We start from the raw sequence: 72,089 nt of genomic DNA on the forward strand, positions 1-72,089 counted from the left end.
TTGTTATTATTAGGCTCTCTATTTCTATTTACAATGGTCATGAAGAGATGAGTAAGCTATCAAATTACTGTACAGAACACATACATTTGCAGTGCATAGACAGAGCCACACAGAAATAAACAAAGAGATGTTATCCAATAAAGTGCAAGGATCTGATGTATTCAACAAAATAAACACTAAGGGTGGAATTTAACATTGTTCCATTGTTTAACAAAAGTTCCATCATTTCTGCTTGCCCAATAGAACAATATCCCCTCTCTTCTCCCATGTGCTTTTCTGGGGGTTCTCCTGACACCCCAGAGCCAGTGGGGGCATGGAGGCACATGTGGGGAGGGGCACATGTGGGGAGGGAGAAGCCCCATTGCACTAATAGAAGTTCTTGCACAGGTTTCTGCAATCAGGGCCAATTAGTTAAATCCCACCCCCTAAAGAGTATTGTGCTATTAATTTAACAGTTCAGCCAATTAAACAGAGCAATATTTGATATATGTTTGGAACTGTCGAGATTCCAGTACATATGATATGCATATGTGGTGGATCTTTGGGAAGATTCAATCTTGTTAGAAGGGTCAGCAGAGGCTATATGGTATATGAAATCACAATGGCCATGTTTGGTTATCATGATTAACAATAGTTTATCATAATGAGAAAAAGTCTAGCCTGACCCCTGGCTCATGTGCTTTCCCTCCTTCTCCAATCCAGCCATGGAGAGGGGATGAGAAGCATTTTTTCTGATTTTGATTGAGCTCAGTTTGCTATGTTGTACAAGCCCAACAAACTGTGGGAACCTTAAGTAAAGCTTGTTTGAAGCAAGCCAATGTAAAGCCATAGTTTACAAAGTTGGCTTATTTCAAATAATCATAGTTAAGATTTGCCACAGTTTAGAGTTCAGGCAGAGCACTAAATTGTGATTAATTGAAACGGGAAGCAACAGCAAAGCAAAAGGAGAGGGAAGTGGGGCACATGGTCCTGGAGGAGGCTAGGTTGATTCCTGTCACTATAAACCTTAATTTATCCAGATGTTTGAATGCAACCACTCCTTACCAATGCAACCAGCATATTTTGTTTTGATTCAGTGCATAAAGAAATATTAAGACATTACAAATAACTTAATAAGAGCAAAAATCAAGATAAGATTGAGCAGGAGAAGAAGAGAGCCCCTGAAATGTTTTATTTATCAAAGGATTGAAGAATAGTGCCATTAAAATGCAACCCTCTATTATACCTCTTGGTGTTAATATTGAACTTGAAAGAGCGCCCAACAAGTTCGCTCCTTCTTGCCCTGAAGAAATGAGAGTTGAAAGGAGCATCCTATTGTAGTCAATAGACTAGCTTGCAGCGTGTGCTTGAAGACGGTGGGGTTGTGGTACCCATGGTCATTTCTGCAGTTTGCAAATGTGCCTACTGGTCCAAAAAGATGGGCAACTTCTGCTACCATGCAGCCTCGAGGATACAGGACACACAATGTACTCTCAGCTTCCATGCTGGGAAGCTGCTGTCTTCACAGATATCTTCCGTTTTTCTGATAGTGTTCTTCTAAGGCTGGAGAGATTCCCATTTCAGAGAAAGAATTATCAGGCTGCGTAAAGGAGGGCAGAGAGTAGAAATAACCTTTGGTCTGGTATATGGAACCTCAACTGGGAATACATTGCAGCACTGGGAATTCAATTTGCAAAGTACACCTAAATGGGAGGGTGGGGGGAACAATCAACACCCCAGTGTGGTCAAATGGAGTGTGCGGATCTTGGGCATGGTAAATAAGCTCAATATAATTCTATAGCTTGTACCTAGTAACTGCCCTCCAACGGGACAGTAGTTCCTTTAACCAGAGTTCCTTGCAATAATTAACTAAAGCAATATCGCCACCTGCTGAATGTTTCATACATAACAACATATTCTGCTTTACTTTTCTCTAATTGGGCAGTGGGTCAAACTAGCCGTGGCATGATTTGGACCCAATGTGTTTGGTTGTGGCTTTCTTTTTTCCATTTTTGGGGTGAGGTGTGGGACAAGTAAACCATCAACCACTGCAGGAAAGGCAATTTGAATTGGGGCAACAGAATGAGAGGGAAGCAGGTTTAACTCTTCCTCCATACCCTCCAGGGCTCAGCTCCAGCTCCCCTCAAACCTGCAAAAAAAAACCACACACCAAAAACCACTTTTCAGAACAATCCTATACTCACATTGTACTATGACCAGTGATGTGTTGCTGTTTTGACCCATTTGTTCCAGGCACCAAAATGGACAGGCCTGTGGTTGCAGCACCAGGGATAGCTCTGAGTGTGAAATTTGCTTCAACAAAGGTCCAATCTGAACTGAGTCCTTGCATGTCTCTTCCTCCAGTCCTCCTTTCCCAAGCTCCTTGGCGTAAAGAAGTAAACATTTTCTGTGGATTAGATATTGCTTGAGCTGTATCCGCTCTTGGAGCCAGTTTTAACTAGTCGGGTATCAGGGGAAAGGGCCTTTAAAGGTAAGGCAGGGGAAGAAAGAATATATTAAGGGAGATGAACATGAAATTGAAATCTCTATATTTTGGTTTCTTATCAGAATTCAATGCAAAGGCATTGCAGATCACACCAAGCCACATATTAGATTTCCCGAGAGCAAAATACATATGAATGAATGCATATCCCATCATTATTTATAGAACAGTAGGGGAAGCTTGCCTTAAACTTTATGCAAAAGCAATGAGACAAAGTTATGTACAAACACTTCTCTGCAGGGAAATGCAAGACTGGCTGAACTTAAATATTTGGCTCATGCCATGGATTTAAAGTATTAGTGTAGTCCTTGGAGATGCACAGCAACCACCTGTTCTGTTCTTCCAACAGAGTTCTGCAGCACATCTTAAGGAATCCTTTGGGAGTAACAGCCTCTTACTTTCCCTCCACTCCTTTATCAGCTTTCTTTACCAGAAACATTCTCCTATATCCATGGAGAAGAACCCCAGAAATGCTAACTAGAATGTTATAACTTCATTTCCTGGGCTAGAGCAGCTCCACAGACATTGTTAATGCATTAGGTCACAGCATCATGATAGCATCAGAAGCTGAAACATTATTTGTTGGAAAAACCCATATTCGAGAATTTGGAAATGTTAATAAATGCCCAAAAGTTTGAATATGCATCGCATAGCAAGAAATCCAACCAATGGTTTGGGTTAATATTCCAATTAGCAATTATTTCATGGAGTAGCCTGAAAAGCGAAAGCTGTAGGTGGCTCATAATGGGGCAGAGAAAATAAAGCTTCATTCTCAGTGGCTTAGTGGTAAACTCAGGTGCTCAGGAGCTCATCATGGTCACATTCATAGCCACACTGCCTAGGAGAGTCCATAGCCATACTTGCAAGGCAAGTCCAAAGCTATGCCTCCAAGGAGAGTCCAAAACTGAAGGCAGCTATTCCATTATTACATGCCCACACCATAGTACATAACAGAATATTCAATTTATTGGGACTGGCTTGGCTGCAATCCTTTGCATAGTTTCCTAGGAGAAAGCTCCACTGAACTCAGGGCATGCATGTGACATTATGTGTGCAACACGTGCATGACACACATGATGTGACAACGTCATATCATTGGGAGGAAGCCAAGCGCTGAGCCTGGCGCAGCGTGGCTTCCACTCAGCTCAGTGGCTGGCCTCCTCCACTCCCTCAACACTGAGGGGGCCCAGCCCTGTGCCAGCAGATTTTGAGGGGATGGAAGGCACCTCTGCCCCTAGGAGGTGGTGCGCCAGTTTCTAAGTGCAGAGGTTCGACTTGTAAAACAACCTGGAAGGAATTCACCTAAGGAGCTCTGTCTGTGTACTACAGAAGCAGTTTCAAATACAATGCAGACCCTACCTATGAAGGTTGTTGCTGTTTTTAAAAAGTTGGTGACCTGGTCAACTGCAGGATTTGAACTGGGGTCATGGGACTATGACTGCAGTGCCTGCAATGTTGTAAGCGCAATCAGGCCTCTTTTCACTCTCAGCATTGAAAATGTCCTCTAACTGTACAGTTTCAAATCTGTTTCTGGAATCTGAACTGGAAATCGAGTGGGCTATGGCCAATCTATTTTTTACTTCAGAGTTGTTTTGCTATTCCCACCATAAGCAGCAGAACAAATACGATAAGGAGATATCATATAGAACGGCACTCCTGTTAACTTTGACAAAGGAGTCCGATTCAGTATAAGTAACTGACCCATTCAGACTGGGAGAAAATGGGGAGAGTCACACAGGCAAAAGACACTCATCTATCATGAGAGTCAAGGTGGAATTCATTGCCACAGAAGCTCAGGCAGTTCAAGGTTCTTTAAAGCAACCAAAATCCATACTTTTTATTGAGTGAGCAGGATATATGCAAGTTATTGTAAGAATGGTAATTAAGCTCAAGGAGAGCTTTTTCCTGATTAATGAGAAAACGATAGTCTTGAGTTGCATTTCAAGAGAAATTCCTGCATAACCAATCCACCACCTTCTGTGCCGGGACTACAAATTGCCCTGTGTTTATGGAGTCTTTCGAGATTCAAATAGGTGTTGCTTTTTACTTGATTTCTTTCCTAGAAAGGTTTGGTGTGGTTTAATCTTTCATTCTCCTTACAGCAGAGAGAATTTCTGCTTAATTAGAAAGCTCTGTTTTCTCCACCACACCTTATGAGCTCTCTCTCTCTCTCTCTCTCTCTCTCTCTCTCTCTCTCTCTCTCTCTCAGATTCTCTGGCATCTCTTTCCCACCCTTTACCCACTTCTGTGATTGTCACTTATACCTAACACCTCCATACCCCCCCTCACATTTTCTCACTTTGTTTTTCTCATTGCCCTGCTCTCATCGAAAAGATTTCTAGGTGGAAAGAAGTAAGAGAAGTCTCAACAGCATTCACACTACTGGGTGACACACAGATGATTGTGTTAAGCCTTACACGTAGCAAAGGAAAAGAAGAGGCACAGAGAAGTGTTTTCTTTATTTAATACATGGGTACCCAGCCTTTCCTCCATGGAGCTCAATAAGGCTTACATGGTTCTCTCTCCCCACCTGAGATATAGCAACTGCCCCAAGGTCAACCAGTGAACTTCATGACTGAGTGGAGATTTCAAACTGGTCCCCCAAACCCTAGTCCAACACTCAGACCACTACTTTAGGAAAGGCCATTGCTCAGTATCAGAGCATCTGTTTTGCATCTCACGTTCAATCACTCGAACCTCCAAAGGCTGGGGAAGAACCCTGCCTGAAACCATCAAGAGCTGGTGTCTACTGAGCTAGATGGACTGATAGCATAAGGCAGGACATGGGCTTTTCTCCTGGGTTTTGAGTTCTAGGGAAACCATAATTCCCCTTCAACTGGCACCCTTTTTGATTTGGGAAGATAAAACCCCATGGTAGTAGTTCTCTGGTGATTTTTTGGTTTTCCATTAATGATTCAATTCAAGAACCCACTAATTGCCTGGCCTAACTCTAAATAGGTAGCAGAGGCTGGGCAGATTCCTAGGCCCAGTCACTATCTGGAAAGTCCTCACGTTAACCCTTGCCAAATCATCTGAATAGGCAAGGGGGGAACCACTGAGAGCCTGATGAAGCTGGAGGGCAAAAGGTTTTTTTTGTAAAAAGTTTCCTGATAATTGGTCCTGCCATTATCAGCTCATAATCACCTTCAGTGCAGCCGTCAGGGTAGAACTTTAAGGCAGACGTTCTAGAGCCCCACTCAGCTGAATGAGCAGTGCAGCATGACTGATTTTGACCACATTTTGAAGGAACTGAAATAATACATCTGCTCATCTAAACAGGGTAGGCATAAAACCTTTAAGTCCAGTGGGGCTGCAAGACCAGTGATAAAATCAGTTATAAGATGGAAGAACTGCCCCATGGCTCTGATTAGCAGGGGTATCTATGTGGCTATGAGTGGAAATGCCAGAGGAGTAGAACAGGCAGACCTTGGTCTCACCCATCAAGGAAGACCTTATGCCCTTCATATAACATCTCTCATCAGTCTATCTTAATTCAGAGAGCCTGGTTCTGTGGGTGATTTTTCATTCGTATGAACTTTCTATTTCCTCAGGTTACTGAACTGCTATAGCATTCAGCAGTATCATCACCCACAGCTATAAATTGTCCACTTACAAAGATTCAGCACTTTCTGAATTGGCTTTGAGCTCCCAATCCATTACATTTTGATGCAATATTCATAAAACATAATATTGGTTGCAATACAGGCTTCTTAATAGCAGCTGGCATCAGTGGGAAGGTTGCTTCTCTGTGTCCTGGCAGGCATTGGGGCAGGGATGGGGAACCAAATGTTGTGGATTATATCGCCCATCATCCCTGGGGTCCATGCTGCTAACACTTACGGAAGTTGGAGCCCACAAGCAGAACCTAAACACAACAAACACTCTCCCCGTCTGAAATTCCCAGCAACTGGCATTCAGAGACAAATTGCAGTACCCCAAGATTAGCTGAGCAGTTTTGAGCTGGAGGTTTAATAGGCCGATCTGCAACCTCGTTAACTAGTCATGGGGCCCAAGTTTAGACCAGAAGAGCTCACAACAGTGAACTTGAAGAGTCCATGCCCCTCTCCTTGAAATCATTATGAGCCAATCCCAAACTCCTATAACATTTTGGGTCAGTTGGTAATGCTTTTGTCACAAGCATCATATACCCTGTCAATGCAGCTGTCGTATACCCTGTCAATGCAGTTTATCAGTGCCAGCAACAGAGAGACTTCCAATCCTTTATCCTTGGCACTTTGGACTCTGAGACAGCAATAGCTCAGCCCCCAGGAGCCCCGGAAATGTCATCCTCTGGGACCCCTGAGTATTTAGTGTAAACCTCAGGTTCCCTGGTGACGACATGAGCAAGGACTCCTTGTGCCCGAGTCATTGGCGTAGTTCACAACAGCGTGCTAGGCATATAAGTACTTTATAACCATATCTGGAGGGTTCCATATTTGGGGCATGCCCTCAGTATCCATGCAATCAGCAGAATGTGTAAAAGGGGCCTCTAGGCAAGTAAAACAGTCAGATTCCCTTTTCATGTATTCTGCTGAATGCACAGGTGTCAGGGGTATGGCCAGAGGAGGACACCAATATTAGGCACACCTTCACTCATCCATTTATTGATCAGATGGATGAGAAGTATTGGTAGTCACCTTCATTTCACTAAGGGCCCAGAAAGTGGACTGAATCATAGAATTGTACAGTTGTAAGATACCCTGAGGGTCATCTAGTCCAGCCCCTGGCAACGCAGGAATCTTAACAACCAGTTCCCCATCCAATTCGAAACCATACCGGACCCTGCTTAGCTTTGCAGATGTGTTGAACAGCAGAATGTTCTTAGGATTACAATACATGGATTGAAGACACAGGTCAAGAGTGATGAGCTTTTTCAGACTGAGGAATGTATTCCCTGCTAGGCAACCTTCTGAGGGTCACATGGCAGTGGTGGGTGGGGTCAGAGGCAAAGGGGGGGCAACTAATATAAATGATGCCTTGGCACACCAGGCTAGTTTCTAGGCTCCCTCGCCTTACTCCTCACCAAAGCTACCCCTTCCACCAGAGCTTGCCAAAACCACCCCTCCTCTCTCCCATTAGACCTCACCAAACCTCTGCTTGCTGGCCGGGGCCTCCCACCCACTCACTCACTGAGCTTTGTCTCTAGTTCCCTCCTCCTCACCCTCCAATACACTGTGATGGCCCAGCAGCTCTGAGAGCCCAGTTTGTCACCAGACTGCAGGTTACAGTGCCACCTGTCAGCAACCACGTGAACTGCAGCGTGGCAACATCCTTTGTAAACTATGCATTAGGAGAGAAAATTGGCGTGTGATTGCCCTAAGTTTCCAAGGTCCATTTTTTCCAGCTGGAACTAATACATATTCTCCCTTTTACTTTAAGATCATGTAGAGAGGCTTCGCTGGGCACCCCCTCATGAATTTCAGAAGATGCTCTACTTAACCTAGTTGACACAGTGCTCCTTTTTTTCTTCCGTAATCGGAGCACAATTGTTTGATTTGATATTACTGCAACTGTTTTGTCTGCTTTGGGTTTCCTTTTGGAAAGAAAAGTGGAGTGCAAAACATATTGTTTATTGTAAACAATCAATGAATGATTACGATTTATTTAATTTGTTAGTCAGCTAACACAGGCCAGTCTCATGAAGTAATGATATCTGTAGATGATTCCTCAAATGGCCTTTATAAACTGGGGTACATGAGTAGAGCTGCAGCAATTATTTGTAATCTGCTACTATTTAAATGTTCTGCTTTAACTTTCAAACACTCCCATCATGTGATTCAATTCCTTTTTTTTTCTTTTCCTTTTTTTGCTTTGTACATGAGAGTCTTTCAAGGTATAAGTGAAGTGCTTTCTCTCAGCAAGCTAAATGCATTTCGCCACTGATTGAGGCAGCCTATTTCAACCACTGACAGGAAATGACCAGAGCAGTCGGGTCAGGCTGGGTGGAAAAGAACAAAATCCGTCTCATATTCAATCAGGCACCAATTACAATTTATCAGCAGGAGAGCGGGTCTGAAATGAGTTTCTTTTCAAATGGAGCTCTCTGCACACTGCCCTGGATGTGAGGATGCCTGAAAACCAGTAAATAAGCCGACGTACTTACTTATTTTCAAACAGTTTATCTGTCTGGAATTTCAGAGGGGGGGAAACCTAAAGATTTTCAGTGCAAGGAAATTTGTCAAACCATATTTTGCTTTGTTTAGCTCTGAGCTTTTATGCTTCTGTTGATACTTCTTCCAATTTGGGTTTGATTTGTATATGATTAGTTAAAGATGTTCTGGTCTCATTTCCAAGGACAGTACATAGAACAGTCTGTGGTCAACTCCTCACATTCTGGAAGAACTAAGTTTGAACGGAAACTGAACCAAGAGCTACAGAGCAAATCTCTTCCATTGAATAAAGAGTTTGCACAGAGAGCAGTACCAGCTGGGATGCTGGAGCACCCACTGGTGCATCTGTGAAGCCCCAGGACCACCCAGGTAAGCTGTAGCAATGCCAGTGATGTGAGGATGACTTCACAGCTCTACCCTACCACACTAGCAGCTACTGGTAGAGAGAGATCAATAGTCCCAAATAGTGCTGGTAAAAGCATGGTATCATAGAGTTGGAGGGACCACGAGGATCATCTAGTCCAACCCCCTGCAATGCGGGAATCTTCCACCCAATGTGGTGAATTTAAACATTAGCAAAGCCATATAAATAACAGAGACAGCATCTCAATAACACTTTACTAAGGAAACTAAACATAACAGTGTATAATCTGAGGCAAAATGAACATAAAGGTTTTGTCTTTCTTGGTTCAGACTTCGTACAGGGTGACATTAACCAAACACACAGAGGGGGAAACTACCTCAGAACTCCACAGCCAATCAGAGCCTGTGTTACCTCACTAGAGATCATGCCACTCTGAGTGGTTGCTAAGTGACAGCTCTGCACATACCTCTCTGGGTAGTTATCACTGAGAACTGAATTAACCCTTAAGTTACGCACTGAATGATGTCTGCTGCTGTACTTCCAACATAGGGAAGTTTCAGTCTATGTCAGTGGTGGGGAGCCTCCTGCCCACTGGCCTGACTAAGACCAGCACAGATCCCAGTTTGGCCCATGAGGGTCAGGTGTTGGACAGGTAAGGACATGACTATAAAGGAACAACCAGGAGCTTAAAGTCAGCTCTCCATTGTTCCTTTGCAGACAGTGTCTACAGAGGGGAAATGTCAATTTGCAGGTGCAGTTTGAATCCAAAGTGCTTCTGCAAATGGATGTCAAAGATTGACATCAGCTGACTGGTGGTTACAGCAAGCTCCTTTAAACTGTGATTGATGGGTGGCCCCACCCACTTGTCAAAGTTGGCCCATGGAGATGAAGGAATTAAGGTATCTCACTAGCTGGATCCAGTTCCCCACCCCTGGCCAATGCCATTATAAACTAGGTGACTTTGTTTTCTATATTTATACAACTGCCCCAAATTGTATAAAACAGCTTTTCCCAACCTGGTGCCCTCCAGACATTTTGGACTACAACTCCCATCATCCTTGACCACTGGCCATATTGGCTGAAGCTCATGCGAATTGATTGCAATAGGTTCCAGCTTCAATTCTTTGTTTAATCCTAGGGGCTGTGGAAGACTCCTGCCTAAAAGCCTGGAAAGCTGCTGCTGGGATTGACAACAAATGGACCATTGGTCTAATTTGGTAGAAAGCAACTTCCTGGGTTCCTCTGCAGTCCAAAACATCTGGTGGCGGCAGGTTGAGGAAGACTAGTATGAATCCATAACAATTGTAATGGATTGTTCTAAAAGAAAATGAAAGCGCAATTAGAACACTGTTCAAAACTCCATGAAAAGTGCGGAAATCCCACTGGAACCTCCTTTCTTCAGCTGGGTGTTTGTCGATGGATTTGCACCACTTCGGATCTTAGCTTCAAGAGTTCATGGGTGGCTGCTTTCATCTGCAGCACAGCTCCAGTGGCACAAAGGGGAAATGCCTCCATTCCCAGTTGCGCGATTTAGCTCTGCCTTGATTATTTATGTTTCTGCTCCAACACACACCCCAAATCTGTATCTTTAGACTGAAAATGTTAACCTAAGGGTTGAAGAACAGCACACAAACATTAGAACGTTAATCCAGAGAGGAGGGAAGCAATGTGATGCTAAAAACTTTTTGTTATTTAAACTTTTTAATGTGCACTAGTGTGAAGATTCAAACAAAAGGGACATGTTCCCATTGAAAACTTTGTTTTCATCCTGACCAGTAACTGGAAGTAGAGCCAGCTCTCTAGGCACAAATGTCAGGCACAGGATATGCTTGGAAGCACAAATACTTAGGCCTCCCCAAGTTACTAAGCCACAATGTCCTTTATAAAAATATGCAATCTTCTGGTCTTCCCAGTAGCCACCTAACAGTGCAAGTCAATGGACAGGCACCCCAAATATTAAATTTCCTAAGGGTGAGTCTAGTCATAGACTATTAGCCCCAGAATGTTTGGTCTTGGGTTTCACTCTTAATGAGTAAGCATTTATTTATTCATTTTTGGGGGGATGGGGTTTAACAAAAAAAAAGCTGACCCAATATTTAGACATGATTTTCTTATTTCAGTGGATCATCCCATATCATGTGTCCAATTCCACCTCCCGCCTGTGTTTGGTTTGAGTCAGAGCTTGTCATTTTCCCCATTCAAACTCCTTTGCCTGTCTTAGCTTCAAACATTCCCTTTTACGAACAGCTTCATTTACCCCAATACATACATCAGTGCAGACACCTGTTTTGCATCGCACACTGCTCTTATCCATAATATATCTGCAAGTCTATTGTACTGCGAGCAACAAGGCTTGAGGCAGGGATGGGGAAACTCAGGTCTCCAAAGCTTTTCTGTCTGGCACCTGGGACTCTCCCTAAGCCACAGGACATTCCCACCTCTCACCAGCCCTACTCTACATCCTCCACAAATGCTTTTGCCTGGCTGGTGTGTGTCCTTGAAGTGTGATGACACCCCTTGCTTGTCTGGATGGAGGGGTGTGTGTGTTTGTCAAAATCTGTGGCTTTTGCATGGCTAGGATGTAGCTTCCTGTACAAAGGTTCAGGTAACATCCCTTGGGCTGAAAAAACATTTCCCACTCCTGGCTTGAGAGCAAGATCTCCCCTTAACATATATAAAGCAAAGGAGACTTGCATCATGCAGAGAGCTGGATGGGGACATGGGAGTTGAGTGTGGATTCGGGCAGCTCTCAGCATAGTGCCTTCTGCTGGCTTCCTCCCACATGAGACCAGGTAGGCTTACCTGACAGTAGCAGGCAACAGTGTTTGAATGAGCCCCTGGTTTCACTGGGGCTTCTGCAATAGAGTCCTCTGAAGACAGCAGTACCAAATCCTCAGGCCAGAGGTTCACTGACCCCACAGGCTCATCTGGTGGAAAGACTTGTGGGGCTGTCCGTTGCATGTCCTTCCTTTTCTGGTTCTCACCCTCAGTCCTGAAGGTGGGGGATTTGACTGCAGGATCCTGACAGCTATGCACATTTTGTCTTTTGGGGTTTTATGTTGTCATTTTGCCCCATCCACCATTGGAATATGACCCCCAAAAGGCTGGCCAAGTTTGAATCTGGCCCTCTGATTGCCACAGGTTAAATGGAGATGTCAGACTATAAACTTGTCAATGACATTTGAGCACAACACCTCCCATTGGATCTATACTAAAGCTTTTTATTTTATTTTGCTCCAGCAGCTGCATTATACTTCATCACTGCCTTGCCAGAAGGCTGATGGAAGACCAGCTGCCACCATATTACAGCTGCTTAAACAGAGATAGTGTTCAACAAAGGCAACTGCTGAAGCAGATTCACAACAGGGAAAGTCATTTTTTTATATGCCAGTCTTTGCTGTGTATTTTTTTAAAGAAACTGTACATTTCTCCTGAGCATTTTCATGCTGTTGTGCTAACCCTGGATAGAGCATCTTAACTAACAACCAGTTGCTCTTCTCTCATCTTTACTGGTTGGAACTATGCCAACCAGTCGGGATCAGCAGTTGCCATCTTTCAGTAACTACTGGGCCTCCAGACCCTAGTAGGGCCTACCATCAATGCTTGCCATGGGCCATCTTTTAAAACACACACACTTACTGGCTTCTGGAGGCTGCCATCTTTGTTTTTGACAAAGCCTTGAAAGGTGGCTCAAACCAGGAAGCCATTGTTGGGGAGAAATATCACCATCCAGAGCCACCAAAGCAAGCTTCCCATGAACCCAGGAGCAGGACCATTACATGAGAGGACCTCACTTGGCAGCATTTTGCCCTGGAGCTAGCTCTGTCACCAGTTATACAACCTACCCATGCCCATCTCTCCCTCACCCCCTTGTTTCATTTTAGCAAGATCACATTCATGATCCAAGCTTATCTTGTGCCTCCTGTAACAGCACAATGGAGGCCTGAACATTTGTAGTTCACAGTTTTGAGAATTAATGGAGAACTGCTGATGGTTCAGGACCTGAAGAAAGCTTCAGCCTGCCTGATCTGGTGAATTGGGGAAGGAGGGAGGAGTCATACTCAAACACTTTCGCAGTAGCTGCTTTGGGTTTCAGATGCTCAATTCAAGGTGCTTGTGCTGACTTTGAAAGCTTTCTTTAGCCTCCGGTTTTTCCTCAGAAAGCACCAATCCTTCTATGAGCCTCCCCTTTTACATCATGAAGTTGGCTTATATTGAGCCATCTAGGCCAGTATGGTCTATTCTGACTGGTGGAGTTCTTTCTTACTATCTCAGGTTGCATCTGGGATCTTCTGCTCTGCCAGTGACATAAGATCCATTTTCTTTTAAACATCTAGCTTGAGGGGCCTTGAGATAAATGCCATCAGTAAGAGCAATAAAGGTGGACACAGTAAGAAGGAAGAGCCTTCCCAATGGTAGCTCTGAGGCTTTGGCGGTAAGGTAACTGTGGGTGTTTTGCTACAAGGCTAGTTTAGTTTTTGTGTGATTATTGTCATCTTCCTATGTTTGATGTTTTATTTTACTTTCATGGGCTGCAAGCTGCCTTGAGCTCGATGGTGTAGGTAGATTATACAACTTTTAAGTCATTTTTAAAAGAGAGAAAATATTACCCATCTCTAGCACTAAAGCCAAATTTAGAAATAATGGAGGCATTATTTGGCAGTGTTGTGGAATCATGTATACCTTTGGTTCATTAGCTACTCTGATTTTTAAATAGTTGTTTTATGAGAACCTAACCTTTCCTCAGCCTTCTCTTTCTCCATTAAAAGTTTGATTGCTTCCTCTCGAGAAACAATCCTATGCTGGGAATTGTTGCATAAAAGAATAAAAATCAGCCAGTGAAGACTTGCAAAGAATTGTGGGAGAAACCCAACAGAAGTAAACTCTGTGACATGGAATAATAATTTTCCACAGTACGACATCCCTTGAATGTGCTCCTCCTATACGATATATAGGACGGATGAACACTTTAAACAGCATTTAGTTCTTAGTAATGGATAGTATAGTGTTTTTTATACTGTCAGTCAAGTGAATGCAGCTACCAGCAAGGCAAAGTCAAGGTGAACTAATGGAGAGGTGCAGTGCTAAAAGGGGCCAGGGTCATCCCAATACATTTTGCTGCTTGAGGCAGAGCAACAAATGGTGCCCCTGCTGACCAGGTCAAGATGAGCACAGTACACAAAGGTGGCCAAGTTATTTTGGCACTTACTCCCACAAGCATCTCTCCCTGGCAGTAATAAACTGGCAGAGCAATCCTAGGTGTAGGGGGCTGGCAGAACTTATACTGTTTTAAGTGAAGCCAGCATTCAGTCGCCCCTATTCCAAAACATTGAGGAGCAGATCTACCACCTCCTGAGTCAGCCCAAGCCTAACGGAGGGGAAACAAGCCTTTAAAGCAGAGTTTTTTTTACACCTTTTTGCCAGCATGCATTGTTCTGGGTTGCCAGGTCATGGGGCTGAGCTGAAAATGGTTTGCAATCGGTGTAAGAATCTCATTCTCCCTCCCCACCCCAAGAACGCTCCTTTTCTGTGCCTTATGCTAGTGTAAGTTCCACCAGTTAAATTCTGCCAGCTGAGCCTTGGCTGAGTCAACACCAGCCCAGCTCAGCTGGGTAGAGGGACTTACGCCAGCATGAGCCAGGATGAGGGACTTAACACTGGTGAAGCCCCGGTGCATCTGTGACAACCCAAGATCCAGCTATTCCAAACTCACTCATCCCAGAAGTTACTGGGTTTGGATTGCATGGGGAATAATTACTGTAACCGTTTGCTTTCATGACACCCCAAATCAACTAGCTGAGGTAGCTGCTTCACTCTGCCTAACAATAGGGCTGGCCCTGAAAGGGAAAATTACTAGGATTGGAGGGGGAATCTAAATTCTGCATTTTTAAGCAGACATAATTAGTACCTCCTGAATCAGAATGTAATTATCCTCTAGATTTCACACTTCCTCAAATTTTATGGTACAGATCTCAACTTTTTTTTTAAAAAAATGCCAAAATGTGTTTAAAATGTGTATTTTAAAATAATTTAGAAATGTGTACATGGAGATAAAATATGGATTGCAATATGGGTTTTGATACCACTTTTTAAATTAAAAAATAAAGAGAGATTCCTGTGGAATCAGGACAAGATAAACTGATGAATGGACATGTGATAAACTGACAGGGACCAGAACTAATTATTCATCCCTAACTATATTACAGAGCCAGAATACAAATAGTATACTTAGCCCAGAAAATTCTCTGGCCCCAATTAAAAATGTTGAGAAGTGTGTTAAAGTAGACAACTGTGTATGGACATACATCCGACTCAGTTTGAACAGTTGCTCTGTTTGCACACGAGAGCATTTAAACTCCACCCCCTTCAAGTTGGAGCCCTGCACATTCCCCACTGAGCCAGAGAACCACCCCATGGAGTACAAGGAGCTGCCATTTTAGTCCGTCTGCCACTGCACAAACCAATGTGCCTTTGGCTCCTGTTACAGTTGTGGGGAGGCTAGATCTCACCCCGTATTCTTTTTTTCCTCTAGTGAAGTGTAAGGTAGTAGTATTTTCTTAATTTATCACACTTCCCTGGGTTTCTTGAGCCAGAAAGAGACCAATGGGAAATAGTAATGAATTGAGGGAAGCGTTCTAGAGGCTTAAATTCATTCCCACAATAGAGAAGCTTCTTCCAGACTCGGGAAAACAAACAAGGGAAGGGGGGTTGGGAAATAAAAGACATCACCGGTAGGACAAGCAACATGATGTCTCCTTTAATCTCAGCATTCTGCTAATGCTTCGTTGCCGCTCTAATTTGGCTGTGCAACGTGCTGTTTATTCAGCATCTTTCCTGTTTTTTAAAAAAAAATTAAAAAAATAAAGATGCAAGACATTAGGCAGAAAGTCTGCCTGGTTTCTGGATCACACAAGCCAACAATTAAAGGCCATTTTAAAAGCAACTTCTACAGCCCAGGCACCAAAAAAAAAAAATGAAATAAAAATAACGGCTGATGTGTTCTTGGCTGGCTCAAGAATCTAATCAAAGAAATGCATCAAGGACAAATGTGATACGTGGGGAATAAGCTACCCATTAAGTACATTGGCTTGTTAGGGGTGAATGAATGTGTAATATATACAGATGTAATGCACCTTATTATCTGCAATTGGAAGGAGTCGGCTTGATACGGATGCATTCTAGTTTTAACAAGATGGAGAGTGAAGGAAGAGGGAGCCCTTTAACTGCACCAGGAGGAGGAGTTGACCAATAAAGCTTGAGAACTATTGGGCAGTTTTTAAGAATTTTTGTGAAGCTCTTACATTTACTGGCTGGCATTAATGATGGTGGCAAAAAAAGGGTGAGGAATCAGGATAAGCTATAAAACCAACCTGACTTGCAGATTTCCTAATTAATCTATCAGAGGTCAGTAGTAAGATTTTTAAAAATAATACTAATTTCAACATTGTAAGCACAAGTCTCCACTGCTATAGGAGAAGGGCTTGTTGCAAGGATGATCCTATCATTCCTGGCCTCTGGGGCTGATGGGAGTTGGGGTTCAACAACATCTAGACAGGTTCCTCATCTCTGGCTTGGTGCAGCTGAAATGCAAAAAGCTACATTCATAGAACTATACATTCAATATGTTCAATACATTCAACCACGAAAGTGCACTGATTTTATGAAGGTGGCTTTCATAACAGGAAATGGAAAAGTGCCCAAATAGTTATTGCAGGACATTAGAAGATGGCTTGAAGGCCGGTTCACACAAGCAGATGACTGCTGCATCAACTGATGACTGAGGTCCATGTACTTAGCCTTAGATGGATACAAAACAAGAAATACAAGGTCATGCCAAATGCTAAGTACATGAACTCAACATGAATTCTTCAAGAGTAGCTTCACTGGATGAATGCAATGCACTCTGGGGCTCCTTTGGAAGAGTTTTTGGAAACTTTAGATGGTCCAGGATGTAGCTACTTAGTGGGTTCTCACACATGGGGCCATATTTCACATATCCTGGATTACCTACATGGGTTGCCAGTTTGTTTAGAGCACAATTCAGCGTTATGGTGATAACTTTTAAAGCAGACATAGGCAGACTTCTGAAATTTAGTTTGCTTTTCACTAGATGCAAAATACATGTGCTTAGAATTAAAGAATATGATGCCTCTGAGCATATTCTGAGTCTAGGAAATTGCTTTCAGTACCAGAATGGAATGGAATTATTGGTCCTTTCACACACAGTATCTCTTCTGATTACCTCTCATCATTTCAGCAGTCTTGTTTAGGTGGAATATATAGCTTTGTTCTTGCTATTGTTAAACAATTGGGAGGCAGGAATACTTGCTGGTGTACTGCAATCTACTGCAATATACCCAGAAATCTACCAGTAAATCCTGATCTGTTGTGTGGTTAGAAAGGTCATTTGAAAAAAAAAGAATTCCTTCCTGTTTCTTTTTGGAGGGGGCAAACTTAAACTAATTCTATTCCAGTTCAATTCACTGGCTCCTCTGCATATTTTTTTCAGTCATTATGTTTTCACAAGCTACTCTGATAAATTATAAAATATACTTAATAATACTAAGAAAACAACAAAACACACACAGTGTAATGTGAACAAATGTTTTATTTATTTTCCTCAACCATGACCATGATCTTTAAGCTTAAACAGTAGTCTTACTTTTCATATAGGTAAAAGTGGTAAATACAATGGTCACAATCGAACACAGAGTTAAGTGTGATGAAAACACACACACACACACACACACACACAACTAGAGACTCAGCTAGACTGGCGAAGAAAAAGCATTTTATATGTGTTGTATATGCAATATAACACTGTGACACCAGATGTTGCTGTGGAGTCCTATCTTTCCCTACCGGATTTCCCTGTATGAGTTTGCAACGTGTTTAACTGAATCGCTTCTTTGACGTGGACCTAGGACCTGAGAGACCAAGGTTCAAATCCTCACTCAGCCATAAAGCTCACTCAGTGACTGAGTCACAGTCTAACCTTACCTCACAGGGTTGTCATCAGGATATAATAAACAGGAAAGAGCCGTGTTTGCCACATTAAGCTCCCTGGAGGGAAAGTAAGATATAAATGTAATGATAAAGAAATATATGAAAGGCAAGGCACCTTGCGATAATTTGATCCTTGACAAGATTGACAAGCATGATGAACTGATAAAAGCAGACTTTGACCTTAGCTGTGCCCTCCTTTTCTGCCCGCACTGATGTTAAAACCAGACTGCCAACCTGTTCCAATAAGGCAGGAGAAATTCTTTCTGTGGGGAACGACATAGAAATTATCCACACCAACCCCACACCTGGAGATTATCCTATACATGTATTTTTCATCATTCTCTACCTGAGGGCCATCATTAGCAGGCTCTTTGCAAGAAGAAGCCCTCACCCTTTAATCATTATATATGCAGATAACTTTCTGCAGGCAAGTGATAAACGTAAGCAGTTAATATGCTGAGCCTTAACTTCAAAATAGCCTATTCATGAGCATCTTCATCAGCAGCATAAAAGGCTACTTGATCTTGTAGCTTTCATATGTATACATTGCCAAACATGTATATGATGTGCTGTTAGCTCATTATTTCAATTTGTAAAGTGTCATCCAATTAAATAGTGAAAAGAAATAATGGCAATGTAACCTGGCTGATGAATCACAGGCACACACATATACATATACACACACAGGCGTGCACACACAAACAACAAAAACACACACACACACACAGAGAGAGAGAGAGAGAGAGAGAGAGAGAGAGAGGAATCACCAAGTGCTAGAAGCAAAGAGTACTCAAAGGGCCAATATTTGTTTCTGAAGTGTGTTTGTTAGATGTGACAAATGGCAGCTAAGACCAGGAGCCCAAATGTCACTTACAGCAGGTCCTGAAAGACTGCATCCGCTGCTCTTTCGGCAGGAAAAATACGTATATCCACAATAGATTAACAAGAGTGCCAAATTTACTTCAGCAGCTGCAGTATGTGAAACAGCAGACTGTGTCCTTAACAGTGCCTTGGTGTTCATGTGTGTGCATGTGGTAAGTAAGGCTCAGGGCCTGGGACTCATGGGAATAAGAATGAGGTCACAGAACAGGCTGAGCAAATGTAGAGCAGAATTGTTGTATCCAGCACTGCGCAAGCAACGTGCTACTCATGCTACAGGACTTCCCCTTCTCCTTTCTTCATCCTCCATCTGCTCCAGAGGTCCCCCAACCATCTGGAGCAGACTTTGAGGGTGCATGGGGGAATCTGCTGAGGAGAAGAAGGGGAAAGCAGAAGTCATTTGCATGAGCAGAAGGGTGGCATTAGATGCGTTCCTTCTTGTTTGGGTTTTTTCCCTGAATCACAACAGCCATTCAGCTCTTCCTCCCATTCCCCCATGTGGTCTAGTAGACGTCTGGGGTAGACTAGCCTCCGTGACTAACCCAGGGCATTCTGAAATACTGACTGGGGTCAAGGAATGGATCTGCCACAAATATTCTGGTACACTGAAATACATGCACGCTAGAGAGACTCCTCCCTCCAGGGTTGAACTTCTATAGATTCCGGGGAGGGAGCAGTAACACAAACAGAATTGTCACCCTTCAAGAGTCAGTTCCAGCAGCAGCACTTGAGTGGAATGGAACAGCAGCAGCCTCATGGCGGTGAAATGGGAATGGAGCAGGGAGATGGAGCAGCTGGTAGAGAATTCGGCGGCTAGGTTGCTCCCTCTCCCTGCTCCATTCCCATTTTGAGAGAGAAGAAAGGTACTTTCCTTGCCCCTTTGCTTTTGTAGCTTGGTGGTTCTGTCTGCATCTGTCTGAACTATTGCTGTGTGCATCCAGATAAGTACATCCTTGTCTGCAGATCATCTTTCAAAGCTTCAGGTAATCAAATGAAAATAGGAGAGCTCTGTGCACTTGCTATCTTCATAATGAGAAATGCTTTTTCTTCAGTTATCACCTCTTTTCGGAGTTTGATCAGCAGGATTGTTTTGAAACACTGTAGATTTATGAACAAAAGCTTGGATCTGACTGGAATTGTCTCTAGCCAGCTGTTGTCTGGCATTTCTAAATCCCATTTTCTAATTTGCAAGCACCTTCTCGTTAGATGGCATTATAGATTCCCTCCCTCCCCCCCCCCATATACCTACAGGACTAATAACGCAAAAGTGAGACTTGAGATGTAACCTGGGAAAACTCACATTTGTGATCTAAAAGCTGCAATCATAGACACACTTACTAGAGAGTAAGTCCCATCAGTAGAACTTCCTCTGACTAAGATGCATAGACTTGCATAGTAACTCTTTTTTATATTATTATTATTATTATTATTATTATTATTATTATTATTAATTTCAAAAAACTCAGCAATAAAGCATCAAGTCTTTTCTAGGTTAACATCAGTAGCATTGCCAAAAAAAGAGAAAACGCATCATAAAAAGAAGACACAGATTTGCATGAGCTAATTTATATGTATAGATGCAAAATCAGATAGCATTACTATATAAGTTAAATAGAAACATCATACAGCTCACCACCACGGAGAAGACTGTGAGCAGGTGGCCCGTGTGTCTGCTCATTCTGCTGTCCAGACAGTAAGTGTGGATGGGCAACTACAAGCCCCCCCCCCCCCGCCTGCTCTCCCTTCTGATCACTCTTTAAACCAGGCATGGACCAGACAATCCTACAAATAGAGGACTCCTTCAGACAAAGGACTGACCTCTGACAGCCCTTCAAACTTCCATAAAGTGGGGCACATGACTACCCTAATGTAAAGCTAGTGCAATCCTTATAAACGCTGAGTGGAACAATGTTCTGCTGAATCATCCTTATGCTGTGACCAATCTACCGTGTAAAAGCTGTTCTATTTTCAGCTGGCATCTTCCCCAAGTCTTATTTTAGGACTCCTGCCTTGAGTTACCTATCTCCGAATGAACACAATGGGCAGCTGTAGCAGCAGAACTATGATAGACCCAACCTAGCCATGCAGTGTGATTCACTTCCTAGCTCATGCACAGGCGCCATCATTAATTATTTGAAAACCCCAGGCCTGCAGATCTACAGATCTTACTTGATAGGATTTAAGGCCTAATTTATATGCTTTCCAAACTACAATTCCAAAAGTGTTAGAGAGGGCACATCATCCCCTCCATATGCACCTGAAGTAACATGTGCCATAGGTGGTCCATGTTCAGGCTTTTACATTTATCCTGAAAGTCAATAATGAAGGAAACAGATGCACCTCACCAGGGAGGGTGTTCCACAAATGGGGAGCCACCACTGATAAGGCCCTGTCAGGGGGAGTCAAGGCAACCCCATCAGATGGGCAGGGTACAAATAATACATTATTATTATTATTATTATTATTATTATTATTATTATTATTATGCAGTAGCTAATAGGGCCACAATTAAATGGGTATAGGATTGTACCTTAGTTAATTAAGACCTAAAGTAAATATTGACATCTGTGTACTATACTTGAATCAGGTGGCCCAAATTCACCTTACCTGAGGCAGCAGGCTAGCTTGGGGCAGGCACAGGGCAGACTACAGCTCTGTCCTCCCACACCTTGCCACCATCTCCCACCCATCTTCAGCACCTGATGCGTGAATTGGCCACCTTACTCCATCTAGCAGTAGGGCTGGTGCTGCTAACTATTCCTGTCTTTTGGGCAGTGGGCAAAAACTTTTTAAAAAAAATAACCTAGGCAGTTTTTATAGATACAGAGAAAGAGGGGCAGGGAGTATTTATTTTTATTTTTTTAGTCTGACCTTTCATCGTGCTCTTATCTGCTGGTTGTTTTGCATGTTGTTAGTGCAGTTTTCCTTTCTTGTGCACGACCCCAAAACCATTGGTTGAAACGCTGGCATATAAATGTTTTAGGTGAAGGAATAAATAAAACATTAGCAGCAAAATACCACCACATCCTTTTGGATAGGAAAATGAAATGCCATTGAGATGGGAAAATGTAGTATGTATAGTGTAGGAATAAATAAAATATTGGCAACTGAATACCACCAAATCCTTTGGGATGGGAAAGGAAAATCTCCATTGGGATGGGGAAAGTAATATCAAACTCAAGTCACTGTAGAGATATGTGGCAATGAATAAACTTAAGAACTTAAGGATTTGGACTATCTGAGTCAACTAAAGTATATGGACTTTATGCATGCAGAAGTCAATATTCAATTCAACATTCTGTGAATTGAATATTCAATATTCAGTGAGGAGAGGGCAAGGAGGCTTCCTCTCCCATGTGTCAAGGTGCTGGTGTTCCATCAGAAGGTGAGCTGCTCAGAAGTACTGTAATGTGTGAAGGGAATGCTAAGGAGCAGAGCCACTCAGCCTGTTAGGATAAAGAGACACACCAGGGGTACAGTGGTACCTTGGGTTACATACGCTTCAGGTTACATATGCTTCAGGTTACAGACTCCGCTAACCCAGAAATAGTGCTTCAGGTTAAGAACTTTGCTTCAGGATGAGAACAGAAATCGTGTTTTGGCGGCGCGGCAGCAGCAGGAGGCCCCATTAGCTAAAGTGGTACTTCAGGTTAAGAACGGTTTCAGGTTAAGAACGGACCTCCGGAATGAATTAAGTACTTAACCCGAGGTACCACTGTACTTCCAGCCATTGAGAAGGAAGGACAGGAAATGAGTTTGAATGTATGAGTAAGCATAAAATAGAGGAGGGTCAAGCAGAGAGGCAGATAGTAAACAGGCAAAAACAAGTGAAGTTAACCAAAGATGGGAGTAAGATACTGACCGCAGCTGTAATAACGGGAAAGAGCACCTTCTGGGGTGAATAAGAGAAGAGAGCTTACAGCTGAATAAAGGGGTGGCAAGCATTACCAAGCAGGGAGGAAGGGGGTAAGAGAGGAAGGAGATTTGCAAAGTCCTGGACAGCATACTCCAGTAGTGGGCCAAGTCTCAGGAGTATAATAAGCAAACCGAAGAGAGTGCCTGCTAATAAGAAAAGTCCTAACATCACCTTGCCGACAAAGGTCCGTATAGTTAAAGCTGTGGTTTTCCCAGTAGTGATGTATGGAAGTGAGAGCTGGACCATAAAGAAGGCTGATCGCCGAAGAATTGATGCTTTTGGGTTATGGTGCTGGAGGAGACTCTTGAGAGTCCCATGGACTGCAAGAAGTTCAAACCTATCCATTCTTAAGGAAATCAGCCCTGAGTGCTCACTGGAAGGACAGATCGTGAAGCTGAGGCTCCAATACTTTGGCCACCTCATTGGAAGAGAAGACTCCCTGGAAAAGACCCTGATGTTGGGAAAGATGGAGGGCACAAGTGTTGAATCAAGCCTTGTCTTCAGAGGAATTTGGCCACTCTCCAGGTGCCCGGCTTGATTCCATGTTGACCCCCCCGTCAACGACTCCCGGCAAGACAAGGCGAGGTCTTTATCGGCCGATCCTTCTTCAAACGTGAAAGAAGAACACAGCCACTCCTCCTCCCTCACTCCCTGCCATCCCCAGGGAGGGGAAAGAGACAGACAGAAATGTATTTACATGCCTTTATTTCTGTCTTTCCTCAGTGCAGAGAACAACATGTCTGCACTCTCTGATACCCAGCTGCGGAGTGAGAAAAAACTCCACCCATGTACTTCCAGTACAGGGTCATGTGACACTCTGAGCTAACATCCGGTGCTCAGAGCACATAATAGACTGTCCCTGGTTCCCACGATACAGTCCCATAACATAAACATCCTGTTTGGCTTTCCAGCCATCTGGAGCACTCAGCAGCATTGCTCCTTTTTCGTAACAACCTCCCCCAAAAGAATCAATGCGTGTTGCGGCATGCATAGCGTGATCCAGAGAAGAAAACAAACAGTTGTTATACACATAACACTCCCCTGTTGTTTCAGTTCCACCCTTGGAACTACCCGCCACTGGTTTCCCCAGTGTACCTCTCTGGTTGTCTGGCTTCCAAGGAATGAGTGCATCTGCATTACCTTGGCTAGCAACTCTCTGTTGTGTCTTTGTCTCTGACTTAGACACTGCTCCAACCTGTCCTCGGTTGTTTACAACAGCAACACATGCAACAGCTAAGTTAGCAAACTCTTCTGAGTACCTTTTGGGTGGTTCACCCTTTGTGACTCTCTCAGACCTGCGTATGAGGTGCTGATCCTCTCTGCTCACTGGTTCAGTCTCAGGACTCTTAGGAGAACCAGTTCCACTAGCAAACAGTGGTTCATCCTTCACCTGTGAAGGTCTATCCATTGTGTGAGATTTCCTCTCAATGACTGTGACAACTGAGCTCTCTGAGCTATCACTGTCACTCTCAGTACCACTGTACTCTGTGAAATCATCATCATCATCTGAATCGTCCTCTGTGGGAAATGTGTGTACTATCACTCTCTCCTTTTCAGGAGCACTCTCTAGAAATTTTGTGAGAATCACCTGACCAGATTCAGACAAAATTACTCTGTAGAGACCCTTTTCATAACCCACAAAAATGCCTCTGGCATTCTTTACTCCACCTGGAGCTTCTGTCCTCACATGAGACCCAAAAACCTTGAAATGGGCAACAGAAGGTTTTCTCTGGAACAGTTTCTCAAAAGGAGAACTTCCCAACTCTTTTGAAACCTTTCTCACCCACGCATGACAAAACGACATGAGTGACTCCGCCCAGAACTCATGTGGCAGATGTGAACTAAGCAATTGCGCATTCATTCCCTTTTGCAATTCTTTGTTCACTTTTACACAGACACCCCTGTTCCACGCTTCCGCTGAAACAGCAACCTTGTGTCTGATCCCCTTCTTCTGCAGGAACCTCTGGAAATCCTGTAAAAGAAAAACCTGCTTCTTATCTGTCAAAAGACAATCAATGTTAGCATCATGCATATCTTTAACTTTGTCACAAAACTCCTGAAACCTTTCTAAGGCTTCCTGTGGTTTCTTTAACACATAAACCCAGACAAAGTTAGAGAAATGATCCACACACACAAGATAAAATCTTGCATTGCCTCTAGATGGTTCTAGAGGACCAATCACATCAGCATACACCCGCTGAAACGCTCTGTCGACCCTGGCCACCTTCTTGGCGCTCGTTTTGGTCACACCTGCAAGAGAAATCATGTTAGACTCAGAATTACATTCCATGTAATCACTTTGCTTAAAGTCCAACAAATACAGTCCATCTTTCTGTCTGGCAGAAAGATATAACTCTCCATCTTTGAAGATCTCACAGCTCTTATCATCATAGGACAGTTTCAGTCCTTTCTTTGCAATCTGCGAAACACTCAGCAGATTGAACTTCAATTCAGGAACCAAGTAAACATTGTGTATTTTCAAGTTCAGACTCTTAAGATACACAGATCCAACCCCAGTCGCCTCCAGCTTCTGACCGTTGGCTTGTTCCACAGCGAAGCTTTGCTTCTTAAACGTCGAAAAGAGTCCTCTGTGCGGGGACATATGAAAATTACAGCCCGTATCGATTACAAAAGAGTGTCCAACATCTGGCGTGGTTCCTTTCGCCATCAGGGCCTTTGCAGGTTTCACCGAAGACTTGGTATGACCTTTGCCTGCTGCCTCAGGCTTTGCTGAGCGGCCCTTCGCTCCTTTCGGCTGGCGTGGCTTCTTGCAGTTCCGCTGAAGATGCCCAGTCTGTCCGCAATTGTAGCATCGGACAACGTTCAAAGCTACAGCATCCTCTCCAGTAGCAACATCAGTGGGGGAATTAGAACTCCGTTCTTCCCTCCCCCTGTCCTTCACCTCCAGTGCAGCAAGCCTGTCGTGTTCATTCAAAACAACGGCACACACCCTTTCCGCGGTCAAATCGTTCGCGGGGAGGGAACCCAGCTGACTGGCAACGGTTTTGTAAGTCCGATTTAAGCTGTTAATCATCATGAAGCAAAACACTTCCTCCTGCAGACGGAAATTGCGTTCCACCATCTGTTGGCGCAGATATTTCATTTCCGTCAGGTGCGCTTGAACATCTCCATCAGGCGCAAGCCTCAGATTGGTCAGCTTCTCAAAATACAACAACGCTGAAGAACCAGCATCTCTCTGGTGTGTTCTACGCAGCGTTTCCCAAATCTCACGCGCATATTCCAAATCCTGAATATGCACAAGTTGATCATCCGAGACACACAGAATTATAGCCGTCCTGGCCTTCACATTCTGTGATTCCCAACCTCTGGTTGGTGCTTGAGGGATGGGGTTCTCAATCACCCCAAAAATCCTCTGATTCTGCAGCAGGGCCTTCAACTTTACAGACCAAGATGAATAATTGTCATTAGTCAGGGGAGGCGGGTAAGGCAAGGCTCCCCCCTTCTTGGGATCCATTTTGAATCCAAGTCTCAGCTCTTCACCCTCGAGCTAGTTAAAATCCAAAAGCTCCTTTTTGAGCTGTTTTTCTGCCTCTCACTCAGGCAGGCAATCTCCAAGCTGTCTGAAAGTCAAAACAACTTTCGCTTTCCCGGCTCTGACTGAGCCAGCCCCAGGTGTCAGTAGTTTTCCACTGGCCGACTGTCGTTGCTTAGCAACCTTCCCCGGGACGGGAATCCTTATCTCACCACAGGAATTTCTGGTATGCAAGCCTTTCTTTCAGAGCTTGTTTTTCCAAACGCAGCTCTCGTGAACCAGAGAATAAATCAATCTGCATTCACACTTTTAGCCCGATATTCAGCATACCTTTTTGGGGCTCCGTTGCTTGGAAAACACCCCCTCTTGGGGCCAGCCGTCTGTTCAGCTTCTGGCTGCAATTGCAGACGTTATCTTCTTTCCTTGGTGCAGAGGATGGCACACGATCCATCAACCTCTCACCTCTCATGCTGATTCCCATGGATCAGATAACCAGCAGCGTCTGCTACCATATGTTGAATCAAGCCTTGTCTTCAGAGGAATTTGGCCACTCTCCAGGTGCCCGGCTTGATTCCATGTTGACCCCCCCGTCAACGACTCCCGGCAAGACAAGGCGAGGTCTTTATCGGCCGATCCTTCTTCAAACGTGAAAGAAGAACACAGCCACTCCTCCTCCCTCACTCCCTGCCATCCCCAGGGAGGGGAAAGAGACAGACAGAAATGTATTTACATGCCTTTATTTCTGTCTTTCCTCAGTGCAGAGAACAACATGTCTGCACTCTCTGATACCCAGCTGCGGAGTGAGAAAAAACTCCACCCATGTACTTCCAGTACAGGGTCATGTGACACTCTGAGCTAACATCCGGTGCTCAGAGCACATAATAGACTGTCCCTGGTTCCCACGGTACAGTCCCATAACATAAACATCCTGTTTGGCTTTCCAGCCATCTGGAGCACTCAGCAGCATTGCTCCTTTTTCGTAACAACAAGGAGAAGGGGATGACAGAGGACGAGATGGTTGGACAGTGTTCTCGAAGCTACCAGCATGAGTTTGACCAAACTGCGGGAGGCAGTGGAAGACAGAAGTGCCTGGTGTGCTCTGGTCCATGGGGTCACGAAGAGTCAGACACGACTAAACAACAACAACCTTGAAAGAGAGATGGACTCACCAGGTATCTCTGAACACAAGAGACAAGCTAGACTTCACAAGTTCTCATTAATTAAGACTGCAATGCTACACTCATGTATCTGGGAGTAAGTTCAATTGAACCCCATGTGACTTGTTTCTGAGTATCCTTGCATAGGATTGCATTGTAACGTTTCTAAACTAGAGAGGATGCTGTAGGTAACCAGTCTTACAAACAAATGCACTGCCAGTCTAACCAGGTGATTTTCATTGCCATTTACCCCGTACACATTTATACAAAGCTGATGTTATCACCCAGCAGAGCAACTACTCAGCATGGAAGACAGTACCATTTATTCAATCAGGACAAGCCATATAATTTGACTGTCAAAGGCCTGATCAATATTATTACAGCAGAGGCAACCAAGTCCACAGCCAAATTGACAGAGGTCCAGAATAATTATTTCAGCATCTTGATGTGCAGCAATATTTTGACAGGTAGCCAAGGCTACTATTAAATCAAAACAGATACTGAATGGGAACTGAAAACAGGAGCATGCTTGTTTGAAGCTAAGAATCAGGATTTTCTCACATTTAGCTAAAGAGAATTTCACCACTTATATTTACAAGGCACTTATATTTGGCATGCTATGCTGTACTTTGCTTATGGTGGATCAGGGATAAGGAATCCATGGCCTTCCAGATGTTGCTGGACTCCAACTTCCATTGGCCTCGTCCAACCCATCCAATGGTCAGGGAAGATGAGAACTCTAAACCAGCACCACCTGGAGAGACCCATCCCTTCTATTGCAAACAAAGTGACTTGAATACAAAAGCATCCCCAATGGTTTATCTTGGTGTGTTCTTGAACATTAATATTCTTAGCTTGTCATATCTTTTATCTGTTTCAGAAGCTCAGGATTGCAAGGGGAAAGAAGCATTTTCTGCATCTTTCATGCTGATCACCATGTGTCTAACCTAGGTCTATACAGTACAGCAAAATACTAAGCTGATAGTTGACAGATACCATACATTTCCAATTATATTCACATAGTCATAGAACAGTCACAGCTATCTCTGCTAAGGGCAGATCTGCTTGTTAGAAGAAAAATGGAGCTGCCACTGAAAATGGCAGACCCATGATGATTCATACTAATTGGTTATTTCTTGACCTGCTGGAAGACTTTGCTTATTATTTGTTTATTCATCTATTATGCTTTTCAGTCATTTTTTTAAAAAAAATATTGCTATGATCTAGTAAATTCATTCATGATAGATTATGTTTCAATTAGTTGTTTTAAGGGGTTTTCTGTTGTAATATGTTGATACCTACATGTTGCCTTATGTATTAATTTACATTTAACTGCTGGCCAGAGTGTAGGCTAACTGTTTATGGGTTTTTTAATTGTAATGTTTTAATCCATTTGATGTAAACCTCCTCAAACATCTATGGAAAGATGGTATATTTTAAAAGATGATATTGACAAAAGAGGCAAATAAACTCAAAGTGTTCGGTTTACCCGGCAAACCAGAATGGGACCCAGTATCTGTGCACAGCGCCCCATTGTCCTCCCACAGCAATTCTGTACGTCTTGGCCAACATATTGTAAGACATGGATTGGGAACCTCAGAACTGTGGATGAAATGCAGCCCTCTGGACCTCTGTAGCTCGAGAAAACCCTAATTAAGTTTTCCCAATTAAACTTCCCCATGAATGCTTTTTAGACTCTTCTCTCTTCCCCCAAACCAAAGGTTTTAAAAAAAACACACAAAGGGGCCACATGTTTCAGTGCAAGTGATGGAGTTTTGATATGGCTTTAAGCTGAGATACTGGAGACCCACTGCCAGTTGAGGTAGCCCGGGGATAGCCAATATGTTGCTCTACAAATGTTCTTGGGCTAAAATTCCCATAAGTTCAAGACAGCATGGCCAGTGATGATGGGAATTGTAGTCAAACATAATCTGGAGAGCATCACATTGATTACACCTGGGGTAGATACTATGAGACTAGGTGGACAAATACTCTCATTAACTATAATGCCCCTTGCTCATGTATTTGTTTAAATTATCTTACAACCAGTGCTTTTTCTGGGGGGACGCAGGGGTACGCATACCCCTAAACATTTTGTGAATCTAAGTTTGGCCTCATTGAGGGGCAGCATTTCAATATGAGTAGGAAAATGAGAGTACCCCTAAACATTTTTCTAGACAAAAAACACTGCTTACAACACCTAACCTGTATAAGCAAATGTCTCCATGACTCCAGCCTTTCCCAGACCCTTTTTCACCCAGTATTCCTACTATGCCATTCATCCTTCCGTGGTCTTTATGGTGTTCTTTTAATTAGGTCGCTATACTTTCTTCTTTAAAGCAAGCTGAGCAAACGTGACAAAGGATGTAAATATGCAGAGCGACATCTCACAGCCAGTCTAAAAACAGACATTTAAGCAGGGCTTTGTTGGTAAATTGCCAATCCCCCAGTATGTAGGAAAAGAGAACATTTGAAAGGGATTTGTGAACAATCTTTTCCTGGGGGAGATGGCTAGTACAAACTTGTTTAGAGAGCAATCAAAACTCCTAGTCAAGGGGAAACAGTGTTGAATGGAGCAGCATCTCCACTACTGCATCTTGGGCCCTGCCTTTTGCCAGGGCAGAAGGAGGAGGCAGTTTTTGCCTTAAATTATGCTATGCTAGCTTGAGGCTAGTAGTGATGTATGGAAGTGAGAGCTGGACCATAAAGAAGGCTGATCGCCAAAGAATTGATGTTTTTGAATTATGGTGCTGGAGGAAACTCTTGAGAGTCCCGTGCACTGCAAAAAGATCAAACTTATCCATTCTGAAGGAAATCAGCCCTGAGTGCTCACTGGAAGGACAGATCCTGAAGTTGAGGCTCCAATATTTTGGCCACCTCATGAGAAGAGAAGACTCCCTGGAAAAGACCCTGATGTTGGGAAAGATGGAGGGCAGAAGGAGAAGGGGACGACAGAGGACGAGATGGTTGGATAGTGTTCTTGAAGCTACCAGCATGAGTTTGACCAAACTGCGGGAGGCAGTGGAAGACAGGAGTGCCTGGCGTGCTCTGGTTCATGGGGTCACGAAGAGTCGGACATGACTAAACGACTAAACAACAACAACAGCTTGAGGCTGGTACACTACAGAGGCCCAGATTGGGTCTCCATCTGGATGCTGAACTGGCTTAAGATCCAGCAGCACTTTGATCAATTCTGCACATTTATTAGTGCATTTATATCCCACCATTCTCAAGGTGACACATGTGTCTCTCCTCCTTCCCATTTGTATCCTCATAGAAACCCTAGGAAGTAGGTTGGACTGCAACCAAGGTCACCAAGTAAGCCTTATGACTGAGGAGTGATTCAAATCCCGGTCTCCCAGGTCCTAGTCCAGCACTCTAACCACTACATCACATTGGCTGTCTAGTCACATAATGGGCATATTGTTGCTGATTTCTGCACAAGCATTGCTATCACTAAATATATATTAAAACAGAGCTGCTTGTAGAAGGGAAATGACTTGGTGAATGGGTACTATAAGCCACAGAGCAGATAAAATACATGTTGTTCAGCACTATGAAGGTGACACAGTGCCCTTAATGTATTCTAAATCATCTTGCCGGATATGTGTGTGCAGCACAGACATAATACAAGTGGCAAGCCAGAATAGAGGCTTCCTATTCTGCTGTAAACCAGGATCTCTCCTGCAAAGCAACCATTCAATAATCTCTGGAATTCACAACCGTCGCTGTGTTTTAAAAAATTCCGAGAGCACTAAAGCAGATCCCAGCCATCACCAACACAATGGAACTTTCCATTTTTAGTCAAAGTCAGTGTTGTCTTCCTTGTGTTTTGTCAGAAACTGAGGACACTGTTGTTTCAACAGGCTTCTCATTTACAACATCTATTAGGATTAAGGCTGTCAGGTTTCTAGGTAATTGTTTTATATATGTTTTTGTCTGTTGGCAATTTGATTATTGTCTTGTATTTTAGGAATGCATTGCATGTATTTTTCATCTTGTAGGTTTCTGTGGGCGGGGAGTGGAAGAACACGGAAGGAATCATTACTACTGTTGTTGTTCTATCATTATAATTATCATTGTTGTTTTCAGCTAGTAATCAATCCATTTGTTGGTAAGGACACAAGAAGGACATCAGACCAATGGTCCATCAGTCCAGCATCCTGTATAAAAAAAGTGGCCAACCTATGGGAAGCCCACAAGCAGGACCTGAGCATTACAGCACAGCCTCCACTTGTAATTCCCAGCAATTGGCATTCAGATCCACAATGCCTCCAGTAATGGAGGAACAACAGTAAAGGTAAAGGACCCCTGGGTGGTTAAGCCCAGTCAAAGGCAACTATGGGGTGCAGTGCTCATCTCACTTCAGGCTGAGGGAGCCGGTATTTGTCCACAGACAACTTTCCAGGTCATGTGGCCAACATGGCTAAACCGCTACTGGAGCATGGAGGACCGTAACGAGTGCCAGAGCACATGGAAACGCCGTTGACCTTCCTGTCACAGTGGTACCTACTTATCTACTTGCACTGGTATGCTTTCGAGCTGCTAGGTTGGCAGAAGCTGGGACAGAGCAATGGGAGCTCACCCTGTCACGCAGATTCAAACTGCTGACCTTTTGATCAGCATACTCAGTGATTTAGACCACAGTGCCACCTGTATCCCAGCCAATGAAGGAACAACATAGCCATCCTGTCTCATAGTCCTATCCTCCATTAATTTGTTGAAAGATGTTTTAAACTATCCCAGTTTGTGGCTATCACTGTCTCCTGTGGAAGTAAGCTGAACAGTTTAATTATGTGATGCACGAAGAAGTACTTTCTTTTATCTGTCCTGAATCTTCCAACTTTCGGGGTCAGTGGACTATCCACTTTGTCCACCTCATGCTTAACTTCATGTCCTCCCTCACTTTCCTTATCTCTAAACTTAAAATCCCCAAAGGCTGCAACCTTTCCTCATAGGAGCATTGCTCCAACCCCTTGATCATTTTTGATGTCCTTTTCTGAAACATTTCCAGTTCTACAAATATCCTTTTTGACGTGTGGCATGCAGGCCTTTTTGCATGCAGTGGTCACACCATAGATACATATAACGGGCAGCATTGTGATATTGGCAGTTTTTATTTTCAATCCCTTTCTTAATTATCCCCAACACTGAATTTGCCTTTTTCACAGCTGCTGCACACTGGGTTGACATTTTCACTGAGTGACCTGCCATGACCCCAAGGTCTCTTTCCAAGGCAGTCATTGCCAGTACTGAGCCCATTGGTGTGTATGTAAAGACAGGGCCTTTTGTCCCAATGTTCATCATTGTACACTTGCTTACACTTATGGCCCATTTTGGAGCCCCTGGTATTTAACACAGATACTGAGTCAGCAAACATACAGTTCCAAACTATTCATCATAACCTTTCATCGCTTTTGTGCCTTTGAAAGCTCTTTGAAAATATAAAGAAACCAGAAGATGCAGCTTTTCCTAGCACTGTACTGAAGAGAAGTGTGCCTCTGTGCCATGCAAGTCTATAAAGGCACAGGGGTTATTTTCAAAGCCACACGTTGCATAAATAGGGATCTGCACAGGTAACAGTAAATAATGTTGTGCAGTACAGTAGCAATGCTAAACCGTGATATTGAACCATAGTTCTACTTTAAGTGTTAACCCAGCCCAGCAGCTTAACTGTAGGTAAAGGATTCTTGTCAACCAAGGCTTGCAGTGGGTTTATAAACCTTGGTTAATGTTAAACATAATTTAGTGTTACATGCAAACCCAGACCCCACTACACCATAAAAATTACCTATTTGACCTAATTCATTCACCTTCAGCTACTGAAGGGGATGAAGCCCCATCTTCGTCAATCAGGTTCCAATCCTTCCCTTAGATCAGTGCTTCCCAGACTTGGGTCTCCAGCTGTTTTTGGACTACAACTCCCATCATCCCTAGCTAGCAGGGCCAGTGATCTGGTATTATGGGAACTGTAGTCCAAAAACAGCTGGAGACTTAAAGACTAGATTTATACTTTCCAAAGGTTAAACTTTTGACTTGCCGGTTTGTATTCAACTAGTGTTTGCTTAGAGTAAACCCACTGAAATTAATGGCCAGGACTAACTTAGGCTGTTCATTTCAATGAATCTACTCTGAAGAAAATGTGACAAAACACCCCAAAATGCTGACTTCTGCACTCACCTCTCTGCCTGTATATTACAGTAACAAAATAAATAAGCATAATCTTCTCTCTAGATATTGCATTTTCAGGGAAACTTTTACCAACCTCCATTAATATCAAAAGAAGGATTCTAGCAGTCTTCAAGGGAAGTTCATATACAGTACCTCTGGTAATGCAGTCCCTCTGCCCTTAAATGTCTGCAGGACCTATTCCCCACAGTATGAAGCAAAAATTATTTTGCTGTCCATTTAGATTTTCTCTTTCATCATTGCCTGTGCTAACATCTTAAAACTTAAAGAAAGCATTCGCATTTGTGCATACCTGCTACTCAAAATATTGATTTAATATTCTTCTCTACAAGAACAAGTCCATAATGCGATTAGAAAGTCGGACCAGGGTACTATGAAAGCTGCTACAGATAAGTGCAATTTCTCAACATTAATTCCTTATCAGAGCGAATGAACTGAGAGAAAATGAGTGCTGGGGCTTAGCACTATGTGAGCTTTAACAATGGCAATTAGCTGCCCACAGGACACCTATTTTTTAAAAGCCACACTCTGTTACTACTGGGCAAGAGTCAATAATAGAGAAAGCAAATATTCAAAACTGGATTAAACCAGTAAGTGAGGATCCTTCCAAAATTCTCCTTGGAGTTTCTCCCTGGATTTTGACATTCCAAATTACCTGTTCCTGTTTTAAAAGGGGAACCCAAACCATCAGTAATTCTATTTTTTTATTATCAACACTGTTGCCACAGCAGTATTTGCAACAGCTGCATGTACCCATCTTTTATTATGAAAATTGTAAAGTTTTCCCACACAAATTTTGCATTGTATTCTGCACATTTTGCCCCAAAATAGGCATTTGTGTATGTATTTTAGTACATTCAGTATTGCATAATCTGGAGAAGAGTGAAAAACAAAGGATGGCCGTATTCCAATCTATATGTTGATCCAGAAAGTGTGGCTCTGGTCTGTGCACATTAAAGTGCTGGACAAATCACCTTGAGCATCTCTGTAGAAAGGAATGCTATTTGAGAAGTATAAGCCCCAAGCTAGGGGGAAGTGCTATGGCTCAGTTTTGGGGCATCTCTTTTGCATGCAGAAGGTCCCAAGTGTCTCTCATCGTCTCCAGGTCAGGCTGGGTGAATCCTTGCAAAAAAGAAAGAAAGAAAGAAAGCCACTGCCAGCCAGTGTCGACAACATCAGGCTAGATGAACTAATGGCCTGGCTTGATATGGCAGGTTCCTAGTTTCCTGAGCTCCACTGGGCATGCATAACTGCATGGATGGTTTATTTTTCCCTTCTCTCCAATTTGCTACTGAAGGTCACTGACCAGATACATGTTCAGATTAGGTGGAGAATAAGTATATGTCACACCTCTGCTTTTTCATATGAAGTTTCATTTTTTTGCAAGTGGAAACCAGTTCCCTTTAAAGGTAAGCCCAACAAAGGTGGGCAAGTGGAAACAGGGTTTTTTCCCTCTCTCTTTTTACAAAACCCATTAAGCAGCTTTAAAATGCCTTCATTTATTTTACTGCTGCCTTATTTTTCTTGTTCCTCTCCCACAGCAATTCTAGGCGGGTTCTTAAATTATGCTCGCAATGGCCATTGCTGAGTTACCCTAGCAGTGCTACGTATTTCCTCTGTAGAAATATTCCATCTGGTAGCATCAGCTGTCTGCTAGTGCCAGCTCTTTATGGTACCCTGTTGCAACGATATTCGGCAGTAAAGTATCAACAAACTTAAGCCTGTCTGTACAGCAGGAACTGCCAACTTAGAGAGAAGACACAGAATCAGCATCCGACTTAATTTCCTTAATGAGCTCTGTGTGGGGTTTTTGCAGGGAGAGCTGGCATCTGTAACTCGCTGGAGCTATCAAGGTTCTCTGAACGCTGCACCTGTTTGCTAGACACACAGATCCATCAAGAGGACTCCTGAGTACCTAAAATGAACTACTTTGATAGCAGTCAAAAAACAGGAAAGCTTCATTTGAACTATCACTTTGGAAACAGGTTTCCAATCGAGGAAGATGAATCCAGTTCTAATCTAGTATTATGAGCTTAATAGAATTGTAAAGCAACAGTGGATTTTTTTCTGTTCTTCCCTGCTGTTTGATGGGTGGTGTTTTCAGCAGCATCAGAGCTCACCTTGGGTTAGGGAAACATTCCCACAGAGAACCACAACCCTCTGCTTATTACTACACTCGGTAATATCCGTTGAACTCTTATGCTCATCTCTAACTGTGCTAAAGTCAGGATATAAAGCACTTTATATCCAGTGCTTAAACGTCGTTACATACATAGCCAAAACTGCACCACTTAGAGACAAGAGGGAGACATCAGCAGGATCAAGAAGACCCAAAATTTGCAGAAGCCCTTTTCTTTTTTAAAAAAAAGAATGTAAGGAAAGTACCCAAAAAGAGCCCACTGAGAGCAGAGCATGCTCATTTTTGTGAAATGTTGGTTGTTGGTTGGGGGAGGGATGGAAAACCAGAGGGAGATGGAATGGGGTGGAGTGGAGTGGAGTGGAGTGAAGTTTCCTTGGACTATCACCCTGAACAGGAGCACTCCACACTACTGGCTTTTGAATATATTCAGACTGATTTCTAAAGCACCCCAATATACTTGAAACAACATCCCTCATAAAAAGATTCCCTCTCACGTTCATGCTTAAACATGGAATCTGGTGCATCTCTGCAACCCTCTCTGCTTGGTTGTAAGTCACTTTGGGTTGCCTTGGGCAAAGTAAAGCATCTAACAAATTTAATTAACAATAATAGAACCATGCAAGCAATCTCCACCTCTCCATGAAAAAGGAAAAGGATACATTCCCACAACCATGTTTTCCAAGGGAAACATCCCTTCAGCTTCCATGGCACAATATTTGTGCGTAAACCTATTCAAAACAATCCAGTGGTGATTAGTTTGATTATGTGAATCATCAGTGGGTTGCCTGCATCCAAATTATTACAAATATGTGGCTGTGGGAAATAAAACTGATGCCAAGGATGTGAATCTGCTTCTCAAATCAGTTCGGCTGAAAGAAAGCTGAGTCAAATGACTTATCTACGATAGATATATTTGTTTAACTGTCATTCTCCCTCTCCAGGGAAGTCTAGGCCTGTAGTTCTGTGAGGGGAGGCAGATTTGTCAACACTCCACCAAGGTACAATTCCCAGATTCCTTTAGGGAAGCCTTGACAGTCAAAGTGGTGTGAAAAATCGTCCATGTCTATAATGTAAATATGGTCCTACTGATCACCCACAGCCCATAACTCAACTTCCACTTAAAATGGCAAATTATGTCAGGCAGACACGTGGTTGAAATAGAAGTAAGATTTAAGAGTTATATTTCTCTAAAGGCATATTTCTCTGAAGGCATAGTCCACTGATGACTAATATAGCCTCTTCCAGATCGTCCATTAAGAGCTGAAGCCATGCATGTAGCTTTCTGTTTGCTTCAAAGCTCTTTGATTGCCCAGCCAAAGTGGAACACTCATAAAACTGTTGCAAATGAAAATTAATTGACTAAAAAAATGAAATGAAAGAGATTGTGCATACCTCTATCATGGTATAGGTTCTAATCTGTGGCCCTCCAGGGGTTGGTGGATTATGTCAGCCACAACAAGCATGGCCAATGGTCAGGGATCATGGTGGTTGTAGTCTAGCACCATGTAGAAGACCACACATTCCACACTAGTGGTGCATATAAAAGAGATCTAGACTGACCATTCCTTCCATTTTGTGATACAACTCCCTGAAAGGAGTAATAAGAAAGAGAGGCAACCATCATGACCCACAACACAGGGAACTTGCAGTGTATGGCAGAGGACTCTGATGAGGACAAGGTTCAGATGCCATCTTTGAGAAGACAACCATGAGCATGTCAGAGGGCACAGCCCTGCCACCATCCTCTAACTCAGAGAATGAGTCCCATGAATTGCTTCTGTCTCCCCAGCCCTGCAAAAGGCAAAGGCTACAAAACAAGGTAAAGGTAACAGTAAAGGTAAAGGTAAAGGGACCCCTGACCATTAGGTCCAGTCGTGACCGACTCTGGGGTTGCAGCGCTCATCTCGCTTTATTAGCCGAGGGAACTGGCGTACAGCTTTTGGGTCATGTGGCCAGCATGACTAAGCCACTTCTGGCGAATCAGAGCAGCGCTTACCTTCCCACCGGAGCGGTACCTATTTATCTACTTGCACTTTGACGTGCTTTCGAACTGCTAGGTTGGCAGGAGTTAGGACCGAACAATGGGAGCTCACCCCGTTGCGGGGATTCGAACCGCCGACCTTCTGATCGGCAAGTCCTAGGCTCTGTGGTTTAACCCACAGTGCCACCCGCATCCCTACAAAACAAGGTAAGAGCCCTTTAAATAACCAGCCAGCTCCTCCAGGGAGGCAGATCCTACCACATTCTAGTTCTAGCCTACAACATCTCTGCAGAAACATCATTTGTAGCTTCCTCCAGAGGACAGTGTGTGATCCAAGATGTGACCTGAGGTGGAATTTGAAGTAGTGCTGAGGAGATCACTCCATCTCTGCTTGCCTGATGAAATGATATCACCTCTCTTCCACTCTTGCCCTGTTCTGGGGATTCTCCTGACCCCCTAGAGTGAATTAGGGGGCACGAATGAGGAGAGGGGAATCCCCATGGTGTTTGTGGGATGTGTTACACTGGCTTCCACTAGTGCTACTATCAAATCAAATCAAATCAAATTTTATTAAACGGTCACAGACCAGATTAACTCGTACAGCTAGTCAGCAAAGCATAACACCGGGAAAAACAAAGGACAATTTCAATACAGATTAGGCCATAACAGCAATTTAAAATTAGACAGCATAAATAAAATTAAGTATTTACCTTCGCCTGCATATTGGCATTGGAAAGCTCTTGTTTCCTGCGCCTAATAGCGGCTACACAGAATTTGGCAACATTGATCGTAATTTCAGGAACCTTATCTTCTACCAAGGCTCTCATACGTTGGAGTTCTGGTTCATTTTTAAGCTTTTGTAGAACTGGGGCAATAAAGGTCAGGCGTAGATCCTCGTAGTAACTACAGTGCAGCAATACATGCAGACTTGTTTCCACTTCCAATGAGCCACATGGGCAAACACGTGACTCATATGGTTTGCCCTCGTATCTGCCTGTGCTACTATCTAGATGCATCCAGCCTTGGACTAGATTTAACACCAGTCTTTCCCCTGTGATCTTCAAATTCTCATTAAACTGGGCAGGAAAATCAGTATATAGTATAAGAACAGCTTTATGGCAATGACCTGTCTATTCCAGTAGGGTGATACTCATACATAGCCAGGTCTAGGTCCTCTCAGTGTGTAAAATAACAAGCAGCTCTGAGCACCCTATGCTTCACTAGATCACCTCCAGCTTCTGACCATGTGATATTTAGGGAAAACGAGAAATACAACCCATTTGTTATCCCATTTAATCTTCCACTAAAATAAATCCAGCTCTAATCCGGCATTATAAGCTGACATAACTACATTTAGAAAGTATCTAGTGTTTTATACCAGGAAAGAGAAAGGAACATAGGAAACTGCCTTCTGCTGAGCTCACTACTGACTACACTGACATGCAGTGACTCTTCATGATTTCAGATGCAATTCTTTTCCCAGTTTTAGATGGAGATGCCAGTGATTAATGCAGTGGGACCCACTGCATGCAAACCATGCTCTCTGTCACTGAGTTACAGGAAGGAAGGGAAAGTAGGAACCAACAAATTTGCAGATGCAAACAGTTCCACACCTACACAGATACATCATCATCATCATCACTACTCATGCATAGGGAACTTTTTGTTTCAACAAATATCACCCACCAGTAACACAGAGCTAATGAATAAATTTGTAAAGTCCCCTGAAATGTTGTTTATATATGTATGGCTAACAAATTTCCTGCATCCCTGTGTACAAGTTGTGTCTGTTGCTGTAATATGGCTATATCAGCAACACTTGTTAATTCTTGTGTGTTCGCCTTTTGCAATGTTGTGGGGACCTCAACTTCATTTTCAAAGACCAGAAATTCAAAAACGTGTTGATCAAAGAAAGAGGGGAAAGTGAGATCAAAGATCACTTTAATTGAGAAAATGCAGTCCATTTTAATCAGAAAATTAGACTATTTATAGAACATATTAAAATTATCAACGTCATTGAACACAGTATGTAGTAGCATCAGTTCATGAGTGGACATATACATTCACATGAATCACAGAATAAACATTCCCTTTATCGCTAGGTAGCACAAACTGTATCAAACTAAGCAGGACAATCACCTCTTTCTCTGTCTTTGGCTCAAGCATGAGATCATAGATGAACTTCACAAAGGTTTCAGACTATTTCATAGTGCAAAATTAGCATCCCTGTCAAACCAGGAGTTGGGAACGTTAGACTAGATCACAATCCATACCCTGTATGAAGATAGGGGGTGCTGTGCAAAATAGGCATTCTGTCACCTCCCTACGAGTTCTGATTCTGGAAAGGACCTCAAGGATCATCTACTCTAAACCCATCTCCCTTAAGACAACACATGCCTTTCTTAACCCATCCAGGTTAAGGATCATTCCAGAGTAGAAGACTCTCAATAACTTGCATTATTGCCCAACTGATCTTGCAGTCAGGAAGTGAGTCCTAACACCTAACATTTGTTTATACTACAGCATGTTAAAATATCTCACCATACACATCCCTCAGTGTTCTCTGTCTTCTTTGTGGTAACTTTTAAGTGCTGGAAAACTGACCCCAAACACATACATCTCTCTTTTCATACAAATTGTTTTCAGGCTCGAGATAACAAGGTTGACATTTTAACAGCACCTGAGAGATCTGTACCTGGATTGTAAACACATATATTTGGAAACAGGTCCGGTGGATTTCTATAGAACATCTTTCCAAGCCAGAGTGCTTGGGCTTGAAGCCAAGAAAACAAAATTCATTTTCAAAATGGATTTTCATGGGACTTGGGTTAATTCTATCCATGCTATTGACAATGCTGATGTCAATGGATTTCGTTTAGGTGAGGATTACATTGAAAGGGACAAGCCAGTCAGGTAAACTATGTGTAATAGGAGGGGCTGGGGAAATGGGGGGGCAGGAAATAGCAGGAAAGGGTTGGAATGAAATCTTATGCAATTTGACTCGACTTCTGTTTATTTATAAGCTTCCAGGAAATTGAATGGGACTTGCTCCTTGCTAACTGGTTTACACTAATTCCTTTTTGTGTGTGAATTTTTCTAAAACAGGGATCGGGAACCTCAGGATGGTGGGGAGGGGAAATGTGGTCCTCCAGGCATCTCCATCTGGCTCTCAAGCTCTCACCACCATCCTTCTCCCCAGGTCACACCCATCATTTAGTGTTTCTGTCTCGAATAAATGTATCCTTGAATTTGGATAATGCGTCTGTCTTGCTGTGCATAGAAACCAGCCTACTGTACATAGGTAAAATTCACATATGTTGCCCTGCCAACCTTTGCCTTTGGCCCCATCCATCACCAGCATATGGTGCCCAAAGTGTTGCCAAGAAGACAGTGCAGCCCTTGGGCTGGCAATGGTTTCCCCAACCCTGCCGTAAAAGGGGTTTTTTCATTGTTTTGGCTTCCTTTAGTTACTTGTTTGTTTAAGCGCCTAAAGCTTTGAGTCCCACGGAGGCAGGACATGCATATGTGCAAAGCTGTTGTGAGGCACCGTGAGTCCTGGGAGATGGTGGGGTATAAATATTTTCAAAGTAACTCATGTAAAAGACCAAACCCTACATGCCAGTTGTGCTGAAGCAATGTCAAGGTATTCACATAGCAAGTCCAGCCCCTGCTATGCAGGTGGCACCACAGAGAAGGCAGGTTATAGATGGAGAGAATTGGCATCTTTTTCAAATATTGGCCCTTGCAGAAATATCTTGAACTGGTACTGTCACTGAGCCTTCAAAATGACTTCAGCTGCCATGTTCAAGAATAAGCGGTCCCATATGCAGGAGAAATGATTTTGAGGAGCTATGGAAGGTATTTGTAGAATTTGTACTGTTAAAATGGAAAGGGGTCAAAGCATCGCAAGAGATGTTGAAATTTTGGGAGGTTGGATAGTTACAATGCAATAGTCTCAGGGGTGGGGTGCACATTTATATTATTATTATTATTATTATTATTATTATTATTATTATTATTATAAAATAAATGAATGAATAAAAAGAATAAGTGGTCCTGAATCACAACCTTTGCTTCCAGCTCCAATTATATGGGCATTTAGTATAAATATAACATTAGCTCATTCACATCGTGATCAACTCCTGCCCGGAAACCAATGTCCCCACTGTGGAAGGACGTGTGGATCCAGAATTGGCCTCCACAGTCACTTACGGACTCATTGTTAAAACTGTGTTTATGGAAGACAATCTTACTCGGCTACGAGTGATCGCCAAAGAAGAAGAATTGCAAAATTGTGCAAGATCCACTACAACCTAAATATCCCTTTGCTGTAAAGTGTATCAACTGCCCAATCAGCGCACTGGCTGCAAAAGCACCCTTGAAATGATGGAGAACACTTTTGTTAACTACCTGGGAATTGTCTCTATACAATAAAGATGTAATGTGTACATCAACCCATAGCTATTAAAACTCTTACATGCAAATATGATTCTTAGGCAGTAACAATCCACTTTCATAGTTGCATGCCCCCATAAGATTTCAGTGAACTCAGTTCTGTGTAAATATGCTTAAAACATTGATAGACTTCACTTGAAATTATGTCCCATTCATATGCCTTTGGTGTTACTTTTAGTCCCATAAGGAAAAGTGCATTCTTCTGCACGTTGACTTGGAAGGAAGTCCCACTGTGTTCAGTGAGACTTACTCCCTAGTAAGTGTCTTTAGGATTTTAGACTTAAATAATTAGCAGTCAAACTGTATTCTAGGTATGGATTTTAGCCTGTGTTAAATTGTTCAGCAAGGACTAACTCAAAAGTAATAGCTTGATATTGGGTCAAGATTGGAGTAGCTTTGCTGCAAATAATAATCTTGCTCTAGGGGAACAACAATATTGCTGCTTTTTTATATATTAAAAAATACAGATGTAGGCTTCAGTCCTGAGAAATTCTGGGAGTGATTTATTTTTTTAAGAGCTACACAAATATTGCCATGCTCCACATATAAAGCAATGATGGGGAACCTGTAGCCCTCCAGAGGCTTTCAGACTCCCAACTCTCCTTATCCCTGACCATTGTCCACACTGGCTGAAGCTGATGGGAGTTAAAGTCCAACAATATCTAGAGGGCTGCATATTTCCCATCTCTAACTGGAAGATTAATGGTAATTATAATTTGCTAAATTGGACTTCTTATACGTACATGAAATTGAAGCAGGCATGTGGAAGAGTTGTGCCACTTGTGACTGATAATGTCACAGACACTCTCCAATATGTGCCTGCAGCATTGACGCTGCCACATTCTACACAATAATAAAAATATCAATGGATGCACCGTTGGGATCCTACCAATAACAATAGTTCAGTTGGAGAGCAGTGGAAATTGGATATTGGATCCCTCTAACAGAAGCATAGCTTTCAGAGAATATATCTGGGTCCTTCACAATAAATGACTCACATTTTGTTTCTATTATAACTTAGTCTTCTGGAGTTACCCTTCAGGGATATATCTGCTGTGTAGTTATCCATGTGTGTTTTTCTTGGTGAAGCCCAGTAACTGAACCAACACAAATCTAGTCTCCTTATGAATTCAACCTTTAAAAATCTGCGCTGCTAATGAATTCTGACAAGACTTTTTTCCCTAGGTCTATTATGTCTTCATAAGAAGTATTCCGAAAGCTTTCCCATGGAAGCAAGTTTTACATAGAAATGCCCATTACTTCTTTGTGTATGTGCTTAGGCTTGTTGCAGCTGGTGTCCATTATGTTCTACAGTCCGCGACTTGTCAGAAAATCTCACTCCCTGGAAGCAATGCAATGCATTTTCCAGTCATGTGCTCAAGGGACTGAAGCACTGGGCACTCGAACATGGTTGCTCATGAGTTTAAGCTGTCCTTTTATTTAGTTACAGCTGTATGGCTATTTTTACAGCTGTGTGATGCACAAGACGCCAGACATACCTTTGTGCAAACTCCTCTGAAGGATTTGAGAGCACTTCCCATGCTCTGGCACAAGTTCCATTCATATCAATGATTGAATGCACAGAACTTTGGGAGTAAAACTTGCCTCTCTTCATTAATTTTCAACAAGAGAACTGAGATGTTTAAAATGAAGGATTCAATATGAGTCAAAGTCATTGTGGGAGGAGTTAGGAGACCTCTTGCTGCCTCTGCTAACATATGCCCTCTACACCTACTAATCTTTAGTGGTACTTTAAAATACTCTTTTCAAATAAAATAAAAAAGCAGAGTGACAGTTTTCTACAGTCTGCAATCCACAAGCCACATCCTTGGGCGTGTGAACTGCAGTCAGTAGCTGCATTGTAACTTTCAGCAAAGTTTATTAGACATGAGGGCTTTTTTATATGCAGACATGCATGCAAATAAACTCAGTCTGTGGCCACGTTTCTCTGATGGGACATTTAAATAATATGTAATGGCATTATATTACACATTTCCTTTGATTTATGGACTTTTGCTATCTCTTGAGCAATGTTTTAACTTCTTTGCTCACTCTCTTGGCATACAGCCCACTCATTCACCTACTCTGCAGACAATCTGTCTACTTGGGAGTAAGTGTCTAGAGGCTTGAAGCCAGCAGGGTAAGTTAAGGGCATCACGTTCATCTATTGATACAATATTAAGAGTTCCAAGTCTCACGTGTTGATCCCAAACAAGAAAGAGTAATACTCAACTGAGACCATATATTTATCTGGACCAAATGTTGCAAGCATTTGCTAATCATTTATAATTGCTAGGACTGCCTTCTTTATTTTGACTTTTCCAAGCATTGTGGGAGACTCCAGTGATGCAGAACTGTCTTTGTTCTGCTTCCAAAGGACACCTCTGGGCACTATCCACCAGAAGCTGTTTTCTCCCTGGAACAACTTTTTCTAATTTGCATCCTTATCAAGGATTTTTGATCTAATGAACGCTGCCTGCATTAAGCATTTCACTACTTATTTGTCCTGATAAAGGGTTGAATCCCATGCTAGTTCTACTCAGAGTAAACCCACCGAAAATAACGGGCACCCCAAATATTCATTTCAGCGGATCTGCTCTGAGTAAAATCTAGCGGGACTCAACCGAAAGCTATGTAAATACTGTATCAAGTTAACCCTACATCGGTTTGTCTGCTGCAGGAAGTTCAGTGTGGCCCGTAAGCTTGCCTCTACCGCTTTAAACACCGATTAAAGCTATCTCCTCGGTTGCTGAATCTTTCATAAGAGGTGTGTTTCCCACCATTTCAGGCTTCAAGCCTTAACGGCGGCCCGATCCGATGAACGTTTTTACTTTGAAGTAAATCTCGCCTCAACCAATGGCTCTTCTCTCCGTTCCCCTCCCACCCAAGTGTGCCAAGGACCGCGGGCTTCCTTGGGAGCATTGAGCTCGGTAGGACTTACTTCCGAGTAAACATGCGTAGCGTGGGATCGGCTTGCCCTTTCGCGGGAGTCCTGGACATAGAAATGGCTGACAACATATAAGCAGGAGAGCGCTCTCTACAATACATGGTACAGACCGATCAGTTAGCAAGTCACTTACAGGATTGCGGATCCGCTTGGCTCCCTCCCTGCTTTCCCACCCCATCGAAATGCACTTTGCTCAAGCCAGCGACCACCTGGAAGACGCTCCAGTTGGCTTGGTTGCTTCGCTCCCTTTCAGAGTTCGTACTTACTCGGCCTTAAAAGAAGCAAAGAAGTTTTTTAGCTTCTTCTTTAAAATAATAAAAATAAATAAATCCGAGGGGGTTTTTTGGGGGGGGCGGGTGGGGAGCGAGCGAAGGAGAGAAACCAGACAGATTTACGTTGTTATGCATAGGATGGTTTTATTGTGTGGTTTCAATTCGGGCAGGTACCCTGTTTGTTGGTTGGTTGGTTGGTTGGTTGGTCGGTTGGTTAGTCTCCAGGTCTGCAGCCCATCCTACCACCCCCACACGCAAACACACACCCTCAAAATCCTAGATCAGTTCCCCTAGATCGGATTGTTTCTATGCACAGTTTGGAGTAAGGAGGAAACTCTGAGAAGGAGTCGAGGCCGGGAGCAACAACAAACGAGACTGTCAGGCTTCCCTGGGACGCTCCTACCTTCCTGAGCCGCCTCGCGGTGTTGAAGCAGGAGTTCAGAAAAGGGACCCCCGAGGGCGCCGGATGAGCAACACTGCTGGGCGAGAGCAGTTGGCTTTGGGCCCCGGTCTGTTTTGGGACCCAAGGCACAGGGCAGCCTCCATTCGAGCGTCCCAAATGGGGAAAGGGGGGGTCCAGGCGACGCTCCCCGCCCTCCTCTCCTCCTCTCCCGAAAATAAAAGAGCCATCAGTGCCCAATGAAAATGGCGCAGAAGAGGTGAGATGGCCCAGCCCCGGCGGCATTACAGGGCATCAGATGTCTGCAAAGCATCCATGGTAGAAGGAGATGCCTGGGGGGAGGGGAGTTCATGAAGAGGTGAGGTGGAGGATAAGACCCACACACCCAGTGCCTACCCTACCCCTCTGCCAGCCCCCCACTTCACCCCCCAAAAGCATCTCTCTCTGTGTGTGTGCTGTCCCTCCCTGCGCTCCAGTCACTGCGTGCAAAACTTGCACTTGATGATCTTCTTAAAAGCACTTTGGAAATCTTTGTTGAAGTAGGCATAGATGACCGGGTTGAGGAGCGAGTTGGAGTAGCCTAGCCAGTTGATGACGGCGCCCAGCCAGTCCGGCATGTAGCAGCCCGAGCCGCACAAGGGCAAGACCAGCGCCACGATGAAGAAGGGCAGCCAGCACAGGATGAAGGTGCCCATGATGATGCCCAGAGTCTTGACCGTCTTCCTCTCCCGGGCCAGGGCCATCTTGCGCTTGGCCTCTGCGTTCTTGGGCTCGTTCTTGCGCTCCGTCGACGGCGTGGCCGCCCCCGAGCTGCCTTGGGGAGGGTGGTGGTGGTGGTGATGATGATGGTGGTGATGGTGATGGTGGTTGGGCAGGGGCAGGTGGCTCTTGGTGGAGTTGGACGGGTTGACCTCGAGGATTTCCAAGGCAGCCACCGGGCCGTCCTCTCCCAGCCGAAGGGCCCCATTGACGCACGGGCCCTCAGGCCCTTTGGGCTCGACGGCGCTTTTCCAGCTTTTGGCCTGCTGCTGGGGACCCCCGTTGCTCCGCTTGGGCTCTCCGCTGGACGGGGAGGCCGACAGGCAGGTGTCGGCCACCTTCTCCGAGTCCTCATGCTGCTGCTGCTTCTTGTCTGCTTTCTTGACGGTCTTGCGGATCCTGAAGCGCGCCGCCTTGAAGATGCGCCCGTAGAGGACCAGCATGAGCAGCAGCGGGATGTAGAAGGCGCCGAAGGTGGAGTAGATGGTATAGCCGGGGTCCTTGCTGATGGTGCAGGCGTTGGGGTCGGCCCTGTCCTCTGGGGTCCGCCAGCCCAGCATGGGCGGGATGGAGATGAGGAAGCCGATCAGCCACGTCAGGCTGATGAGGACGGCGGCCCGACGGGGCGTCCGCTTGTTGACGTAGTCGATGGGGTCCGTGATGGCCCAGTAGCGGTCCAGGGCGATGGCGCACAGGTGCAGAATGGACGAGGTGCAGCACAGCACGTCGAGGGAGTTGAAGATGTCGCAGGTCACCTGGCCCAGCGTCCACTTGCCCAGCACCTGGTACAGGGCGGCCATGGGCAGCACGAGCACCGACACCATCAGGTCCGTGACGGCCAGGGAGCCGATCAGGTAGTTCGCCACAGTCTGCAAGGTGCGCTCCAGGGCGATGGCGGCGATGACACACGCGTTGCCCACCACGGCGAACAAGATCAGCGCGCCCAGCACCACCGACGTGCCCAGTTGGTAACCCAGGGTGGCCGCGGGCGCCGGGCTGGTCGGCTGGCTGCCGTTGGCCGCCGTCGTGCTGTTGGGCATCTCCATGGCGGAAGGGGGCCGGAGGGAGGAGCGGGGGGGGCAGGGGGGCCGAGGAGGCAGCGCCTTCACTCCGGCGGCGGCGGCGGCAGCGGCGGTGGGCAGCAGCGCTTCCAGAGGGTCAGCACCACCATGGCCCCCCGACGGGACGGGCGGAGAGAGGCGGCGGCAGCTGGCGGGACTCACGCGCCCCTCGGCGGGCTAAAGCCAGGCAGCGCCTCGGGCTAGCGCCAGTCCCGGCACACCGGCTGCATCTCCTGTTCCTCCACCGCCTCCTCCTGTTCCTCCTCGGCTAGGCATTCCCGGGAGCAGTGCCCAGCACCTCCTCTCGAGCTTCCTTGCTGCTGCTGCTGCTGCTGCTGCTGCTGCCCCCTCCCGCCGCCGTCGCCGCTGCTCAACCCTCCGGCGGCCCCCACTTGCTGCTGGGCTGGCTCTCCTGCTTCCTCTTCCTCGCCCTTCCTTCTCAAAGTCTCTCTGCTTCTCTCTGGCTCTTGCCCGCCGCTTCTTATCCTCCCTGCCACATCCCCCCGTCACTCACTCGCTGAGCTTGGCTTCTCGCAGCCTCCCGTCGCTCTCCCCGTCCTCCCTCTCTCTCTCTCTCTCTCTCTCTCTCTCTCTCTGCTGCTCCTCTTCCTGCCGCTGCCTCTTGGGCTCCCTCCTCGACTTCTTTGTCTCCTTTATTTATTTATTTCCTTCTGCCTGGCTCCCATTTATTTATAATTTTATATCCCTTTTCTCTCTGCCCCACTTCTCCTCTTCTTCCTCCCTTGTCTGCCCTCTCCCGCCTTCTCCCTCGCTTCTGCTCCGCTTCTCTAGCCCTCGCTGCTGCTGCTGCTCTCTTTCTGCAGCCGCTCTTCCCCCGTCCACACACACACTCACACACACACTTTTTGTAGTCCTCGCTGCCTGCTGCCGCCCTCCCCTTCGTCTTCTCCTTGTCACCCCGTCGGCTTCTTTGCTCCTCTTTCAACCTTTAGGTCTGCCCCCCGGCTCCTCTCCTTTCCTCCTTTCCTCCCTTCTTCTTTTCACTTCTCCATTGCCAAGGACTGCTGAGATCTCTCGCCTTCAGCATTTTGTTGCCCCCCTCCCCCCAATTCTCCTCCTCTTGGGTTTATTTCCTCCCTCCTCCTCCCCTCGGTCCCTCCCTTTCACTTCTCCGCCCCCCCTCCACACACACACACACACAACGCCCCCACATAGACACCTCGTGTGTGTTAGTGGGTGCTTCTCGCCGGATGACATGGGACTCTGGGCTGATGGTCCTTTTCGTCAATGGAATCTGGGGCAACATTCATTGGGTGCCTTAGCAGCCATAGGGGAGTAAGGATAGGACCGATAGGACACATTCTCTCCTCCCCACCCCAACACACATTCACACATGATCCATACACATGTCAGAAACTAGACCAGATAGATTCTCTAAAGGAAGGGGAACCCCCTACACGCAACGCAAACCGCCTCCTGCTCCCCGCCCCCCATCGCAACCCTCCAACAGCAGGCGAGAATCGTTAAAAAGAGCAAAAGTTATAGTGGTGTTGCTGGGACTGCTTCGCCGCGCGTCAGCCCCCTCCCCTTGAAAACCCAGTCCCTGTAGGTGCGCCCTCACGTCTACCCAGCCAGGAGTGCCAAAGAGGCAGGATGCAGTGGAGAATGAGCTTCGTCTTGGCCGGAGGCGACCCGGAGGAACTGGCGGGGGCTTGACGGGGGAAAGCTGAGCTCCCCGTCTCTCATTTCGCTTCGTTTCAACTGGAGCGCTTTGCCCGGGGAAGCAGCTCCGTTGAACCAGCGGAGGGTGACTGGCGAGAACCGTAGGGAAGGGATCCCCCTTCCCTCCCCCCCCCCCGAACCGCCTCGTTCCCTCGCTGGAATCGGGCGCTTTACAAGGAAGGCGGCGGCGGCGGCGAATGGGCATCCCTGCTCCGCTCCCCGCCTTCCTCGCGACAGCAGAGCCGACGAAGTCCGCTTCGGCGCCGGCTGGCGAGCGCCAGGATTTCAGCACCCTGGACAGCGCTGAGCTTCAAGGGCATTTGTCGCCACCTGCAGGCGCGCCGCGTCGGGCTTCGCCTGTTCAGCTCGCGTACCTGCGCTGACTCGGAAAGCCTCCGCAGATAGCTCTGTAGGCAGAGGACGGCCACGTTTCGGCGCGCCCGTGGGCAGCTGCTTCCCCGCTGAAAAATGCTTCGGGTCGCTTGAATGTATCTGCCCGAAAAGTCCCTGAAACTCCACGTCGCCTTTGCCCACCTCGGGTCAGCGGGGGCGGGGGGAGTTGCGGGGGAAGGCATTGCTTGGGCGCCTTGAAGCGAAATGTACTCGAACGCTCCGTCTTTTATTCTCTCCCTCCTCTCCTTTTCCCTTGAACTTTTGTTGCTACCATTTCACAGACAGGTAAATCGGACCGCCCTGGTGTTTCAGAGCAGCGGAGTGTCGGTGTGTGGGCGCATTTGCCTGGAGGTTACAATTAGCCCTTTTATTTCGCCTAACCACAAAGGCTCGAACGGGGTTTGGATTGTTTGGAGTGGGGGAATCCATAAAAGGCAGCACTTCAGTTCCAAAATGATGGCGCACAAAGGCTGGATATAAGCCGCGCTATCTGCTTTGAAAGACCCCACTCCTAATTGCGGGTGATCTTTAAAGGTGGCTGTTACTAAGCAGTTAGGAAAAAGTGCTCTGCAGAGGTACTCCTTTCTTAGCTAGCACTTCAGGGTTAAGGGGGGGGTGCTTTGGCACTGAAAACAAGAACACAGGAAGCAACCTTATACTGAGTCTTCCCATCTATCTCAGTATTGTCTACACAGACTGGCAGCGACTATCTAGGGTTTCAGGCACGGGTGTCCCCCCTCCCCTCACAGCCCTATCTGGAAATGCTGGGAAATGAACCTGGAAATTTCTGCAGACACAGCAAATGATTTACCACTAAACTCCCTGGAAAGGTTCTGGAGCTGACTCTTAGCTTGCACCAACACTGTATAATATAAGCATATGGGAAGGCATACGGTCACCAGGTACTTTTTAATTGCAGCCAACAATGATTTTCAGTGCGCTTAAATGAAAAGGGACCCCGACCCAAAGAATTGTATGTCCGCTGAAATTTCCCGTAAGGAATGGTGACTTGTATAGCAGCTAAAGAGTTTGTTTCGTTTCTGGGTGTGCAATCGCACCAGAAAGTCATTGTCAATCTGGCTGTACGTGGATGACTGTGCAGCTGTTTTTCTAAGCTCTTCCAACTTCCAATGGAGTAAATGAATCGTTTTGTCCTAGAACCTTTGAACTGAATTAGTTGGGTCACACAAGGATCAATAAAAGAGCCAAGGTAAGGGGAATAGACCAAGGCAGGTTTCTATAGCGTCATGTCCTTGAAGTATCTTAAGATGGATTTGTTTACATGTTGTCCACTCAAATCATTTGGAAGCACTGTAGCACAGAGTCATTTAGGAATATCTTATCCATCCACTAGATACTGGTCACTGAAAGTGGAGAGGTTTGTCTGGTTGTTTCTGAATCTGTTTTCTGGATTCTGTCATGTCTCACACACACAAAAGCAAGGATCCATTCTGTCCTGCTCTCTCTGCTCAAAAGAAAGTTGCATTGCAGGAAATTACAATGCAACCAAGTATTGAAATTGCTGATCTCCAAAAGATAAAGGATGCTATAGCTTCACTTGATAGAAAGAGGCAAAAAAAAACAAAAAAAACAAAACAACAACAACTAAAAGAGAGCTTGAAATGAAAACAGTATCTCTGGGAACAATCTGAAATGAGCATCAGATTGGCACACCGTAAATCAATGCATTTCTAGCTGGTAAACATCTCCAAAAAGTTCAGAGGGTTTGGGGCTGGTGACAATTAGATGACAATTTTATTTTGTTTACAAGAGTGTCAGTTTCACTGGAAGAAAGAACTGAAAATCCTGAGGAAAATAATATCACTAGGTTGGTGGGACTTTCTGCATCTCTTTACAAGGTTCTTTTAATAAAGAAAGGGGATTTTGCACCCCAGTTTGCCCTCAGACATTTTTAGAGTTGAATGTTGCTTAGAACAATGTTTTTTCTTTTAAAAATGTTGCTCTTAAGAACATAATTTATAAATTGCCTTGTTGGTTCAGACCAAAGGTTTATCTAATCTATAATTCATTTTCCAACCATGACAGCCAGATACCCTTCAAAAAGGGTATAATGAAGATAACTACCTCTGTCCTTGGTTCTTAATAACTAGCAATCAAGTCCACAACACACACACACACACCACACAAGCTCCTTTTTCAGCTATCATATATACTACTAACAGCAAACTCATTATCCGAGTGCTAATAATTATGTAGCCAAAATGGCACTATCGTGCACATGAGTTGGCTCTAGGGAACCCCAAGGTTTGCAGAAATGCCACAAAATTGGGGGGGGGGGCAAGGAGAGACCCAAAATAGTCTAGTGAGGACTCAGCATGGTCAGTGGCCACAGAACACAGAGCGACATAGAAGGGAGAATATCCTTTTGGGAGTGGAATGGAAAATCAGGGAGAAAGGAATGGAATGTCCTGGAATGGGGCATTAATTGGCTGGAACTCTGAACAGGAGCACTCCTATTGCAACATTTAGTCACAGAGGTGCGCCTTGAGGTGTCTAATAACATTAGTCCCACCTTCTCTCAAACAATTAGAGGCATTATGTGTAAAGCAGTCATACGTGAAACCTGCAAAGAGAAATTGTGTTTGCATTTCCAACTGTGAATTTGAATATCAGCTACTGCTGGGTCCCCAGTAATACTTGGCTTTATGATGAGGCCCTTCATGCATTCATACATATCTTCTTTCCTAAACAGAACACTACATTGTGGATTTCATAATCCTACATCTACATGAGCTTACATAAAAGGAGCCATAGCTCAATGGTAAGAGCACATTACTGATACAGCTACAGCCCTAGGTTTTCTTTCTGGCGCTTCATCACAGTTAAAAAGGATCTGAGGAGGCAGGGAACAGAGAGAATTATGTGCAAGACCTTGGAATACCACTGCCAGTCAGATTAGACCGGTGTAGACCAGTCAAACCTAAGCTGGTGCCCTTCAGATGCTTTGGACTAAAACTCGGACTGTCAGCCCCAGTCAAAGGTAGGAATGGACACTGGGGCTCCTATTGTTAGCAAAATGACTTGGTATACCACGCTGTCCTCCTAGGATGGCCATTGAATGACAATATAAGGGTGTGGGGTGTGGGAAGATCTGGAAAGGAATGGTGGCTGCCAGAAGAGGAACACACAGATGGTGGGAATGAGAAAGAAAGAAAGAAAGAAAGAAAGAAAGAAAGAAAGAAAGAAAGAAAGAAAGAAAGAAAGAAAGAAGCCACTACTAGAGGAAAGGTGAGTTTCCCCAATCCCCCCTTCTTTTCAATCATTTTCTTCCACTCTCCAATTTTGGCACCTTCATAGAACTTTCTGCTCAGGACTACATAAGGGGAGGAGACAGTTTCACATGTAATGCTGAACCATAGGACAAGTTGCAGCTTCTCCTCTCCTCCTCCTCCTCCTCCTCCTCCTCCTCCTCCTCCTCCTCCTCCTCCTCCAATGCAACCACAAGGAAGCAGTTCAAAGCTTCCACTTCCATTTTAGATTAAGCACAGTTTTGTGTTGTGTCTGAACCCGAAACAGTGTTTAATCTTAACTATGGTTTGCTGAAACAAGTCAATTTTTCAAACCAAGGTTTATATTAACAAATATTTGGGTTCTAACAACATAGCATGCTCTGATTAATTTAAAAAAATAGAGGATTCCAAAGCCCTCAAGGTCACACCAGAGAAGAAGTAGCAACACTGGAGAGAGATTAGGACCCTAAACTGTGTCCAAACAAGCCCTATGATTCTCAGTGTTCTATTTGCAGTCCCTTTCTTAGTACTTTTTGATAATCAATTATTTTGCTGCTGCAGCAGACTGTGCTAATATTTCTACTGAGCTTTCTACTCTGCCCCATGACCTCTTTTGTAGGCAACTGCAGCTATTCTAGATTTCCATAGCAGTTGGGATTTATTTTCCCCTTAAGTGTTCTTGTTCTTTTTTGGGGAGAAAGTGCAGCAGTTTACACTTACTCACACTTGATCTCAACTCTGGGATTGTGTTGCCCCTCAATAGTTCTTCACCGTAATCTCAAGAACGTGATGTTTCAAAAACTTACTTCTTACTATTAATTGATGGCTCCAGATCATTTCTGACCCCAACTCCATAAAACCTTCCCACCAACCCTATACCACTTACCTGGGACGAAGGTAGTACCTTCCACCTCTATGATTCTATGATGCAATAGGACTTATTTCTGAGTAGGCATGCTAGGATTGCTGTGTTACTAGAGAGTAAGTCTCATTGAGATCAGTGAGTCTCAGGGGCAGAAGTACACATAGCAAGGAAATACAACAGGCACAACTGTAAAGGAATGGTTTGTGATATTACTGTGTCATTTTATTGAGTTGCTGTACCATCGGAATACAAATCGAGCATGGTTTTATTCCGCTATCAGGCAAGATACATTTAATTGGGCTGTTTTCAAAAGCATAGAGCTGCTGTCACTGGACTGGTGCCCACCAGGTGTTATTGAACTCCTGGCTCATCCAGCATGGCCACAAAGGACAGGAATGGTGGGAGTAGCAATCCAAAAGCACCTAGGGGGCACCAGGTTGGGGAAGACTGCCATAGAACATACATTTCCCACACATCACTTTCTTATGTGACCATCTCTTGTTAAGTTCTCACACTTCCTTGGAGGTTTTTAAGCAGAGGTTGGATGGCCATCAGTCATGTATGATTTAGTTCACAGGCAACTGGACTAGATCCTCAGCATCCGTTCCAACTCCACAATTATTTGATTCATAGTTGTGACTTAGGCTGCAACACCATTGGACTTCTGAGTAGACATGCCTAAGATCTGGCTTGAAATTTGTTTATTGTTTCCTTTTGGAGACAATATAGGTTTTAATTTCCTGGCTTCCAATAACCTTCACACGGTTAGAGAGAGAAAATAATAAAGGAGGTAAACCCTGCATTTGTGGTCACCAACTTCTGCCTTCATGCACATGTATATAATGGTACCTCTGCATTTTTTCCTTTCTTCTCTTTAACTGAAAAGCAGCCTTGGGAGACTGAAATCAGAAGTGGAAGAGTCAGTGGTAGACTCAATAGGGGCATAGTCATTTCCCCATTGGCGATTGTTCTGCCCAAAATTGGCTCCCCATGTAACATTCTTTATCAAAACTGAAATATATGTGGCATTTTAGTGAAGGGAAATAGCTAGAAAGAAAAGAATCAAGTATCCCATTTCTTCACCACTACCATGCTTCCAGCATCAGATATTCTCCTACTCATACAATAATTCTGAGCTTTATTTGATGGGTATTAGTAAGAGGGTATATCAATTATATTTAATCCTCTACAGACTCGTGTGCTTGGGTTAACTAACAAAGGAGAAAATGACTGGTGCCAGTTTTAAAACCGTGGGGCTAGCACATAAAGAGCCCCAGTAGCAGAGTTTAAAAAACTCTACCCAGGAAGCAGATTAAAGAAGCATAGGAATGGGTTATTAAACCTTATTTTAATGCCTTCCCAGGGCCATAGCTAGGGGGTGGTGAGCTGGGTCCCCGCTAGGGGCGCAGGTGATTTGGGGGCACAAAATCGGCTAAAAATATGTCCATAAATATAAATATTGATTATTGCCTCATAAGAAATGGTTTTGGTGGAGGGAGGAGGTTGGAGGAGAGGCAGAAAGAAGAGCTAATTTGTTCGTGGCTAGGGGACACAATCTGGATGGTTCTACCAGGGATGTAAGATCACCTAGCCACAGCTCTGTGCCTTCCAGCTGCTTGAGGCAGCTGGCCTCCTTACTACCCTCATGCAATGAAACACTCTGAAGTAAGTTTAAAAATGCTTTTCTTAATCCGAGGTCACAGTCATGCATTATCCTATGTAACAATAAGGAATGCAGGTAAATGTTCTTGGATAGAAATGTATAGCAAAGGCAGCCTCATACACATATCTGAGGCAGAGAGGTATGTTGAGGCATGTCTGCCTCCATCACTTGCAGTGGAGAGGGAGAGAGGGAGAGAGGGAGAGAGGGAGAGGAACAGGAACAGGAAAAAAGCCTCACTCCCTTCTTCTCAGGAGAAGCGGGAGGTGACCTCACTGAGCCTAGTGTAGCAATTTAGAACTCTGCGGTCCTTAACCCGTTCACATACTAACTAGCATCTCCAAAGTAAAAGCAAACTGGGAATAAATCCCATTGAACTCAGTGGGACATACAGTGGGACAGATACAGGATTGAGTTACTAAATGTTCCTTTCAGCATCAGGTTATAAAACCTGAGTATTCCAGAAGGCTTTGAGATAGCATTTTGTAGCAATTTCTGCACAGTGGCTTTGACAGTGTTGCTATTCTCTGTGTTATTAATTGTTTTTCTCTTGCAGCTGTGTGGAATTTCCTGTTGGAAATAGGGTCATTATTATTCTTTACTTCTTTTGTATTTGGTGTTTGGAGACTGTATTTTATCAGTAATTAGCAATATGATTTGACATTTTTATCTGGTTTTATCCTTTATCAGCTGCATTGGATCCATCTCAGTGGAGAATGTGGGGTGCAAGCAGTTAAAATAAGATAATTAATAAATCTAAATAATATTTAGATTAAATTAATAAAGCTGGGGAGTTACCTAGCTGCTGAGTAAGCTTTTCAAGTTCTGTAGTATCATTGGAGCTAATGGTCTGGAACCAACATCTGCCCCAGTATTTTTTAAACTAAAGAGCTATAGTCCTTATTAGTATTCTGGGGAGAGAGTTCTAGAAACAACTCACAAGTGCAGGATATACATACATATAATAAATAAACTGAAAAGCTACAAATGTTGCAATCCTATACCCCCCTAACTAGAAGGAAGCCCCACTGAATTCATTGGGACTTACATCTGAGTAGACATGGCTCAAATTGCATTGCAACCCTAATTAGCAGTTAAGAGGGGCACAATCCAAGCACTTGCCACCAGTGAGGCTTTATGGAGTAGCAGGTCCACTGCCTCATCTACAGCCATGCTGCTCATGGCAGCCAGGGAAGCAGGAGGACTATAGCTGTTGTACTGGACCTGCTGCTCCATAAAGCCTAGAGCTGGTACAGCGATCAGACCTGATTTGGGTCCCATGCTATTGCATGATGGTAGTGAAACAGACTGGGGATCCAATGGAACCTGGCCAGCTTAGCTCCACCCTGCAGGCATCTCACCGACAATGGTATTCCCACCCACTGGTTCTGTGGGCAGAAGGGGTACTGCCTCACTGGCTGAGTGACACTAGCACCACTCTGGTGGCAGCTGGTGGGAGGCTACCTCAGCCAGGAGAGCTGGGTGGGACACTTCTGCTGAATCTATACATATACAGCAGCTCGGGACAAAGCAGGTCAGGGTGGAAGAAGGTTAGATTGCAATATTGTTCTTTTCTTTCCTCAATACATTTTCAATAGGACTGAGCTGAAATTTCTCGGAAAAGAATTATCTGGCCTGAAAAAGAAACAAGTCCATGAATTTTGTGTGCAGCTGTGGATCCAGTTTTTAAATATTGTACAATACTGTTTTTATATCTGATGGGAGCCATGTCTTGGTCCTTGCTCCTTCCCATCCTTCTGTCTTAAACCATTGCTTTCTTTACCCAGTAATATGAAACGAAATGAAATAATAATATGAAACAACAATCATTGAGTTTCATTATCCATTAGTGAAATTAATTCTCAGAGGCAGTGTGGTGTAGTGGTTAGAGTGTAAGACTAGGACTTGGAAGACCAGGGTTCAAATCCCTCTATTCAGCCTTGAGGCTTACTGGATGACCTTGAGCCAGTCACTCACACTCGGGCTAACCTACTTCACAGGGTTTTTATGATAAAGGGGGAATGGACAGAACTATGTAGGCTGCCTTGTGATCCTTGAAGGAAAGATGAGACATAAATGCAATAAATAAATAATCTGAGCTCAAATTTCCCTGATCAATTTTTTTAAAAACATGAATATTTGGCAATCAAACACATGTACACACCAATTTCAGAGGTAACATGGAGAGTTTTGGAAAAGCATCCTCACTCAGTCATGCTATTCCACAAAGAGCAAATGCTGTCTGTTTTGCCTTTCTTCTTTGCACTAGAAATAGAATCAGCTAAGAAACACAAGGTCCTTGGCTTATTGCATTGCTTATTAGCTAGAATGATGCTGAAGTGTCACAGCATGCAGAAAGAGAATATGCTTCATTATGACTCTATTTGGACCACTAACCCCCTGCTACTGCCTCCCCCCCCCCCCCCCGTTCTACAGGATGAGTCAGAGAGCTCTTGCTGCAACAACTGTAAGCATGACAGCTACATGGAAGTGCCAATAAATAAAGTTTTCCGTTTGTAAATGGAACTTTCTCGGTGGAGAGGGGCTTCTGAGTTTGTGCTCGCTTTTACGGTGACGCTTGAGAGCTTGCTTTTCATCCAAACAGGCCTACAAATATTAAAAATGCAAGCCAATACACATCTCAAAACATAAAAACCATTAAAAGCAATCAGTTCAGAAAATCAAAGAAGGCAGACAACTGTACCAAAGAGCACATCCAAGAGATAAATAAATATATTTAAGCATTTCATTGTATTTCTTAATTTTCATATGATATTATATTGAATTAAAAAGCTTATCAGTTTTTCCCTGCCAACAAAATGGGTTGTCATTTGTATCAGAACAGCTTAGGACCAAAATCTTGTTGGACCACAAATTTCCATGCTAGCGTGCAAAAATCTTCAGATGGAGCCCAGTAAGGAAGCCATTGCCCATTGAAGGGATCATAGCCATGGCCTAATGATGATTGACTTGTGATGACATGGAGGTGGGCTGGTGCTATGGAATGCATTTCCTGCCAAATGGTATTCTGCTGGCTTTTAAAGATCCACCTGCTTACAAAGGCATTCCATAATGTTTCAGCTTGAGCTTCCTGTTATAACTGCAGTGTTTGATAGGATTGCCTTATTTTACTTTAATTTTACCTTTATTTTAATGGGGTTGTTTTACTGTGTATATTAATTATGAATGCTCATATTTTAATGTTTGTGTGATGGGTTTTTATACTTGTAAACTGTTTTGATTAGATGGTGATGATCACAGAATCATAGAATTGTAGAGTTGGCCGGGACCATGAGGGTCATCTAGTCCAGCCCCCTGCAATGCAGGAATCCTGTCCACAGCCATCCCTGGGTGGGCTTGAACGACCAGCCTTCTGGTTAACAGCCAGCTGTACTGCCCTACTGCACCATTCTCCAAGGTAGTTCCTATGAAGAAAGCGTATTCAGGGGCCTCCTTCCCAGGTAAAATTGTCTGGGTTTCCCAAATGCAATGATCTTCCTCTCAGCTAACATTCCTCTCCTGTTCACATGGTTGAACCAACTTGGGAGGTGGAGGTAGACAGAAATAGAAAGATTGATTAATAAAGATTTAAGGTTTTATTGTATAAGTATAATAATTTTTTTGACATTCTTTCTACATGAATCCTAATGGATCATTTGGATATTCATGACATACGGCACATATATGCTAATATTCCTTCAGATAATTCAGGGTGGCTTACCTGAAACTCCTGGGTTGGTTCTTTCATCCTGGCATTAACCAAACCAATGAAGTAAGTGTGTGTTTATTTGGGGGGGGGTTAAAAAAATGTACTTGTTACAATTCAATTTAAAACACAAAATTGAAGTTCATTATTTAAGTGACCAATTATTTGTTTGGTTTGGTTTGGTTCCTCTGTCAAGGCTGCAGTGCTGAAGATGAAAGATGAATTTATCTAGGCTTCTTTCCCTTGCAATCAATAAAGATGCCTGTTCCAACATTTTAATGGCATTGCTTACAAAGAGAAAGAGGTGACATTATTCAATGTGACACACAAGAATCTTTCCAAATAAAAACCCAAAGGCCCCAAAGTTGTTGGCGCAGGGTGACTCACATGGCCATGAGTCTTCCACTGAGAGCCTGTGTAATCCAGTATAGTGATACCTTGGGTTAAGAACTTAATTCATTCCGGAGGTCCGTTCTCAACCTGAAACTGTTCTTAACCTGAAGCACCACTTTAGCTAATGGAGCCTCCCGCTGCCACCACGCGATTTCTGTTCTCATCCTGAAGCAAAGTTCTTAACCCGAGGTACTATTTCTGGGTTTGCGGAGACTGTAACCTGAAGCATCTGTAACATGAAGCATCTGTAACCCAAGGTACCACTGTAGATAGAAAGTTAGCCTTATAGACAGAACATAAGAACAGGCAACCCTTGCATAGCAGCGGTGGCAATAGGGAAACACATGGACATCTTCATCCTCTAGTTTAAACAAGTAAGAACAATGGCTATTCAGTCTAGTCCCCCACATGGATGGATGGATGGATGGATGGACGGACGGATGGATGGATGGATGAATATATGTGGGTAGAGGAATGTCTGTGTGTGTGAATGAACGGGGGGCGGGGAAGGATTTGGGAGGACTCTTACTCCCTGTTTGTTAGAAAGAGTGTGAAATGGTCTGATTCGAAGTTAAGATCACCATTGCCATCAGCTTCTTTCCTCTTTGGATTGAAATAATGTGGGGTGATGATTCTCTTAAGAGAGAGAAAAAGTGTAGGGTGTCTTCAGCCCCATCCTCCAATGTCTATGGACTCGTCCAACTATCAGCATGAAGCCTCTGAAACATTACAGTTGGTGGGACTCGTTTTCAGTCCTTGGGGGGGGCAGTACCCCACCGCTGAGCAAAGTTCTTGAACAAGTTCTGAAACTCTTGTTCCAGAAAGCTGGTGTTATGATAGCTTCATTTTAACTATAGTTATTCATTTTCTTCTCTGTGCAACTTGAATAGAGACACAGCATTAAAGGTGATTAGAATTTAAAATACACCCTTCACTGCCTGTCAGACCCAATGAGCCTTGTATTAATCTTTCGATCACAAACTCAAGTCACTTGGGCTTTTTTTGCAAGCTGCTTGTTTGTAACAATTTCCAGAAGGGTAGCTGTATTAATGTCCTGGCCATCACTGATAGATGCAGGGTTCAAACTCCCAACTCTGTTTCTGCCACAGGTTTTAATGTGCATGTCAATATGATACGTAACTCAGGTTACAAAGCATTCAGATAACAGGTGTTGTGGCAGTCTTAGCTTAAGCTAATACATTGTCCAAACACTTCACACACACAAGTGATACACATACACACCTGTAAGTCTGGATTTTTCTTCATGCATCTGATGAGGTGGTCTGTAGCTCATGAAAACTTATGCCATAAGTCCCATTGTTGTTTGGACTCTTCTGCAGTAGGACTTTTACATTTTGGGGGGGTTGATATCACTAGCTTAGAAACTTGGAAAGGTGAGAATAGGATAAAGTGAAACTATTATATGTGCAATCATGCAAATAGGTCTCTCCCCCCTTAATGCTAGTAAAAATGTTCTCCTGGATATAAATTAAGATGCATCCCATAATTACAGAACAACGAAAGAGACTAGGGGTGTAGATTAAGGTATTTCTAGTTGATTGTATTTTTTAAAAAAGCAGCATGATTAAACAGGGAGCTATGACATGTATACCTCACAAAACAGTGCAAGGAAAATTGAAGCCATTGATTTTAGTTGAACTTCCACTGAGTATGGGTTGTGAGTGTGGCTCCTGTTACATTTGTCATTCAAAAAGTTCTTGTATTTCAATTAAAGCATGAATTATACATATATCGAAAATGAAAGGGGGTGTTTAAATTGGGGAACAAATTCTACCTGAGCTCAGATCTGCTGGGCTGAGCAGCTCAGGATTTAGAGTTGTCTGGTGCAGTCAACCAAGTCCTGGCTCAGCCAGGTTATGTTGGTGGAAGTTCATTATCCTGGTTTAAATTAAACCAGTATAATTTACACCAGTTTACTGTGCTCAGGATTGCTCTCTTAGGCTGCAGTCATAAACACATTTATTTAGAAGTAATGAACTCTGTAGCAATTACATCTAAGTAAACATGGATAAGTACAGCCAGTTGGACAGCATTTGGAGGGGACCCATCCTCCCACTCTTGCTGTAATAGATTTAGCAACTGGATGAATATTTAACTTTGGGGTAAACAATTGATGAAGCTGCAGATGGAGTATAAATTCAAGGATGGCTTCATTGTGTAATCAGAACAACAATGAGTCCGGGAGCCCCTTAAAGACTAAATTCACAATTCTCTGCACACCTGGAAGTAAGTTCCACTGAACTCGATGAGGCTAGTTTCTCAGTTAAGATGTATAAAATTCATTTACAGGAGTGAAATTTTCATGGAGAAGTTGTGGGATGTAAACACAGGAGCAGTCAATGACAACATTCCTAGAGTGTACATGTTAGAACATGGGGAGGGATGTCTGTCTAGCAAGCAGGTAAACTTCCTGGGGACGGACTTCCTCCGCATGTGACCAGAGGTGGGTGTGGCCTCACCTGTGCAGGTAAATGATAAAAGCACAGGGCAGGCAGCTATCTCTCTCTCTGCCATTTTTCTTTCGAAGAAGAAGCATCTAAAGATGCTCTCTTGGCTCTTAGCCAAGAGAGGAGGAAAGGACTATCTTGCTATAAGATAGATTCCAAATGCATGTAACCTTTTTAAGCCTGTCTGCCTTCTGGGATCATATTGTGAACAGAACATGAGTAAACTCTTTTATACTTTTATAAAGACTGTGTCGTGTCTTGTATTTTAAGAGGGAACAAAGGGGAAATTACCAGAGTAATTATTATAGAGGTTCTAGCGAACCTGTGCAAGCGTTACCGTTGCGAACTTAAAGGGGAATGTCTATAAACTCTGCTGATATTTTGGGAACTTGTTAGCACAAGTTGGATTAGGATATAATCTCACAATATATCCTGTCCTGCACCCCTGAACATTCCCACAGAGGGTTATGGGCCCAGTATTGCATATTTCTGCGTATTTTTGAAGGATTGCGTTGGATTGTGATTTTGAGTTGAGTAGTATTTTTCTGAGTTAACTTCCTGGTAAGCACATGGTCCTTTGTTCCATTGTGCAGTGGGGATTAAGCAACCCCCCCCCTTCCCTCAGAGTTCACAGTGACCCAAGGCAGTGAAAATTTGTTTTGTATTTTGAGATTTTTGAGATTTTGATTTTAAAATTTTGAGAAATTTTGAAATTTCGAAGAATTTTCAAATTTTGGATTTTAAGATGGCTAGAGCAGCTTTTGATAGTGATGCAAAGCTAGGAATGCCTGTGCTGAATGAATACAATTTCATGCACTGGAAGCAGCGCTTGATAGCATGTTTAGATTATAAGCACATTTTGGAAGCTTTAAAGCCTCAGCCTACAGGATCGTCTGAGGAGGATTTAGCCAAGATAAGTGCTTGGAAACGCATGAACAGCGAAGCTAGACACATAATTTTGAGTGGACTTCGTGATGAGCAGCTATCATTAATAAATAGTACAGATGATGCATCTCAAATCTTAAGAGATATTGGAGAATCTAGCATAAACTGCTTCAGAAACTTGGTGTGTAAATTAACCAGAGTGAGGATGAATTCAAAAGAGGAATTCACAGAGCACATCAACAAGTTTACTGAGATTATTCAAAGAATTGATTTGACTCCCAAAGCTTTTGATGAAGATACAAAGATAGCATTTTTGTTATCATCACTTGGACCACGCTTTAGTGCATTTGTAAGTTTGATGGATCATAGACAAGGTCTGACTTTTAAAGACTTGATTGGTTATTTAAAAGAAGAATGCAGAGATAGAGCTGAATCTCCAGTGAGAAATGCTAGAAGCAAAGACAGCAGTTATGCATCTAGGCAATGTACAAAGTCCAAAGAGATGCCTAAGAAAGTGATTTGTTTCAATTGTAACAAAGAAGGACACATTGCAAAGAATTGCAAGGCTCCTAAAGCAAAGAAACCCCACCCCTTTCAGCCAAAAGGGGGAAAGAAGGGGAAATGTGAATGCACATGGCTACTGCAAGAAAGGAATTTAACTGTCCAGAATCGTGAAAATAAACGTAATAAATGGATTTTGGATTCAGGTGCGTCCTCCCATTTTTGTCATAAAAAGGACTATTTTAATGAGATAGAGGATGAAGAAGGATCTGAAATTGAGATTGCAGATGGCAACATTGTTAAAGCAAAAGGTGCAGGTTCCATGAGTCTGAAATGCAATATAAACAATGAATGCATTGAGAACACAATCTCTAGAGTTTTGTACGTTCCAGAGCTGAGCTGCAATTTAATCAGCGTGTCCACATTGGACAAGAAAGGTTTCCAGATCACATTTGGAAATGGAGAATGTAAAGTAACTATAAATGGCAAAGTGTTTGCTCAAGCAAAGCTAATAAATGGTGTATATGAGCTTGATCTTTCAGAGAACCAGTCTGCAAAAGTGGCACATTCCAGCCAGAAGGATGAGGCAGATCTGGACCTGTGGCACAGAAGGCTTGGACACAGGGACACTAACGTCATTCTGGATCTAGAGAAAAGAGATCTTGTAAGAGGCTTGCAGGTAAAGCAGAGCAACAAAGCTCCAGCAAAGTGCATAAGCTGTATTACTGAAAAGGCTGTAAAACCTTCATTTCCACGTTGTGCAGAACAAAGAAGCAACAAAGTGCTTGACATAGTGCACACTGACATATGTGGACCCATGAATGTTCCCTCACTGGGAAAGAATAGATATATTTTAATATTTCTGGATGACTTTTCAAGATTTTGTGTTGTATATTTCCTCAAAGAAAAGAGTGAGACAGTGGACAAGCTCCAGGAATACATTGCCATGGTCAAGAACAAATTCCAAAGAGCTCCAGCTGTGTTAATGAGCGACAATGGAGGTGAGTACTGCTCAAATGAAATGCAGGCTCTCCTGGCCAAGGAAGGAATTGCACACGTAACCACAATTCCTTACACACCACAGCAGAATGCCATAGCTGAGAGAAAGTTTAGGTCCATTATGGACATGACAAGGTGCATGCTAAAGGATGCATGTTTGCCACAGAAGCTGTGGGCCGAAGGAGTATACACGTCGGTCTATTTGCAGAATAGACTGCCAACTAAAGGTGCAGAGCGCACACCATTTGAACTTTGGCATGGGAAAGCTCCCAATCTGTCGCACATACGTGTGTTTGGAAGTCCGTGCTACTTCCACGTGCCCAAGGAACACAGACACAAGCTTGACTCCAGGGCAAAAGCAGGTATCCTGGTGGGATATGCCTCTGGAGGCAAAGGATACAGAATTATGGACTTACAAACTGGTAAGACAAATGCATACCGTGCGGTTTATGTTGATGAATATGGAAAAGTAGACACTAAGAACACTGTTGTGGATTCTTCCGATGAGTCAGAAAGGACTCAAGAGTTTGTATATTTCCCTTTTGAGACCCCCACAAAGTACTAATCTGCCTTCGAGTGTTACAGCGCCCCCTACAGGCGACGCACCAGAAGACACAGAGGACCAGAACCCTGGCGGCACCAGAGACGAAGATGAGGACTCAGATGGGGACATGCCTGCGTTGGAGGAGGATGAGGAAGCTGATGCGGTCGCAGAACCAGAGGTCAGGCGCTCGTCCAGAACCAACAAAGGTGTCCCACCATTACGGCTGTCCTACTTTGCAGGGTCGGCGTTTCCACAGGAACCTTCCACTTGGGAAGAAATACAGGAGATGCCAGCTGCAGAAGCCAGTCTCTGGAGGAAGGCCGCGCAGGAGGAGATGGATGCACTGCATCAGAACAAGACCTGGACACTCACTGAGCTGCCTCCTGGTAAGAAGGCCATTGGCAGTAAATGGGTTTTCAAGGTTAAGAAGGGGTCAGAAGGAGAAGTGCAGCGCTACAAAGCTAGACTTGTAGCACAGGGATTTTCACAGCGTTTTGGTGAAGACTATGATGAAGTTTTTGCACCAACCGTGAGGTACAGCAGCGTAAGAATGCTTTTAAGCATTGCGGCCTCCAAGAAAATGAGAGTGAAACACATAGACATTGCTACTGCTTTTCTACATGGGCAGATTTCAGAGGAAATTTACATGAAACAGCCCAAAGGTTTTGTAAAACCACATGAGGCACATTTAGTGTGCAAACTCCAGAAAGGACTTTACGGACTCAAACAGGCTGCTAGAGCCTGGAACCAGAAGTTGCATAAAATGCTGACGCAACTTGGGTACAAGCAAGGCGACGCTGATAAGTGCTTGTACAGTAAGTCAAGTAATGGACAATTCTCATATATCTTAGCTTTTGTTGATGACCTGATTATTGCCACAGCAAGTGAGAAAGACTATACACAGATAGTAAAACACCTTAGCAAAGAGGTGGAGGTCAAGGAGCTAGGAGATGTCCAGTACTACCTTGGGATCCAGGTGGAAAGAGAAGAGGACGGCTCATTTCTTCTCAGCCAAAGACAGAAGATCCACGAGCTGATTGAGCACATGCAGATGCAAGACGCACATCCAGTTGCTACACCGATGGCTACTGACTTCCTGAAGAATCAGCAGGATTCAAAGCAGTTGCCAGACAACAATGACTACAGGTCAGCAATTGGTAAACTTTTGTATTTAGTTACCACATGTAGACCTGACTTAGCTAATGCCGTGGGGATTCTTAGCAGAAAGGTGAATTCTCCCACTGAGCATGATTGGGCAGGTGTAAAGAGGGTGGTGCGATATTTGAAGGGTACCATGAATTGTAAATTAAGGTTACCAGCCGTCAGAGACCCTAAGTTGGTTGGGTATACTGATGCAGATTGGGCTGGGGATAATGCTGATTATAAATCAACAAGTGGTCATGTTTTCATGTTTGGGGATGGACCTGTTTCATGGGGCAGTTATAAACAGAGCTGTGTAGCATTATCTTCCGCAGAATCAGAATACGTTGCAGCAACAGAAGCCTGCAGAGAGATCGCCTGGCTTGATCAACTCATAAAGGACTTTGGGTTGGTGAGAAAAGGGCCTGTCAGCTTGCTAGAGGACAATCAAAGTTGCCTGAAGCTGACGCAGAGTGAGAAGTTCCTGGCCAGAACAAAACACATTGGGGTTAAATACCACTACATACGCCAGATGATCCAGGATGGACTTGTGGAGCTATCCTACTGCAACACCCAAGAAATGACTGCTGACATCCTGACGAAACCCCTACCAAGAGAGTGTTTCCAGAATCTACGTGTCAAGCTGGGACTCTGGGTGGTTGAATAAAGTTGTTTATGTTTTGTGTATGTTGTATTGCCTGAGAAGGGGTATGTGGGATGTAAACACAGGAGCAGTCAATGACAACATTCCTAGAGTGTACATGTTAGAACATGGGGAGGGATGTCTGTCTAGCAAGCAGGTAAACTTCCTGGGGACGGACTTCCTCCGCATGTGACCAGAGGTGGGTGTGGCCTCACCTGTGCAGGTAAATGATAAAAGCACAGGGCAGGCAGCTATCTCTCTCTCTGCCATTTTTCTTTCGAAGAAGAAGCATCTAAAGATGCTCTCTTGGCTCTTAGCCAAGAGAGGAGGAAAGGACTATCTTGCTATAAGATAGATTCCAAATGCATGTAACCTTTTTAAGCCTGTCTGCCTTCTGGGATCATATTGTGAACAGAACGTGAGTAAACTCTTTTATACTTTTATAAAGACTGTGTCGTGTCTTGTATTTTAAGAGGGAACAAAGGGGAAATTACCAGAGTAATTATTATAGAGGTTCTAGCGAACCTGTGCAAGCGTTACCGTTGCGAACTTAAAGGGGAATGTCTATAAACTCTGCTGATATTTTGGGAACTTGTTAGCACAAGTTGGATTAGGATATAATCTCACAATATATCCTGTCCTGCACCCCTGAACATTCCCACAGAAGTCTCTACTTTGTCAGATCCAGCATAGTTTGTTGAATCCTAAAATAGTAAATATTTTAAACTGGTCATGTGGAGGGTGTATTGTCACATTTTCACATTCCCTGACTGCTTTTTAGCAACTGTATGGGCTTTTATTTTTTTTAAAAAAACAACAACAACAAATAAATTGTCACATTGTCTGAATTTTGGTCTGATGCTTTAATCAAAATTAATCAGATTCTGGAAGTCTTTTATTCTGGCATTTCATGAGCAATTATAACGACAGACTTCACTGCCTTATAATAACTTTACTAGTAATGTACCTGTCAGAGGAAAACTCCATTAACTGTCAGAAGTCCAAATGAAGTGGCATCCCCTAATTTTAATAACATTTAATATTCAGACACTTGAGGGCTTTCATTAAAAGCCTTTTTTATTCCATTCAGTAACAACTTCAGGAAATGACCTTCATGGAAATTTCCTTATTAGCAGTGTATGGAAGTCTTCCCCAACCACATGCCCTTCAGATGTAATTGGAAGACAGCTCCCATCAGCCCCAGCTAACATGGACAGTGGAAAGGGATGATGATGAGAATTGTAGTCCAAAAACACCTGAAGACCCATGATGATGGTGGTGGATCTTACCTGCACTGTCTCCATTGTCTCACTCTGGTCTTTCTACCTAGCTGCTTGAGGCAAGACAGCAGTCTCCTAGCTAACTGTTATTCATTCAGTATTCCAGGAGTAGCCTCAGCACCAGGTCCTACATCAGAGCTCCACATGGGACCATGAATAATAATTGTAAGCGAACAAACCAAGACCCAACTTATGTCTCTATTACTTGTAGTGTGGGACTGGGAACAAGTTCTGCGTTGGTCCAGTCCTAAGCTGTACTGCTAAGGACCTCATAAAGGAACCAAGCAGACTGGGTGAACGAATGGCAGTTACTTCTCGTGCTGTCCTAGAAGCTGCTGGTGCTGGACGGGAAGAAGCTACATAATTTGTGTGGCTCCTCTTTATAGACATTGCTGTGTATGGTGCAGCCAGAGAGCAACTTGCATGGCACAGTAGTAGTGTGGTTGCTTGTTATCCAGTTGCAATGAACACCTGTAGGGTTCTGACAAAATAATGCTAATGGGCTCGTTCCTGGTTAACATTCCTTTATGGTCAACAACCAAACCATGCCTTCTGTAAGGAGGTAACTGGTCCAGGATGTGTGGTGGATGTTTACTTGAACTACTTGATAGAGTGATGGTTTCATGATAATCCCTGGAATGTGAAAGCCACCAGTTAGGGCAAGGGAACTTATCAACCTCCCCCACCCTGCCCAGGTCTTACGGTGTGTGTTAGATAAAGGTAATTTGAGGCAGTGGTGGAGAGACAGGCAAATTCACACCATACATTTAAAGTACATACAACGGATATTTAAAGCACAGGACTTCCACCACAGAATCCTGGAACTGTGGTTTGTTAAAGGTGGGAACTGTAGCTCTGTCAGGGGAAAACAACCGTTTCCAAGAGTCCTGTGCTTTAAATATGTGTTGGATGTGTTTTAAATGCATGGTATAGAGCAGAGAGAGGAAGCCATACCTGAGACCTTTGGAATAGTTTTGGAAGCATCTTGGGGTGCAGGTTCCTCTTTCTGAGGATCTGAAGTGGGGCAGCAAGTCTTCTGCCTGCTGGAATGCTTGTGCTGTTTGCTTCTACACATGCTCTTCTTGTACATATGTATATTTGCAGAAGAATTCCAAAAGTCTCCAGTGATATCTCATCCAAAGGGAAGCAAAACCTGAGTAATGCTGCCCCTAGAACTTTTCTACACTCAGAAAAATGAAGAGTGTGCAAAAATATGAATTGAGCCCTGGGTGATGACTTATAGGTGCAAGGGGAAAACAGTAGAGTTTGAAGACTTTTGTCTTTTACCAAAGACAGACTTTCCACCTATTATGTCTCAGGCAGGGATGGGGAATTTGTGGTTCTCCAGGTGCTGTTGGATTGCAACTCATATTATCCCTGAGTGACCAGTAGCCATGCCAGCTGGAAACCAACAACATAAGGAGGGTCGCAGGTTCCCTATCCCTAATCTATAATGAAAGAGCTGCAAACATCTGCTTGTCCGTCGCCACAAATGCCTATCTGAATAAAAACATATTAGACTGCTTCCAGAAAATGTCCAAGCAAAGGCTTTAGAAGACATCCAGAAGAACGTGGTTCTATTGGTTCTATTCTACTAATAATTCCTTCCTACATGTGTCATATACCATCTGTGATAAATAGACGTGAGTATCATAGAAAGTAGATCAGGGCATGTGTCCAGTGATGGCTATTCTCTGCCTCCATGTCAGAGGTAGCAGTGCTTCTGAATACCAGTTGCTGGAATCTGCAGGAGCAGAGACAGCTCTTGTTCTCAGGTCCAGCTTGCGAGTTTCCCATTGGCATCTGGTTGACCACTGTTGAGAACAGGATAGTGGACTAGATGGGCCATCGCTGGACCAGATACACACACACACACGACAAAAAGCTAGAGGATATTGGGGGGGGGATTTTTAAATATTATAGGGAAACTTCTTAATTATGAAAGCAGCTTAGCACTGGAATACAATGGGGGCCTCTCTTTATCTCAAAGATACATCCTCAACAACAACACACCATGAACTCAGTGGAATGAGACACCACAGTTGCAACTGTAAAATGAACTGCTTGCCTCAGACAAATAATGACTACATAAATTTTGTTCCAATTAAGCAGCATCTCATTTATCTTCAGCTTGTCCATATAAAAGACCTGTTCTAGTGCTGTGAATGGACAGCGCTGGGTAAATTGCTTCTTTTTCACAAAGTTTTTCTTCCTGGAAAATATCCTCCTTGCAAAAAAGGGGGTGGAAAGAACCCAAGGAAGGCATTTGGTCAACAATGCTCACCTCAATCTCTTTGTCCCCATTTCAAAGCGCTTCTTAGAAATACATTTCCTCCTTCCGCTCCCCCAACGTTCTTCCGTATTATTTGTTCACGCTGGTTAGCTCTTTTTATGAGGTTTGTGCTGCTTAGTGATTTCATAATTTAAAGGAAGGAAGAACTCCATAACGTTTGCTCTTTCCACAAAAATATTTGCAGTTAGGCAAGCTTTGTAAGGAGGAAACAGCATGTGAAATTTTAAATGCTATCAGTTTTTTGCAGCATGGGACACAATAATAAGGGAGAGCTATATTGTCTGTCTCTGCAGAAGACCATAAAATTCAGATATAGGTACCTGCTTAATATTCTTGTTTCTAAAACATTCCTAAAGAAATTTGCAATGTTCTGAATTCAAACTGTTGTCTATTCTGACTGGTACTGGCTCTCCAGGACTTCAGACAGGGGCCTCTCCCAGCTCAACATGGAGGTCTACGCAGAGTAGACCTATGGGAATGAATGGACATAACTAAGACATGTTTTTTAATTTCAGTGAGTCTACCCTGAGTCTACCCTGAGTAAAGCTTAGTTTAATACCACCCATTGATTTTAGTGGGCCGTTAGTGACTAGTTTGTAACACAAACACCCCCAAAAAAGATATTGTGCATAAAAGTATCATTTTAATTACAAAAATTCTACTAGAAATGGATAACTCCTGTCTTTGTGAAACCAGGGCAACAAATTCCTTATGTAATACACTGTAGCTATGTTTATATAAATCACTCCTTATTTGTTATTTTTATCCTGAAATCTTTTATAGACTTTTAAAAAGTTGGACCAGCCCTTCTATTTGCTTTCTTAGAATCTGCTGCCACAGTTATATCAATCGCTTCTCCAAACTTCCACTTAAACATACCTTGTCAAGGGTCATTTCAGTTGATGTTTAGGTCCAGTTTTGGCATGGGAACTACTGTAATTGCCCTGTATGATGACCTCTGTCAGGAGAGAGATGGGGGAGTATGTCCCCTGATCTCTCAGTGGCTTTCAATACCATTGACCACCAGATGCTTCTGAAGCAGCTGACCCAGTTGCGGGTAGGTGACATTACCCTGCAGTGGTTCAAGTCCTACCTGAATGGTTGTTTCCAGAGGGTGATTCTTGGCCCCGTCGAGTCTTCAGTGTGGGGTTCCACAGGGTTCAATTTTATCCCCATGCTTTTTAACATTCACGTGAATATTAAGTGGGATCATTCAGAGTTTCAGAGTACGTGGTCAGCAATATGCTGACACACACAGCTCTACTTTATTTCTGCAGGCATGGCAGTGGATGTGCTAGATCACCTTTTCTTCTCATCTTTTAGTGGGCATCACGCTCACTCTTCAAACTTTGGTAATTCATGACTCTTTTACTCTTGATGATCAAGGTGGCCTGCAAGCGCTCCAATTGGAGAACAGCCTTTACCAAAGGTGTCATGGCCTTTGAAGATGCTCAAACTCAGAACAAAAAGGAGAAACATGCTAAGAGGAAGGCACGCTTGGCAAACCCTCACCATGATCAACTCCAGCACGGAAACCTATGTCCCCACTGTGGAAGGACTGGTGGATTCAGAATTGGCCTCCACAGTCACTTACAGACTCACTGTTAAAACTGTGTTTATGGAAGACAATCTTACTTGGCTACGAGTGATCGCCAAAGAAGAAGAAGCTTCTACTGAATGATTTGGTGCCTACATATTTGTAATATGGTTTGTGCCATGTAATAAACCAACATTTCTTTATTTCCCAGTGTGCACAACTTTTTCATGGGGCATA

General features: G+C 43.8%; 1 protein-coding gene across 4 annotated transcripts; it reads right to left on the reverse strand.

Moving 5' to 3' along the window:
- Positions 1–1,175: 1,175 nt before the first annotated feature.
- On the reverse strand, positions 1,176–49,293 carry HTR1A (5-hydroxytryptamine receptor 1A). 4 transcript variants are annotated; one of them, XM_083576217.1, is made up of 3 exons: positions 45,795–49,293; positions 2,184–2,386; positions 1,176–1,579 (listed from the first exon to the last, which is right to left on the reverse strand). In XM_083576217.1, exon 1 carries the CDS (start codon positions 47,594–47,596, stop codon positions 46,268–46,270), a length of 1,329 nt encoding a protein of 442 aa, XP_083432343.1. In that variant the 5' UTR covers positions 47,597–49,293; the 3' UTR covers positions 1,176–1,579; positions 2,184–2,386; positions 45,795–46,267. The 4 variants fall into 4 exon arrangements, with proteins under 4 accessions (XP_083432343.1, XP_083432342.1, XP_083432341.1 ...); XM_083576216.1 differs by having other exon boundaries at positions 1,176–2,361; XM_083576215.1 differs by having other exon boundaries at positions 1,176–2,386.
- Positions 49,294–72,089: the final 22,796 nt, after the last annotated feature.

The sequence above is a fragment of the Podarcis filfolensis genome, assembly GCF_964270895.1.
Source record: "Podarcis filfolensis genome assembly, chromosome: 11".
NCBI classification, from domain to species: Eukaryota; Metazoa; Chordata; class Lepidosauria; order Squamata; family Lacertidae; genus Podarcis; species Podarcis filfolensis.

Bases quoted from the DNA above. Each gene is read 5' to 3' on its own strand.
- HTR1A (XM_083576216.1), bottom strand. From the start codon at position 47,596: ATGGAGATGCCCAACAGCACGACGGCGGCCAACGGCAGCCAGCCGACC.